General features: G+C 34.8%; 4 protein-coding genes across 12 annotated transcripts in view; 1 reads left to right on the top strand and 3 right to left on the bottom strand.

Annotated features, from left to right (window-relative positions):
• Positions 1-6,121: 6,121 nt before the first annotated feature.
• On the bottom strand, positions 6,122-10,993 carry LOC120777933 (akirin). 2 transcript variants are annotated; one of them, XM_040109517.1, is made up of 4 exons: positions 10,889-10,993; positions 8,495-8,783; positions 7,972-8,331; positions 6,122-7,240 (listed from the first exon to the last, which is right to left on the bottom strand). In XM_040109517.1, exons 2-4 carry the CDS (start codon positions 8,727-8,729, stop codon positions 7,230-7,232), a joined length of 606 nt encoding a protein of 201 aa, XP_039965451.1. In that variant the 5' UTR covers positions 8,730-8,783; positions 10,889-10,993; the 3' UTR covers positions 6,122-7,229. The 2 variants fall into 2 exon arrangements, with proteins under 2 accessions (XP_039965451.1, XP_039965449.1); XM_040109515.1 differs by lacking the exon at positions 10,889-10,993 and adding an exon at positions 10,720-10,857 and having other exon boundaries at positions 8,495-8,828.
• A 3,541-nt stretch (positions 10,994-14,534) lies between these two features.
• Positions 14,535-38,886, top strand: LOC120776469 (folliculin-interacting protein 1). 2 transcript variants are annotated; one of them, XM_040107138.1, is made up of 8 exons: positions 14,535-14,602; positions 15,320-15,738; positions 33,629-33,911; positions 34,000-35,049; positions 35,172-35,359; positions 35,429-37,595; positions 37,664-37,933; positions 38,001-38,886. In XM_040107138.1, the coding sequence occupies exons 2-8, from the start codon at positions 15,479-15,481 to the stop codon at positions 38,205-38,207; spliced, it is 4,425 nt and encodes a 1,474-aa protein (XP_039963072.1). In that variant the 5' UTR covers positions 14,535-14,602; positions 15,320-15,478; the 3' UTR covers positions 38,208-38,886. The 2 variants fall into 2 exon arrangements, with proteins under 2 accessions (XP_039963072.1, XP_039963073.1); XM_040107139.1 differs by lacking the exons at positions 14,535-14,602; positions 15,320-15,738 and adding an exon at positions 31,343-32,355.
• Positions 38,887-42,569: 3,683 nt separating this feature from the next.
• LOC120777890 (sphingomyelin synthase-related 1) lies at positions 42,570-53,799 on the bottom strand. Of its 2 annotated transcripts, XM_040109452.1 has the most exons (7): positions 53,694-53,799; positions 53,408-53,619; positions 52,841-53,351; positions 48,177-48,522; positions 46,856-47,013; positions 43,222-43,388; positions 42,570-43,149 (listed from the first exon to the last, which is right to left on the bottom strand). In XM_040109452.1, the coding sequence occupies exons 2-7, from the start codon at positions 53,516-53,518 to the stop codon at positions 42,658-42,660; spliced, it is 1,785 nt and encodes a 594-aa protein (XP_039965386.1). In that variant the 5' UTR covers positions 53,519-53,619; positions 53,694-53,799; the 3' UTR covers positions 42,570-42,657. The 2 variants fall into 2 exon arrangements, with proteins under 2 accessions (XP_039965386.1, XP_039965387.1); XM_040109453.1 differs by lacking the exon at positions 53,694-53,799 and having other exon boundaries at positions 53,408-53,686.
• A 9,267-nt stretch (positions 53,800-63,066) lies between these two features.
• The window catches only part of LOC120777937 (probable serine hydrolase), a 3,019-nt gene continuing 379 nt past the window's right edge, over positions 63,067-65,706 (bottom strand). The window contains exons 1-3 of one of the 6 annotated variants that reach the window (XM_040109535.1): positions 65,346-65,410; positions 64,559-64,729; positions 63,067-64,494 (exon numbers count right to left, since the gene is read on the bottom strand). In XM_040109535.1, the coding sequence (XP_039965469.1) occupies positions 63,604-64,494; positions 64,559-64,690 (1,023 nt within the window). In that variant the 5' untranslated portion in view covers positions 64,691-64,729; positions 65,346-65,410 and the 3' untranslated portion in view covers positions 63,067-63,603. Of the gene's footprint in view, positions 64,495-64,558; positions 64,730-64,881; positions 64,954-64,994; positions 65,323-65,345; positions 65,411-65,706 lie in introns of those variants that run through there. The other 5 variants (XM_040109530.1, XM_040109531.1, XM_040109532.1 and 2 more) reach the window with 5 other exon arrangements.

Here is a 65,706-nt window from a genome sequence, read left to right as displayed (position 1 = left end):
GAACTCCAAACGATTTTCTTTATTGCACTCAGTGAGCAGTGGCTTATGCCTGGAAATCCTTCCAAACAGTTCTGCTTCTCGAAATCACATTTTATCTAGAGCTAGTGCGTTTACATTTTGCCCAATACCGGATACTTGAATTCCTCTTGGCAGTTACATATGTTCCCCGGTCGAATAATTGTACATATGTGCAATTTCAACTTTAATTATTTTTAAAGAGAGCAATGAGAGAATGTTAAATTTTTTCTTAATATTAAAATAACTAAAAATTAAACCACAAAATTACATATAAATTTTTTCTGAAAGAATCTCCCACAGATTCTCGATCAGACTCAAATATGGCCTTAAGGCAGGCCACTCCAGCAATACAATTTTATGTCAGTTAAAGAACGCCTTTGTCTTCTTCGTGTTATGGATCTACATGAATCGGTGCATTGTCTTGCTGGTAAATCCATTCAACTTTGCCTTTTAATAAAAATGCTGTCCATACCATGAGCGATCCGCTCCATGAACGCGTTTATGGCATGCTTCCCTTGGGTTTTCAAAACACTATAATATTTATGAAAACGACCGGGTTGTCCAAATTAAATTTATTTCCGTCACTGAAAACCACAAATTCTAATTCTTGCATGGTTCACGGAAGTCAGGAAAGTTCTCTGAGCGCCATTTACTTGGAAGTGGTCAGAAACGATATTTTTTCTTTTCCGGTCTTAGCCAAAGAACATCCGTTTGAAGGCGAGCCAAAGTGAGAAAGCGATCCCTCTCCATCCCTCCAGGTTTGTGCGCTGGGTTTTGGATCCGCCACGTAAAAAACACCTACCAATGAAAAGAGGAAAACAGCCTCGGATGAGAAACCCCCTTTTGATGACGTCCATGCACCTGGAATGTCCGGTCCCTTGATAAAGGAGCGCAAATTGGGATTCGTGGTGGCATTCACCCCGGTGGATGAACGACTAGCCACAATCCGCATCAAAGCGAAGTTCTTAAACATATTACTGATTTGCGCCTACGCTCCGCCGGAAGAGAAGGACATTGTGATCAAAGATGTCTTCTATGAACGTTTGGAGTGCACCTATGAAAGCTGTCCCTGACACGATGTGAAAACCATTGGCTTTCGGGAGAGGCAAGAGAACATCTGATACGATGAGGAGTGCCGTGTCGCAGTGGAGAAAAAATAGACTGCCCACCTCGCAACGTTACAATCGACCACAGAGTTGAAGAGGGAAGCGAGACGCTTTTGCAGACAAAAAAAGAGACTAACAGAAGGTTTCAAGACCTCAGTAAAAGCCTAGGAGGTGATCTACTGACTGATGCCCAGAGCTACTGAAATTATGTAGGAAAAACCTTTTTCAGACTGCTGAATGGCAAAGGAAGCATAACACCAGGAGTTGGTGAACCCGATTCCCCAATGGATGACTACGAAGCAGACGTTCCATTACCCGACCTTGAAGAGATTTGAATAGCAATTACCCGTCTGAAGAACCATAATGTGGCGAAGGCCGATGGATTGTCGGCCCAGCTATTCAAATACGGCGACGAAGAACTGATCAGGAACATGCATCAACTTCTTTGTAAAATATGGTCGAAAGAAAGCATGCGATTGGAATCCAATGGTTACAGTCCACAACAAGGAAGACACGACAATCTCTGCCAACTATCGTGGGATAAGCCTCCTCAACATCGCATATAAAGTTCTATCGAGTGTATTGTGTGAAAGATCAACAAACAGAATGGATCTTATCAGTGTGTCTTCAGGCCTGAAAAGTCAACTACTGACCAGATACTCACCATTCGCCAAATCTTGGAAAAGACCGGTGAAAAGAGGATCGTCACACACCACCTCTTCGTCGATTTCAAAGCTGGTTTTGCCTTCGTTATATTAATGTTTCTTGATTTTTATACTGGAAAGTGAAAAAAATGAAATGGAATTAAAAATTCTGGCGTGGTTGTAGTTTAATTTTCGCACATAGTGTCAAAAGAATATCACATGCCTAATCATGATATCACACGTCACCTAAAAGAGGGCGGTGCCACGCCCACTGTCCCGGAAATAGTGACCCAGCGTCTAGCAGATATATTAGCGCTTGGGCAGAAAGCGAAAGCTTTGACGCGCGATTTCTCGGTTTTTCATTTTAACGATTTTTCTTAATTGGCGGGCAGGATGGATAAAAACCTAAACGTCGTATGGAATTGGCTCAAAATTTATTATCTTTGGCATTAAATTATCTTCTATTTTAACTAAAAAAAACTAAGAATAGTCAAGTTTGAACATATTTTTAAACATAAAGTAATTTTTTTGGGCAAAAACCATTTCTTTTTTCAATTTTTTTTTTTAATTTTTCACTTTTTTTGAAATTTTCTTAGTTTAACTAGAAGATTTTTTTTTTCAAAATTATTTTATTTATTGGATCTGTTTTTTCTTAAAGCCTAACAATAACTTATAAAATCTTAAATCTATTTAAAAACTAGACAGGCTCAAGCAAGTGATTGAGCTGTTTTGGTGATACGTCGCTCTTTAATAAGCAGGCATATCTCTTCTTCTAAGTCGTGTTTGATCGCAGGAATCTACCAAAGCATTAGCGAAGGGTTTGGGTGATCTCGGAATTTAGATATATATTTAATTCTGCTATCTTCTACTTCTTTCTTTATCATAGAAATACCAAGGTCTTTATGGATATTTTCGTTACGCATGTACCATGGTGAACACGTAATTGTCCTAAGCATTTTCGATTGGAACCTTTGCATCAATATTAGTTCCACAGGTAGTACCCACAGTTGAATGCCATACATCCAAATCGGCTTTATGACCGCATTATATAAAAGCACTTTGTTATCTAGGCTAAGTTTGGAGTTGTAATTTAAAAGCCAATTAAAATTTGCAGCTCTAATCTTCATACATGTTATTTTACTAGAGATGTGTTTTCTCCTCGTGAGCTTTCTATCTAAGTGAATACCAAGATATGTTACTTCGTTCGCTTGGGGTACTAAAATATTGTTTATTTTTACTGTTCATTCGCATTTATACGACAGTTCGCTAGCCATTCTTCGACAGAACTTAAATGCTCCTCTAATATTCTTGATGCTAAAATGTGGTATTTGTTACGGCTCACTATAGCTGTGTCGTCCGCAAAAGTTGACGTTAATACATTATTAGCTGTTGGATGATCTGCTGTATATATGATTTATAGTGTTGGGCCTAAAACCATGCCCTGTGGTACACCAGCCCTTATCTGTCGTTCATCAGATATGAAATCTCCCACTTTTACCATAAATTTTCTATTTTTTAGATAAGACTCCAATGTTTTATGCAATTCTAAAGGTAGAATTTTTTTAATCTTATATAAACGACCTTCGTGCCACACCTTATCAAACGCCTGAGCTACATCTGGAAATATTGCTGAACAGTACTCCCCGTGCTCAAATGCTTTCCTTATCTCGTTAGAAATTCTATTTACTTGCTCTATTGTGCCATGTTTCGCACGAAATCCGAATTGATGCATAGGTATTGTATTATTTTCGTGGAGGAAAGGAGACATCTTTGATAGTAATACTTTTTCAAATACTTTTGAAAGACAGGGTAGAAAACTGATTGGTCTGTATGAAGACGGCTGTGTTAAGTCTTTCCCAAGTTTATCTATCAAGATAATCTTCGACTTTTTCCATGAAATTGGATAGTATCCGAAACTAAGAATTGCATTGAAGAGCAAAGAGAGCACCTCTACAGCAATAATTGGAAACTCAATTAGCATTTTTGGGGATATTTTATCATGTCCCGGCGACTTTTTTGAATTCAGTTCTTTGATGATACCAATAATTTCAGAAGGTGACTCGAGCGACTCTTTAGCTGTGTTGGGTAAGATTGACAGCTTAAAGTTGTTCTTTGGCAAATTGGGTTGAAATACCTTTTAGGTGATTTGCAAAGCAATTAGCCTTTTCCTCGTCACTTCGAGCCCAATTTCCACCCAAGTTGGTGGCTTCATGTACTTTTGGGCTTTCCAAAGGGAATTTTGCTTGTTTGAATTTGGACACAGCTTCTTTATATGTATACATTTCGGTGTTCATTTCTTCCTCACGTTTAAGCGCTTTTTTTAATTTACGTACAGCAGATTTTAATTGAAGCTGGGTGGAAGGGGAACGATTTATCTGCCATTCACGTCTTGCACGCCTTTTTTTTTTTTAAAAGCATTTCTATTTCTCTATTAGAGATTTTTCTGCAACCAAGCGTCTTATAACTTTTGTTTAGTGTTGCTAAGACAGCTGCGCTGGTTATTATATCATTGACTTCTCTTATGCTTTCGTCAAGATCTCTTCCTGTATTTATTTTGTACTCAATATTAATGTGGCTACTGAAGTATTTTTTATATTTTAGCCAATTTGTTTTATAAGAAGTTAGACCCATTTTTGGATTAACGAATATGGGTTGTTCACATAACTTTATTAGTACAGGAGAGTGATCAGAAGATAGATCAGTACATGTATCAGCTCTTATGTGCGATTTATCTATATTTTTGATTACAGCAAAATCAATTAAATCTGGTATTTTCTTACGATCACTAGGTCAATATGTCGGCTTACCAGGAGATGAATTATTAAAAAATAAGAATCTGTTTGAATTTTTTGCTTCCGATAGAAATTGCGATCTGCATCCTGCCCGCCGTCGGACAAATGCACATGCGATATGCATCGGGCAATTGCTTCTCAAAGGCAGAATATCAAAGATTTTGTATCCTAAAAATTTGTGATGTTCAAATATACAAGGTCAGTCACAAAAGAAACAGGACTGTTAAAAAAAAAAAAACAAAAAATTAATATTTTTCAAAAGTTATATCTTTTTATTCAAAGTAGTTTCCTTATGCTTCGATACAGCGTTTAGCCCGGTCAATTAGCATTTCAAATGAGTGTTTATAGTCATTTTTCGGAATGCTCTTGAAAATATCGGTCGTCGCCTTTTGGATAGCTGAAATGTCCTGAAACCAGTGTCCTTTCATTGGCAAATGAAGTTTTCCAAATAGGTAAAAATCACAGGGTGCCAGATCAGGTGAGTGATTAATGGTTAATATGGAGTTTTTTGTCAAAAAATCAGTGACAAGCGTCGACCGATGACATGGCGCATTATCGTGCAACAGGCGCCAGGACCCTGCCTCACGGTATTGTGGTCGAGCACGACGAATGCGTGACAAAAGACGCTTCATAACACCAAGGTAAAACACAGCATTAATCGTTTGGCCAGGTGGGACGAACTCTCGGTGTACAATACCCTCGGAATCGTAAAAACAAATAAGCATTGTCTTTATTTTTGACTTCTGAAGACGACCGACTTCTGATCGTCACAGGGGTCCTCACGACCTTCTTGGAATCGCTTAAACCACTCATGCACATTACCGCCCTTAACACTTATCATACCAACTCGGCTGTAAAATTTTATGTCTCTGTACCGTTATATGGGAGGGATCGATGTTATGATCCGATTTCATTAATTTTCACACTTCGGTCGGCGTTTCTTTAGGATTTATCTTGAACGAATTTTGTTATTTTAGCCTTAATGGTTTAAGAGATATACTATATACAGTACACCTATAAGGGGGCGGAGCTACCTCCGCTTTATCAAAATATTTAGCCCACAAAAGCCCCTTGCTACTGCGATCCTTATGTCCAATTTCAGTTTTTTATCTTAATTTATTGCTTAGCTGTTATATAAAGGTTTTCGTTTAATGGCATTTTGTGGGCGTGGTGGTTAGGTGATGGTAAACAAAACAATTACATTCTGTAGCAGTATGTTGCAAGAGTATAATATACTCAAGTTGGTATTTAGGTGCTTGAGTGCTTTTATCAAATTCTCAATAATAATTTCATTTTTCTGGAAATTGAATTTGACCTCAATAGTTTACAAGTTGGTGCAAAATATTTACAGGAGCATGTCATTAGTTGGACGCAACTATACTACATATATATGTGACCTGGTCTACGAAAAGGGGGCTTGGGTGCTGTATATATGTATGTGACATACATTTTATAGGGTATCCGAAATTTTCTTCTGGGTGTTGCAAACTCTGTGTCAATGGTACTTACCCAAAGGGGATATTATCTTTTAAAAGTACAATTTCAAAATTCCAGTATGCTCTTATATTCACTTCATTATTATTAAAATAATAATCTTATCAATTCAATTTCATTAACCTAATATCTGTTCTATACTAAGTATATATTAACATATAGTTGTTTGTGTAAATATTATTTGTTTTTACTGATGCTGAGGTTTTTAATTGTTGTTTGTTTTGTTTATTTGTTATATCAATTTCAAAGTATGCGCTTTTTCTCTGCTGTGGATGTATTAGTTTAAAAAATTATATAGTGTTTTAATTTTTTCTCTTAACAAAAATGAAGAATTTTTCTGATAAGAAAGCGAGTGGCAAGTGAATAATTAGATGTTAATTTCAGTAATTTTACTCAATTGTCATTTGCAACTATATTTATATTATTATATATATATTTATATTATGTATATAATATAAATACATACATATATATATATTTTAATATACTATATATAGCAGAAGGCATTGAATCAAAAGCAATCACATTCCGACAGGAATAGTTTAGCTTTTATCCCATACCATTCAGTTATAGCATGAATTATTCCTCAATAAAGTCTTATTAAAATTGTATAACAAACTCTACAAATGAAAAATTAGTTCATTCTCAAAATCAACCAAATATACATACGCTTTCAAATATTGAACGATATCTACATATGTATGTATGTGTTAAAAATATTGAATCGTAATTAATGCAGTGTCTTGAGGAAAGTTTATTAAATTTGTTTAGTTGGAAGGCCAAGTCATAGTTGAAAATAAAGTACAGTTTGAAGTTCGCAATAGATTTTTACAGAACATTAGAAATTATGTTACTAAGATGCTAATTTACTTAAATGTATATTTTATTTCGACTATGACAAAAAAACTTATATGTTTGAGCAGAAATTAAAATATGCCAGAATATATGAAAAGTTGAATATTTTTATCCTTTAGGCGATTGTTATAATGATCTTTTTATATTTATCTTTTCATCTTATTCGCATTCAGTGCTTTTATTTAAGTTAATGTTTTAAGTTATGATGAGAATTTCAGTTTTATATTATTGTTTCTCCAACAAAATGCATAAATACAGAAAGTGTTGTATATACGCGATGAAATCTTAGCGACTAGTAATGCAGTGCGCTTGAGGTCCGATTATGAAAGATCTGAAAAAAATATATAAAAGAACATAATTAATGAATAATGTATTATTTAGACATAATTATAAACCGCAGCTTTTTATTAATTATTTAAATAACAAGCAGCTGCAAACAAAAAATTAGAAAAAAAAATTAATCCAGCAAACGAAAAAATTATCTGACGCGACAAAAAAAGAATGTTGAATAAATAATTCGTTGGTTCACTCCAATATTTGAAAAACATTTTACGGTATAACGACTTTCAAACGATTATGTTTTCATTTGGGTTTTCAAATAATTATATTATACACTAGAAAGAGTAATAAATTAAAATCGAGGAGATCCACACAGGTTTCGACATATGTTTATAATAAATGTTGTTGTAACAAATATCTAGCTTGCAATAAAAATTGTAAATGGAGTGTGGTGTACCAAATGTTGCACTCATCAACAATTATTTCTTACTTTGAATATTCAGCAAAAAATACTGACCTTTTCAGATTCAGACTTGAAGTAAAAAACTTCAAATTTTTTCGTTCAAAATAATCAAGCAATAATAAAAGTAAACAAAATAAAAAAAATTAGCATCATTGATCCTGACTTTAAATACATAAGTCTACGAATTCATAATGTGCATACGCGTTGCAAGAATAGTCATAAATATACAAAAAATATAATAAACAATTTTACTGTTCACTATCAGATACTAAAGTATTTAATTTTGAATGGATATAGTATAAATGGAAATTTCTACTCACAGCTTGGTGTGGCTTCATAGCGCCTTTGTATCTGGTCATAAGTGAATTTTACGAAAGCATCATACTGTTCGGCGAGCTTTGTAGTCAGCACAGCATTATAATTTTCACGTATCTCGTCTTCTCTCTCCTTAAGCATACGTTCGCATATTAATTGAACTTGCTTGAATGTAAAAAGCGCTTTCTCTGGATTACGCACCAAACTCGGTGGGGTGTCAGGACGACGTGGACTATCGGCACCCATTTCGGAACCGCTCGATTCTGAGTCCTGTTGCATACCATCTACGTTAGACGATGGGAATTGAAGACGTTTACAACGGTGCAGTCGTTTAATTTCATCACGGATATCCTGAGCAATTTTATCTTAAAAAAAAAGAAAAAAAAAATACGCTCATAAATTGAAAAAATATTTCTAAATATAATCTCAGTTTGTTATTATTAAATGATTTATTGTACCATGGTTCATGTTCTATAAGAAATCTTAAAGCATCAAATATAAATGACATATTTTATATATTATACTTACCTGGTGATATTTTTGTTAAATTGGTCTCTGTGAATGGATTAGGCTGTGGTTCTTTGGAAATACGGCTTCCACTAGGACTCTGCACATTGTCATATAAAGTAGATGCCACAGATGAGCGCGATGGTGATGATCCGTTTCCGGTGGTTTGCCCAAGAGGATTGCAACGTCTACGTTTTGTAGGACGCTGATTTAGTGCTTCCCAGTCTAGTGTTCGCTTAAGTGTTGCACAAGCCATTTTTACTGACAATAGTTTGCTCGAGAGCGTAGATTTTCACTTTTCAAATTTATTCTGTATAGAAGTTATTATTATTATGTATTGCCACAGGTGATAAAACTAAAAAAGATATGAAATTTTTTTGTTTATTTCTATTGTACATATATTAAGATGTTTTAAAATAATTGAGAAAAAATCCTTATACATTTTACAAAACGTCACTATGTGAGGAATACAGGCTAGTATAGAACACTTATTGACTTATAAGCAGGTAGTTAAAACTGTAAAAACACCTGGCAACTTGTACGTTACTGTGTATATAATTATATACACACACTTCAATATCTAAACATATATATAAGAGAAATATATATGTAAAGGTATTTGTGGTGGTGGATCCTTTAGGCCTCTGTCACACGTTCAATATTTATTGTGATATTTGCATCGTGAGGATTGAGGGGAAAATGCCACACGTTCAATATTAATTGCGCTAATGGTTTTGCTATATTTTTTATACAAATAGTCGCAAAAAAACTGAAAAAATGAAGGAACTGTTATTACCTTGAATCAATCTCATTCACCCAAGAATTTTCGGAAAAATGATAACGAGTTGCAGTTTCTCTCTCTAGCGACAGAAAGCATACCTCAAATAATTTTAAGAAATGCTGCAGAGCTGACAGTTCTTGGTGTGGATAATGATTATCTGCTATTTTAGGAAAATAATGCTGCTGGCTATTTGCAGTCATCGTCAGTCACAATTCTGCGACCTATACAGTTTTTTTTCTACTGAACTAAACTGAAATTTTTCCAGCCAAATCATGTGGAAACTTGATTATCAAATTAAAATAGCTAATCACACAGTTTGGTGTACAAAAGCCATGCATTTATCGGAATATTAATATTTTGTTATATTAAAATATCTACATCTCGAATAGCTTATAGAAAAGAAGCAAAATCAGGATCTTGAACCATTTCTTCCCGAATTCCTATTCTGAAGTTTAAGCTTAAGCATATTGAATTGCAAAACTTCGCAACTTTGCCTTAGATACTAAATAATTAATGTTGAGAAAAACGCTCGGATAATATTTAATCATATTCGTGGTTATGTGAATTTATTTTTCACTTCCTACTACCGTGTTTAGTTTTACACATTAATCTCATATTAGAGTTAGGTTTGAAAATGTGACTAAACAAATCTGTTCAATTGTAACATTTGGTATTTTAGTAATTTTTATACTTAACAGTGAACGCGTTAATGGAAGTTTTGTTAAACTATATAATCTGTACACTGTACAGGTTCTAAAGCTGGATTAATATGTTAATACTATGATACATAGTCCTAAATTACTCATATTTGTTGTATGTATTCAGAGAGTTTGGAAAGAAGTTTAATACAATTGTAAAATATATATATTTTTAATCCAAATATTAGTTCTTTCTTGAAAGATATTATTTTCCTCAAATGAACATACAATGCTTTTACTCTTGATTTTTGATAGGTAGTTCGTTATTTGTTAGAATAAACCCTTTTATTTATATCTTTATTATTGTGTGAATGAAAAGAATTGAACCAATTTCAAATATTGAATTAAAATTATTTTGCACTATTTAATCGGAAATAAATATGTACAAAAGATTTAGTGAAGTCTAAGTGGAAAAGTTAAAAATTTAAGTGTAAAACCCATTATGAATCAAAGAAACACGCACTTTTAATAGACAACGGTAACCATATGTATATATTTTCTTAATCTGGAGAACATCCAATCTCAGGAGATGCAATTCTAAAATTTGCTCTTATTATTTTCTAAATTGAACCTATAGTTTTCATTCTCGCGTAGATAGGTAGATAAACGGGGCTTTTTAATAAAAAAAAACCTAACCACAATAAATCTAAATATACATATTCATATTACCACGATTAACGAGTACTCATACACATTAAATTTATGAAAGGAATCCACAACGGAGAATATCCTAAAAGAAATGGCTGCAATTCCTACAATTCGCTCACCAATGCAAGAAGTGTGTTTTTTCTGCTACTTATCTTCATTCAGAGCACAAAATTGTCACAAATTATGAATATCGAAAACTTGATTTTTATTCGACAGAAATATACATCAGAGAGCACTATAATCCAGAAAATTCAAATCCTGAATATATTTTTAAAATTATACACTTGCCTATGAATATTAGACACGATTTTCTAGCAATAAACTCTTTAAAATTTTGTAGCAATTTTCAACACAATGAAAATTGGTGACGATGTCCGACGTCTAATTTCGATTTGCTGTTTAAGTATAATTCACGAACAACTCACATTAATCTACAAGGTTGTAATCAAGAATATATTTATACTTGGTTTAAACTGTCAATATCTTTATATACAATAAAAAGTTTCTCAGTTTGCACAAACTATGTCGTTGGTTGCATACGTTTAACCACGAACAAAAATAATCAATAGGCATATTTTATTTGAACAGCATGTTAAGCTATTAGCTTGTTTGGCTGTGATTTATAATAGCGGATAGAGGAGGTTCTCCAGATCTAGAATGTGTATATATATATAGTTGTCGCTGTCTTATGGTTTTAGAGATATTTGCATTTAAAGTTCAAAAATTCAACTATTTAATATACGTGTTTCTCCGATTTATAATGAATTTTATACTTATATTTTTAACTTTTACATCCACTAACCTTTCACTAATTCGTTTCTAACCATTTATTGTATATTAAATAGTGCAAAAATAACTTTATTTCCATATTAAACTTTAGTTGAAATCCATTTTTTCATACAATAAGAAAATTGTTACAAACAAACAAAATATTTGAGTTACCATATTTTGTAATGGAATAAAAATAAGAAAAAAGGAAGATTATGCCGTCAATACAAAATGTATTGTGATGAGTCATGTAAAATATTTCAGAATTTTCATTATATTGATAAGTCCGTATGGATTGGCCAGGGTTATTTTTTTTTTAAGCGCCAACCGCCAACGCAAAAAGGAGTTCACCGCGAAAGAACTGAGCACTCCCAGCTGTTGGTCCAACCAGGGTTATTTTTTTGAAGCACGGCGAGTCCGTCTTGTACCTTGTAAGAGCGAAAGATCTCTTCAATTTGTTTCTGTGTGCACCTTCAATGTGTGTTCTTTAAAGTTGTTAAAATTTCATCATTCGAATATACCACAACAATTGTCCAAAATACTTCCATCTCCCAGAATTTTCTGTGTGTCAAACGGTACCAATTTTTTTGTATTAAGTTGAGGTGTAAAAATATACTATGATGTAACCAAATTTTAAAATTTGCTGTGCGAAATATAAAGGAAAATTTTGACAATTGAAATTCAAAACAAACTCAATTGCAGCGTTTGAATGTTTGCCTGTTACTAAAATTATTAAATGTGTTCGTAAAATGAATTAAATAGAATCCACATACTTTGCTTGCTAGTAACAAATATAAAATTTGTTCACACTTTAGGAAACCCCCTAACTCAATACAGAGCAAGATTGAATTATAGAAGGTTGTGTGGATACGAAGCGTACCTCCTCTTAAGAAAGAAGTTTTTGTATCCATAATGTCAAAATTAATAGGGGTATTCTCTTGCTCTTGCAAAACCCTAGCACGGTGCAAGAATTGCATATATTTCCTCTTGATGCACCGGCACAACAACAAACATACGCAGAAAATTATTTGCAATGGCTGTAAAATATGTCAGACCAAAACCCATGCATATTTGCGTTCAATGTCACGCAAAAATATAATTGCAACCCTGGTTTAGTTGTCATTTTACATAAAGACATATTTTGCCGTTAAATTGCTGAGGAAGGTAAGTTTTAAATAGGTTTTATAATTTTTACTTAAATTATAAAAATTTGTTACAGTTTTTTGTTAAGAATGAATGCTGAAGGTGCGCTAATTCACAATAGTCATCCTTAATAAAATGACCGAATCAGCCGTTCACTAGAGTCTGCAATGGGTGCTCACTTGGCCTTGCATATTTCGGTATAGGATTTTTGCATTTTGTGTCATCGTGCAATCTTGCAAGAGCAAGAGAATCCCCCTTATTATTAATTAACAATTTGTTTGCCATGAATTTCAATTTTCATCTATTTTATCGAGATATTCGTGTGACCACCTTGGAAACGGGTTTTTAAACGTGTAACTACAGTGTTCAGTGATCAAATCGTTATTGTTATACGAGGTTCCAACTAAAAATTTGAACTGATTAGATTATATTTATAGCGCAATTTTGTAAACAGATTTAGTCACTATTTGAGACATTTTAAAGTTTCAATTTGTGATCAGTTATTATTCACAATACAGTTCCTAGTCTTCAGTCACAAAGTATTGTCTCAAATTTGTCCCTTGATATAAAGCAGGTCGCACACCACTAATGAGAAATATTGTTTTCCATTTAGAATATACTGAAAGTTCAGCTATAATTATTAATTTTTATTGGTAATTATATATGCTTTTTGACTGCGTTATAAAAAATTAAATATTTGTTATCGACATGTTTATACACATCTCTTAATAACGAAATGAAACAGTTGATTAGATCTTCTTATTTTCAATTGAGAGATTTTTGTGACGTACTGAATTGCAAAATCGCCTCAAGTCACAAATATTGTCTCTAATTTAAAATCTCAAAATTTAAAACTTGTGACTTTATCAAAGTACTGAACAACGATATAACTGTAATATAATCAACTGAAAGTTTTGGTGGAAACATGGTATTAAAAGAGACATCGTAAAGAAACTCTGAAATATTTAAACAAAATCTTTCTAAATTCGTGAAATAAATTTTATTTATTACTCTGCAAGCCAGCTAGAGGCTACATTACCTTTATTAATTTAGAGCGATATTACCCTGAAAACCGCGGTTTAATCAGCCATCATGGCTACTCAAGATTTAAGTTAAAGGTCCTATGATATTATTAAGCTCCAATTGATTTTTCTAACCGAAACTCTAGTGTTCATCCCTTTCTTACCTAAAAACATTCCACGGTTTTTTTTTCAATTATTAGAGATTCAATAATCGTGATTTGCTGGGAAGTAATGGGAAATAGAAAGAAAGAAAAGTTTTACACGTGCTGTCAGTAAATGTCAAAATATTTTACACACACATAAACATGTATGGTCTGCAAAATAGCAAATCAAGAAATTTTTGTAAGATTATTTTAATTAATGCAGAATTTTTTAACTAGGCTATGTATAATTCTTGCACATAATTCCGTTTGAGCTACCAAATACAAATTCTTCGCACTTCAACAGTTTTTAATACGACAGAGTTGTGAATATAAGTACAAAAATAAATTTTTACATCATAAGACCCATTTTGTGTACCATTATTTGAATCCATATAGACTATTTTATACGAAATATACGTATGTCTGTATTTCATACAAAAATTGTTTAAAATGTACATACTTTTTATCATTTTTTACCAGTTTTATATCCAAGAAGTTGTCAAAACACTTAACTACAAAATAAGAAAACTTGTCAAATATTCAATAAATAAACTTTTTAAGAATTAAGTAAATGTATATCTATTTTATTACTTATTATCCGCTTGGTTCTAGCACATGCTTACGTATTGAAAAACGAATGTAAATTGGATCCCTATGATTTGTATGGCGAAAGATTCGTGCCCATCGAAAACACAAGTGTGTGGTATAAGGTTGTAAGCACGGTAGTCTATACCATGGTTGTAAGTTTTTAATAAGATTAGGAGCTTCGCGTGTAGGCACGCTATAATGTGATTTTACCGCACTAAAACGTCGTGTGTTTATTATTAAACGAACAGTATTTCGTCTGTATCAAATGTCAAAAAATGTGGATATCGTTGGATTGCAGTTTGTTTGCTACAATTGCTATTTTTGCGAATTTAGCGAATGTAATTATAAATAGCTTTGTCACATATATAATGAGTTCAAATTTTAGATTTAGAATTTTATTTATTTTCGCTTAATTTCTACCAAATTAAGCATAAGTTGGACAATGTTTCTGTTTGGGAAACTAAAAAAAAACTGATGTGAATAATAAAAAACAACCATTAATGTATGTGCTTTGTTTTCGCCGAAAATAGTTATAGTGATATATTTATTGTGTATTTCTAAAGCAGTGCATAGTGGATACTATACAAATAAAAAGAAGCTGCCTCATAAAAATTTTTGCCACAAAGCAATATAATTAAGAATGTTTTAAATCGTTAAAACTACATTCTTATAAAAATTTAGTACACCCAAGAAAGTGGTCCAAGGACTTCTGTAATGACGGATATTTTTAATGGCTTTGTATAGTGTGATTATGTTTGTGTTGTTGCACATTTACTGCTTTCTTTAAAATCCGTGTTATATATTTTCTTTTTGTCGCGAAAATAGTGCTTACTCTCTCCTATTAGTAAAAAAGTTTATACATATATGATGTGCTTATTGGCATTCATATAAAAATAATTCGAAACGATAAGTATTAGGCGATTATAATATCAAAATGCACATAATTTTTTAAGTGAAATGTGTATGGTTTTAAAGTGCAATATTTCAAAAATATATGTCGAATAAAGCATGTTTTAACATATGATAATGATTAATTTTTTGTGATGACTTTTTAGATTACAGATAATACATAAAATTGGTTTCAACGAAAATATGAGTTAGCTATAAGTTAGCCTAAAATTTTAAAGATGAAAAATCAGTAGCGTGCGGACATAAGAACACTAATATAAAAGTTAGAAGTGTGTTTTAATTCAACAGCTTTGAACATACACATTATGGCATTGTTGAACAAACTTTTTTTTCCAACGGCCAATACATCTACCATTTCTACTACAAACTCACTTGCAACGTCTGCATCAACGTCTGGTTCTGCTTCAACATCTCTTCATGGTATAACTTCTGCTCCAGCAGGTTCTTCAGTAAAATCTTTAGAAAACTCACGAACTTCAGAGGCGATTTTCAGAGGAATAAGTGGAGTAACTAGTCCACGCGTACATAACAACAATCAAGCGGTACACTCCAAAAATTATTTAAGGTAATATAAACAATACAATAAATCCGCAGATATCTATAGGTAATCATTAATGCGTTTAATGTTTTTTTTTTTAAAGCCCTTTAATATTTATTAAGGCACGATTCACAATGGTATATACGTTTAAACTTCTAAAAATAATTAAAAAAATAATTTCTCTTAAAAGTTGCCAGCTTCAATTTTAAACACAATAAGGGTATTCTCTTGCTCTTGCAAAACCCGGTGCACGGTGCAAGAATTGCAGATTTACAACGGCACAACAACAAACACACGCAGAAAAATATTTGCAAGGGCTGTAAAATATGTCAGACCAAAACCTATGTATATTTCCATGCAATGTCACGCAAAAATATAATTGCAACCCTGTTGTAGTTGCCATTTTACATAAAGAGATATTTTACATCGTTAAATTGTTCAGGAAGATAAGTTTTAAATGAATTTTGTTATTTCTACTTAAATTTTAAAGATTTGTTACAGTTTTTTTCTTAAAAATGTATGCAGAAGGTGCGCCAATTCACAATAGCCATGCTTAATAGTCATTCACAACAAATTGACCGAATTAGCCATTCATATATCACTAGATTCTGGAATGGGTGCTCTCGTGCTCTTGTATATTTCGGTATAGTATTTTTGCAATCTGCAATCTTGCAAGAGCAAGAGAATACCCCTAATACGTTATGTTCAATATTTTTAATATTAATCTTCCACAACGAATGTACATAAAAGTTGCTTGCATTTTTTTGTTTTGTGTTTTAAACCGCAACAGCATGGATTGCGCAAGGTCCAAATTCCAAAAATAATATTAAATAATATAATAATATAAAATATTTTATATAGGTACCGCAAAATAACAAACAGATGTGGCAACGCTCGTTTTCTTCATAATTGTAAACAAACTATACTTTGCAACGATGAGTGTGCTAAGTGGTTTTTAAATTAATAAATTTGGGTCAAATATTACAAAATAAAAGTGAAATGTGAACTTATTTCAATGTTTAGAGTGTATATTAAATTATACCAAGTGAAAAATGGAAAAGAATTTAGTGAAACATAGAGAAATACCATAGGGGGTTTCTCTTGGTCTTGCAAGATTGCAGATTGCAAAAATCCTGTACCGAAATATACAAGATCACGAGAGTATCCATTGCAGAATCTAGTGATATATGAACGGCTGGTTCAGTCAATTTATTGTAAATGATTATTGTGCATGGCTATTGTGCATGGCTAGACATGGCTAGAAACATCTATTTAAAATTTACCTTCCTCAACAATTTAACGTCAAAATATGTATTTAAATAAAATGACATCTAGCACAGGGTTGCAATTATTTTTTTACGTGTCATTGCACGAAAATAAACATGGGTTTCGGTCTGACATATTTGGCAGCCATTGCAAATAATTTTCTGCGTGTCCAAGAGGAAAATTCCGCAATTCTTGCTAGTCCAGTCATTTGAGCTTAAATTAGGTAAGAATCTCGGAATTCGATATACTCATTTATTTGCCTGTAAATACATGTATACCTACCATATGTAGGTTTTGAGACAACTTTAGGGTGTCAATATACAAGTATTTACAGACATATAAATCGGTATATCGAATTTCGAGGTGAACTTACTATAATGACTGGACTATGCACCGCGCAAGGGTTTTGCAAGAGCAAAAGAATCCCCCCTCATGTGTTTTTAGTGCAAAATTTTGAATTTTTAATCGGGAATATTTTTGCATATTTCTCCTCTGGAGAAGCTCTCCTATCCGCACATACCCCATTTATACGGAAATTCGTTTTTTTTACTTCTCCGCCAAATTAATCGGAATCGTGCCGAAGCGAAGTAAACAGAAAGCAAGTCAGAATTTACGCTTTTCGTTTTGACTTCTCTTTGTTATTTATTTCCTGTTTTCTTATTTTTACTTTACAGATTCAGTAAATTTAACTTAAACACATACATATGTATGTATTTCAAAAATATATTTCGATCCCTTAAAAATTAATAGAAATTAAAGAAATAAGTGTATAAAGTGTAGTAAATAAAAAATGTTTATGGTATGTGAACGTACTTAAACAAAAGAATACTTCGAACTTATCTATCAAATCAAGAGCCTGAAGCAAGCCAAAGTTGTAAGAGAATCAATCAGTAACCTATAAAACATACAAATAATTAGTATTCTTATCAATTTTTTTAATCTATTCTTTTTTCAAATATTGCATTTCAGCGGAAGAGTGGCCAAAAACATTTTGTATATATAATTAAATTAAATTAAATTAAATTGTAATGATAAAATTATTTTAACCCAGAATTGCTCTATCCATTTTCATTTACCATACTGCACTATTATTTTCTCTTTAAGAAATTTTGTATAATTTGCTGAGGTATAATCTATGAACCCCTATTTAGGGAATTCATTCATCTACAAATTTAATGGTTTTCATTTATGATTTCGACTTTATAGGGGACAAAATATTATTAATTTTGAATTACAAAATAGGCGCAAAAACTTTATTTACGAACATACACATACATTTATATGTAAGTACATATGTTCCTATACATTAGTAGTAAAGCGAATGCAAATTGGCACTCTGCCACATAAGCTAGTAGCCTTTGAGTTGAATCGGACTGTTCATTAATTTGCAAACAAGATCGCAAAATAAAATAATAGGTATATTCGTATGTATCTATGTATGTGCATCTGTAATCTGCAATATAATGATGCTTGCTAGTCTAGTGTTTTTCGCCAACGCGTGCATATGTTTACATATATACAAATGTATATGAAAGAGTTTGTAAATAAAAACAATCACATGACTCGCTAATCGGCTGCCACCCGTGATTATTATGTCATATGTTCGCATACTGGTCTCTTGCTGATATTGCCTTTTTACTTTGTTTTATTCGTATTATTTACTCACTCTCTTAACGCTCCCAGTGTGTTCAGGGTTGCCAATAAAGTATGGTATAGTAAAATTTGCTAGATTCAAAAATAAATACAAAAAGCAAATGCGACTAATAAATAAATAAAACTAATACTAAACAAAACGACAGAATATGCATATGATTGGGTGAAATAATTGATATTTGAGCCTATCTCATATGCCTTCAATTTAATTTTGTTTATTTTTAATAAAACAACAATAAGCATTTGCACGAATTGATGCTTGATCAAAACAAAAACAATTTGTTGAAAATTCAAATTTAGACAATTGAAGTGATCGGTATTTGTAGTTAAATTTTTTTGCATATAAAATTATATATCAATATAGATTTATATAAAGAGTGTATTTCTACCTGCGTGTTTCTCTAAATTTTATTTTAAGGATATTTTGATTGAAATTGTGTACAACCAATAATAATAATTGTTGTGACACATTTTGCGTAAAATTTTTTTTAAAGTAAACTAAAGTTCAAATGAAACAACAATATGTTCTCTGATATGATTAAGCCTAATTTTGCTTAACTGGGGTATGCCTCTAATATTATACTCATCCGCAAGGTGAGCATACAATCATAGCGGTCGTTAATTCTTTTAGCTTATTTTCTCTTGCGGTCGCTAGCAGTAAACATCTGTGCTGGTCCCAACTGACCCAACAACACCCAATTCGATGATAAAATGATTACGAACTTTTTCAATTCGTCTAGATAGCCGGCTGCTAATGATAACTATAATACTAGTTTTCATTACTACGACTATTAATTGATTAACATTCTGTTGATTATTAATAGTACTGATATGTACTACATACTTACAAAGTATCGTAAATAGTAAAATTTATTATTGATAATTATTAATAACGTGGAAAGATACCGAACGCAATTTATTTATTTACTTTTTCTTTTTTGAAGAACATAAAATGTAAGTTGCTTAGGATCAGTTCTTCAAAAGTTTTATTCAAATAACTATTAACATTCGAACAGGCAATAATATCTTTGTACAATTGTTTATATTTTTATAATTTATTTGGACAATATAAGGTAAATACATATACTATACATATGTACATATGTATGTACATACTTAAGCCCGTGTCGCATTCAATGACTAATAAATTATCTTTTATTCATGTTTAAAGAGAAATAATATCATATTTAATTTCATATATGACTTAAATAACAAAAATAAATATATTTGTAATAATAGTTGAAATAGGAACTTAAATTTCTAGCAAATAATAAAAAGACTAAACAAAATGGCTGGAAAAAAATAATAAGTACATCAGGTATCTGTGAATGAAAATTTATTAGTTTGAGTTTTCTGTCTCCTATTTGATTTTTCATCATTATCTAGTATATTCGCCATTATTTTCAATTCCTTTTGAAATTCGTTTTGGCATACTGGAGATAAGTTTGCTGCAACGTATCAATTGGAATCTCATCCCCAAAATTCCCTAACTGATCCCTATTTTGAAACGATTGCTTTCTAATCTGTTCCTTTAGCTCCCCCCAATGGTTTTTATACTCTCGCAACAAAGTTGCTAAGGAGAGTATTATAGTTTTCTTCACATAACGGTTGTTTGTAAGTCCTAAAACTAAAAGTGTCAGATATAGGGTTATATATACCAAACTGATCAGGGTGACGAGTAGAGTTGAAATCCGGATGTCTGTCCGTCCGTCCGTGCAAACTGTAACTTGAGTAAAAATTGAGATATCATCTATCTCCATAAGAAGGTTAAGTTCGAAGATGGGCAAAATCGGCCCACTGCCACGCCCACAAAATGGCAAAAACCGAAAACCTATAAAGTGTCATAACTAAGCCATAAATAAAGATATTAAAGTGAAGTTTGGCACAAAGGATCGCATTAGGGAGTAATTTTTTTGGAAAAGTGGGCGTGGCCCCGCACCCTACTAAGTTTTTTGTACATAACTCGGAAACTACTATAGCTATGTCAACCAAACTCTATAGAGTCGTTTCCTTCAGGCATTTTCATATACAGTTCAAAAATGGAAGAAATCGGATAATAACCACGCCCACCTCCCATACAAAGATTATGTTGAAAATCACTAAAAGTGCGTTAACCGACTAACAAAAAACGTCAGAAACACTAAATTTTACGGAAGAAATGGCAGAAGGAAGCTGCATCCAGGCTTTTTTTAAAAGTTGAAAATGAGCGTGGCATCGCCCACTTATGGACTAAAAACCATATCTCAGGAACTACTAGACCGATTTTAATGAAATTCGGTATATAATATTTTCTTAACACCCTGATGACATGTACGAAATATGGGTGAAATCGGTTCACAACCACGCCTTCTTCCAATATAACGCTATTTTGAATTCCATCTGATGCCTTCTCTGTATAATATATACATATGTACATTAGGAACCAATGATAATAGCGGAATAAAACTTTAACACATACGGTATTTGAAAAATATGTATGTAAATGACGGATAATGAAATCTCGATTATCACTTTATCATGCGAGAGTATAAAATGTTCGGTGACACCCGAACTTAGCCCTTCCTTACTTGTTTTCAATTGGATTCAAGCCGGGAGATTGACATAGTCATTTAAGAGAACTCTCACCATTGTCATGGAACCAATCTTTTACCAAGTATACTTACGATCATTATCCTGCTAAAATTTCCATATTAGTGGCATACTTTCCTCAACATATGGCAGCATCGTGTTTTCCAAGACATCTTTACATTGGAACCTATTCATGGTGCTTGAAATACGATGTATTGGTCCTTCACTATACCACGAAAAGCAGCTCCAGACCATTATGTTGCTGTCACCGTGTTTAACGGTGTTTTTTGTAAACTGTGAATGCAATTCTTTGCCTTTCGGAAGATGAACATTCCGTCAGGCATCATTTCCGAACGAATTAATTTTTGTTTCGTAGCTCCACTAGATATTGCGCCCACTTTTTCCAACCACTTGTGCCAGACCATTTGCAGGATTTTTAGCGAATTGTAATCTTATCTGTAAATATTTTTTTGCAATAGTCGTATTCTTCTGGCTATACTGCCGGTTAAATTAGCTCGATATAGTATTCGTCGGGCCATTCGGGAAGATATTATGCTACCAATATCGGGTGATAATATTCTTGAAGACGTTAATGGGACCTTGTAGATGTCTTTTTTGGTCGAACGCGAGTTTCAACATTATTTTTAATCCTTAGAGCACGAAATACAATGAATGGCCTAATGTTTTAGCGATATTCCTAAGACTTTGGCCCTCTTTTCTGAGGTTTAAGACGATTTCCTTTTTCCCCGCACTGCAACGCTTTTTTCTACCCATCTATGCAATTTTTTAGTTTTAAATGCGTTATAAACATGGAGCTATACAACCGAAAGAGCAAACCATTAAAATAAATCGTCCGATTTGCTGAAAATCTTAAAATAATTAACAATGTACTTATTATTTTGACCACTTAGAAAACGAACATCAACAATAAATTGCCACGCCCACTTCAAAGAGGGGATTCAGCATTTTCTTTTCACTATAAAAGGTACTACCATATAGAATTTAATAAAATCAAGCCGTAGTTGCATTCTTGTACTTCCCCAAACATTCAATCATGACTGCAGCCTAAAGGAATGTACTTATTATTTTGACCATATGTGTATGTACATATATGTATCTTATATAGAAAAATGGAATATTATTTCATTATGTGCGCCCTTAATGTCCGAACCTCAGCACAGAAAGACGTGGAAATTTGCTTAGGTATCCCTTTAGTCCTGGAGAAGGTCCCAACGGTGGTCTTTTTACATATGTATGAGTCAGAATTTACTGAAAGTTGTTACTGAACAAGAAAAGGTTGAATCGTAATTTTATATTAATGCGCAATAGCTTACAAATATTTCTGAAGCATGATAGAATAATGCAATATTTAAACGGCAACAATCAAATTTGTGTTTTCTTACGTGTACTTCTATCTGGCTTTTAGCCGTCGATTTTGCAATTACATTCGATAAATGTTGAAAAAGCTATTAAAACTAGACTACTTTTTATCATTTTATGTTAAAAGTAAAATGTGAAATAATTCATATACAAAATATATACATATGTACATATATTTGAATAAATTCCATTCAAGGGCATTTATTTTACAATTTTCCAGTTAACAATCTTTTTTTAAGAACCAGCAGTAATCTGCCATCTTTTAACTATCTCATAACCCTTGATATCTCTCTCCCATTACCTTTAGAATCTGAAGGAAGTGCTTTGTTTCTCCTCAGTATAATTTTCTAAATTCCCAGTATCTGCACGTTTGATTTTTATTCTCATGTTCGGTAAAGAGCACTTAATATTTGTACGCACGAGAAAGTGCGCACAATCCTTGTAGTGATAGCAAAAGCACATTCAATACTTTTATGAACAATTTTTTTTTTTTTAATCTGGGCACATGAAAACAAAAATTTCCTAAGATATCTAGAGCAACTAAACAAAAATCTAGTTTTCGAGCTGTGTAATATTTTAATGGAGATTTAGATATCAGTGCATTTTACAAAAGTTTTCTTGTAATATGTTTAAACATATACTGAAGCACATACAATTTGTATCTACATACATACATATGATTTTAAGCGAAAATTGTTAATATTATCTGCTTTGTCCTCAATGTTATTTACTATTAATTGTTGTCAAACCTAATTATTTGATACATACATAAATACCTATTTATATGTATATACATAAATACATATGTATATTTAGCAATGTGAAATGAAATAAAACGTTTTGATGATAACAAATTGGTAGTAGTTTGGAAGAGGTTTGGAAAGCATTTTGTTATTTAAAGATTTGTCACTGATTCGGCACTGATCATAAGAACTTTATAGTATTGAGAACCAAAACAAACGTTATAATTGTAAACAAATGAAAGTTCGTTGAGGAGCGATAACATGCAGAAGATTGTCCTACTTGCGCCATTTAAAGCCATTGATTAGTTACCAATCGCGATCCCGTTTTTCGCACCTGGTATGTATACATACATACATACATACATATTTACTCAACCGAAAATAATTTACATGTCACTATTCGATACCAAACGAGGTTTCAGACAAGTGCGACTTCTTCAACCTGCTTCTGGAGAAAATAGTTCGAGCTGCAGAACTAAATAGAAAAGGTACCATCTTCTATAAGAGTGTACAGCTGCTGGCGTATGCCGACGATATTGATATCAACGGCCTCAACACCCGCGCCGTTAGTTCTGCTTTCTCCAGGCTGAACAAGGAAGCACAGAAAATGGGTCTGGCAGTGAACGAGGGCAAGACGAAATATCTCCTGTCATCAAACAAACAGTCGTCGCACTCGCGACTTGGCTCTCACGTCACTGTTGACAGTCATAACTTTGAAGTTGTAGATAATTTCGTCTATCTTGGAACCAGCGTAAACACCACCAACAATGTCAGCCTGGAAATCCAACGCAGGATTGCTCTTGCCAACAGGTGCTACTTCGGACTGAGTAGGCAATTGAAAAGTAAAGTCCTCTCTCGACGAACAAAAGCTAAACTTTATAAGTCGCTCATAATTCCCGTCCTGCTATATGGTGCAGAGGCTTGGGCGATGACAGCAACCGATGAGTCGACGTTACGAGTTTTCGAGAGAAAAATTCTGCGAAAGATTTATGGTCCTTTGCGCATTGGCCACGGCGAATATCGCATTCGATGGAACGATGAGCTGTTCGAGATATACGACGACATTGACATAGTTCAGCGAATTAAAAGACAGCGGCTACGCTGGCTAGGTCATGTTGTCCAGATGGATGAAAACGCTCCAGCTCTGAAAATATTCGACACAGTACCCGCCGGGGGAAGCAGAGGAAGAGGAAGACCTCCACTCCGTTGGAAGGACCAAGTGGAGAATGACCTGGCTTCGCTTGGAATATCCAATTGGCGCCACGTAGCGAAAAGAAGAAACGACTGGCGCGCTGTTGTTATTTCGGCTATAATCGCGTAAGCGGTGTCTACGCCAATTAAGAAGAAGAAGAAGATTTACATGTGCATACATACATATACATATTCAGCTGTGTTCATGAAAATAATAGTGCCGGTGGCTACTAACTATTTAACAGTCAAATCACATGATAAGAACAATATTCGATCAGAAAGTTATAAAAAACTAATTTTTAATTAATGTATGATATTTTTACAGTTTTATTTAGCAAAAAAAAATTTAGTTTACATACAGGTTTAAAATTAAAATAAAATTGGAAAATTATGCTGTTCAAGAAAATAGCAGTGGCTATTAAAAAAAGGATAAAACTGAGAATATTAAAGTAACAGTAAATATTTCATGTTTAATATGTTTCCTTAGGTCTAATAATTTGTTTTAAATCCGTTGTTGTTCATAACGGCTAGGCATCGGCGTGGCATGGAATCAACGTTTCACAGAGATTTGAGTTCAAGGCTCCTTAACAACTTGCCAAAGCTTTGTGCTGTAAAAGCACCTTAATTTTTCGATCGGGTTTAGGTCCGGAGATTGTACTGACCATGGCATCAGGTTGATGCTTTCAGATGCAAACCACTATTTAGCAAGTCTGCTAGTCTGCTCGTATGTTTAGGATCTTTATCCTGCTTAAATGCCCACTTTAATGGCATTTCCCAACCAGTATACATCATTACATCTTTCAATATATTAACGTACACTGCTTAGTCCATAATGCCACTGATCAAAGAGATTGGACCAACGCCAGCATACGAGAAACAAGCCCACACCATAATCTTTATCCCACCATGCTTAACTGTCTTTGCGGTGTATCTTGGGTGGTATTCTGTGTTTGGGGGACGACGAACATACTGTCTGGAGCGGATACCACAAAACAAAACAATTCTGCTTTTCATCCGTAAATAAAATATTGCGCCACTTTTCGGCGGGCCAATACATATGGTCTTTCGCAAACTTAATTTATTCTTTATATGTCTTGCCCTGATCTCTTAACTTAACTCTTAGTTCTCGCTTTTCGATTAAGCAATCCTTTCATCTACCTGCTAAAAAAAAAATAAAGACCGATTTCAATAAATTTATATCACACAATTCTATATTATTTGAACACACTTACAGATGACAGTTAAATTCCTTTTTTTTATTTTTTTTCAACTATCCCGTCTATTCCCGTACTATTTTAATGAATAATAGATTTTTGGTGCAAATATTAAAATGTATCATAAAGAGAGCAACGCAAAATAAAAATAACGGAATTTTGTTGTTTTTTTGTTAACAATATTCTGTTCTACGAAAGTATTGTACACCTGTTCAAATTGCCAGATAGAAGTGAGTGTCTTTAAAAAAAAATATGTATAATTCACTTTTTTTTTATTTACGAACGTTTCTGACCGAATAATTTTACCAGAAGTGATGTTCAAGCAAGAAGAAACGCCAGTTTCGGTTGCACCGAAACTATAATAACATTAGATTCCAAAAAGATCGATGAATATAGAGTTGCCTCGCCAAATTTCGTGAACATTTTTCTTCCAACCAAATTCGATAAGGTTTTATCAGGATACCTGAAATGAAACACCAACCAATGAAGGATCATTAAAAATGTTGTACAACTTTAACACATCATTTTTTTTATATTTGTCGTAAATCAAACTTGGATGTGCGACAGTCATATGCTGTCCTATATATGTACATTGCTTAAATAGCATGTGGCTCTGTATTTATTTTCTTTTGGGCCTGAGGTTTCGTTCGTAATAGTTGCTAAATGTTCTAATTAACATCAATAATTTGTAAGTACATAATCATACAGATGTATGCATTTGTATTTAATAATATCAGACACATGGTTCACACTATTGTACATCACGAGAACAAAAATGATAATATAATTTTTTTTTTGTATTTTTATTCCATTTGCATTATCTTTTGTTATCGCTGATGTATCTATTGAACATAAAAATATAAAATCTGGCAATTTTTTTTTGCTTCACACGGTTATGGTTTTGATGCTTACATAGATAATGCAAAATTTACGTTATTTTTACATTCAAAAGCAAAATCCATTTAAAGTGCACGCGGAAACTGAATCGATAAAAATTGTATTTCTAGTTTGTTACAACCATTTTTATGTTCGTGTGAAATTTGATCTACATACATATATATGTCAATTAGGGTGTGATTGTTGCTTGTTTGTTTACGACGCGAAAGGTTTGTCTGGTGATTTTTACTATGCAAATAAAAATTGAACAATGAGTTTGTTAGAACTTTTATCTTTACAATAGAAAACTTGCGTCATACGAGTCGTCTAGCCACCTCTGTAAAGGACGATAACATCCAAAGGTTAAAGAGACTGTTTAAAATCTTCTTGGCATGAGAAAGACATCAGAAATCTTAGCATCTCTTATGAATCGACTCAACCATTTTGGTAAATGTTTTGGATATGAAGAGTGTCGATGATAGACCTGTACAAAAATCTTGAAAGCTTCCGTCACATTCTAGATTGCTTGCGACTGGCTTTTGGGCGAAACATAGTCATCGCTCAGAAATCATATTTGCCAGATTTTGCGCTCTGTGACTTTTTATGTTATAACAATTGGCATGTGTAGATCAAACTTCACACGACGTAAAAAAGATTGCATCAATATAGAAAAAATGTGCATCGATTCGGTTGATATATACAGTAGAATCGCGAAAAAGTTAACCAAAATGTCCCAAGAGTATTTTACTATTTTGAAATATTAACTTTTCCAAAAGTTTTTCGAATTTGAAAAAAAACTCGAAAAACTTAGATTTAGTTTGTACTTTTTCACATTATACATACATTTGTACATATTAATTTGTTTGTTTGATATCTGAGTTGCATCATTATTGTTTTCATACCAATTTGTCAAGGTATTGAGGCATTCAACTGCTTCCGAAAAACTCACTTTGTGTTGCATATTTTCCTTGATAACGGATCCTCAACTTCATTGTCAGACACTTCGAAATCTGCGTCATCTTCCGTATTTTGAACATCGTTCCAATTTTCGATGTCTTCAGTGCTGTCGTCAACACCACCCACCTTGCACAATAACCCAAAGTCGTTTGAATTCATCCAAGACTTTTGCGATTTAGCATATTCCATTGGATTTTCCAAACTGTTGAAGCAACGGGGGATGCGGATTTACCAATTATCAATGAATTCAATTTACGCGAACCATCTGCGCAACATAAATGTGATTCTAACCTTAGCTATTTTTCGGCCAGGTGCCGTTTTTCGCAAATTTCATCTAATTTGCAATGATTTATTCTGCTTTGTTGACATTTTTTAACACACTAACTATAAACAACTCACACCTCGCGACACCGACAATAATTTTTTTCCATAGAAATTTGGGGAATACATAGCAATTGTTTTTATAAATTTTTGTAGAAAAATACAGTAACCAAAAATGGCTAACAAACAAACATCAATGGATATGCAAAATTTCTACTACGTATTGTAATGAAGGTAAAAATACCCGCGAAATTGGAGAAATTGTTAAAAAACCACATACTACGGTACAGTACCTAATCCAAAAATACACAAAAAAAAAAATTGAAACGTAGACAGACAAAGTAATAGTGGAAAACCCACAAATATTTGCACACCCCAGGGAGAAAGAAAGATTGGGCGAAACTTAAGCAGTAATCATCGCGAAGCAACTAAAATAAGCTTCCATAGCCGATATCCTTTCTTAAACGGTCCGAAATTTTTTGCATTCACTCGAATTCCGAACATATACGCGTAAAAAGCCATATTTGTAAAATAAAAATATTCCTTCACGATTATAAAGAATTATATGCACTACCAGAATGAATTTCGAGATACCGCAGTTTTTACTGATGATTCAAAATTTACTAATAATAATTTTATTTGGGTCTGATGGATGTCGGTTTGTGTGTCGAAAAGAGGGACAGGCTCTAAAAAAGCAAAATGTAAACAGCAGTGAAGCATGGTGTAGATAGCGTAATGATGTGGGGAGCAATGGGTTCGAATGGCGTCGGCAGTCTTGTTTTTATCGATGGCATAATGAACCAAGTTGAATATTTGAATATTTTCAAAAAATAATTTGGCCCAATCAAACGATAACGATCCAAAGTATTCAGGCTTAATAGTTAGGGAATGGCTATTACACCACGTAAGAAAAGTACAACCTCATCTTCCATAGAGCCCTATTGAGCACTCGTTGACATACATGGAAACTGAATTACAATTGATAAAGAAAAGTACAAGCTATCCTGGATACCAAGGGTGATCATACAAAATACTAATAATGTCAGTGTATTGTCATATAACACAATATTTTTAATGAAATTATAGGGTACACGTTTTTTGGTTCTCGAATCTTGAGTTGTTTTCGCTTTTTGAAGTTTTTGTTACGAATATGAATTGTAATTAAAAAATTTTAACTATTATAATGAACATAATACTCTATACAATTTTTCTTTTTTGGATTACTGTAGATCTGTCCAAGTCAAGTTTCATTTGGAGTGCATACTGACTTAACGATTTTGTTGGAATTCTGCTTTTTATATTACATAAAATTAGCTACATAAATATTGTTATAGTGTGCTTCATATAGAAATTGTTCGAATTGCACTTTGTATGAAATTATAAGTGATTGAAACTTCCAGCAATACATGTTCAAATTAGTCTTCTTGAAATGTGGCTGAGACAGGCCAGAGTTCTCCGACACTGCCTCTGGCGTAGCGGTGACGAAATCCTCGTTGCTGAAATTAGGTATAAGAAAAACATTGGATTCATGTCTGGCCATCAGACAAGCTCTGGTTCTAGGATTAGGACAACGTCGACTGCTTCAATTTTGAAAATGAAATAAATTTTAGATATGAAAAAAATTTCTAAATTTATAGACTTATTGCCATGAACAATACTAATGAAACATATTTATATCATTACTAATTAAATAAAATTCCACACTTCCGCAATTTGAAGAATAAGAAAAGTGTACGGTATGACATTAAAAATAATTTCTTTTACCGTATCAAATTATATGGTTTTATTGCGGTTGATTTATTATCATATGTTAGAGTGGTCTAAATTGTAGAAAAAGTAGCGATCGCAAACGATCCTCTCACTGAGCGCTACTTGGCCCATGTATAATGTTAACACAAGGAATTTGTAAAAAATACTTGCTTTCGAAGGTCTATTTTAATAGCATATACTTGTACGTATATATATTTATATATATATATTATAATAATTGTATATGCTAAGAATATCTTCTATCCAAAATGGACCGATTTAAAAAATATATACATACATATATTTAGTTCTCTTGCGGAGAACTCCATTTCCAAAAATTATTTCAAACGATCCAACGTCGAGATGTCTTCAGCTCTTATATTGGCTAATAAAGGGCCAGTTAGGACAGACTTCATAAACTAGCGCAAAATTATAACTCCAAATGATGTAATTCAGTTTATCAACACCTAATTGAACTTGTTTCAAAACCATAATAAGCTTTATATACGTATGTATGTATATATAATTTTTTTATTTTTCTCCAAATGTGTTTTATTCCTAAATTTTTACCTCTAAATATACTTGTATATTGTCATAATTAAGTTTATATTAATTAATCATTTTTACTGAAATACATCCACAAATACCACTTTTTAAATCGGTCCATTTTTGGGATAACTTTTACCAAATATTCAATTTAATTCGATTTTGAGTTATTCTTGCAAGAATGTATAAATACTTAACATCAGAAATTGTCGATTTGGCTTTTATTGCTCTAATAAGGACGGTGCTTCCGTAATATTATAATGAAAAAAGACATTCGAAAGAATTATATTCAAATATAGCGTATCAAAAAAATACAAATTAAACTCTGTGAGAGCTTAGGCTACTGTTATTGCCTTTCTGAAAAATATATGTAATTCAATAAATAACATCTGCGACCAATTCAACGTCAACAACCGGTAAGTACGCCGCCAGTTAGCTAACTTAATGGTTTTCTTTAAAGTAGTGAGTGATTTGATTGAAGCGTCTGATATTAACAGCTGTTTCCAACACGCCCCTGCGGATCCGTCGTTAAGATGCAATCATCTACTAAAAACTATCAAGAACTATGCATTTAAAGGCCCTCACAACCGCATCGCCAAGCTCGTCTATACAACAAAGTGGATTTCCATAGTGGCTCGCTCAGTACCTTTATTCCAGAAATTAAATTACGTCTATTACAATACCGTTAGTCCAATGATAAATTTTTAAATTGTCGATTTAATAAATTGTAATCTTACCCCTCATATAAATTCTTATTTTATTTGTATAATGCCGATTGGCGTGTGTATATTTAAATAAATAAATACTATGTACTTATATAGAGTAACCATGCTCCAAACTTCTCTACATATTTGCAATTATATGTATATATGTATGTAAGCTTTTTGAAAATAGCTGCTAAACCAACGCTAATGAAGGCTGTTGAAAGTTAACATGAACGACTTTTCAGATTAAAAGGTTTGGAAAAGGAAAATGGGAAGCTAACATGAAATGGAAATTTCCTAAAAAAAATCGATAAAGATTTCCGAGCTTTGTCGAAAAACGGCCTTTAATATATATAATATATGTAGGTACATGTATATGTAAGTATATATATATACAAATATATACCAATCGTTGTACTTGGGAGCCAATTGGTCTACCAGTGAGAAACTTAATTGCTGTGTTGGTCAGCACGTTTGTGCGCGTTTATGTACAGTTTATTGACTGGACAGATCATGTGAGCTGCATACAAAATTCACCCCAACCATTTATTTGGTTTGCTGACGTCCGAGTTTCTAAAACAGATCGTATGAATTGTTTTAATGTGTTGAGTTTGCTCACTGCTATTTATGTATGGATGCCGAACACCATCTCAGTCGGCCGGCGAGAGCGAAGCTAGCACAACGCATAAAAATATATCAAGATAACGTGAAAACAGTTAGGCAATTGTGACAAATAAAGTCAGCTACTGTGGCTACAATCTCTAGCAAAACACAACGCAGAATGCGTTCAAGTAGCTCGCTTCACATATTGTAATACGCTCATAATTAAATTTATTTATTTTTGAAATTTAAGCAAGTGCGAATCAATTTTAGTGGCAAATACACAAAAAATAATGACACGAGTTGAACTTTATATAGTAGAAAAATCTATTTTCTAGTATTGGGATCTATTCAATCTTTAATATCGTCTCTATAAAAAAAGAAAACAGTGAAGTTAAAGTTTTGATCCAAGAACAACGGTAACGGGCTAGTTTGTACCTTAGTCTGCGTGTGGAAGTGTTCGTAGTACCAAAACCGTCTTCTCAATTGTTTCTTATTGCGCGCGATTCTCTCTATGCTTAGCTGTATAAATACCATATGTGCATATACCGATAATGTGAATGATATTATCCGCCTATTCATATTTTACAACCTCACGTTAATCATAGAGTGTGAGAAAGCAACGGTGTGAAGCGATATTTATTTTTCAAATGTATGGAGACATGTGCAATTTATATGTTTTATCAACTTGAACGGCGGCTCTTTTATATTTTCCACCATGATAATTAATTGGTCTTTGTTTATTGACTATTGGCAACAAAGCGAGAAATATTTGTCAAAAATTTGAAAAATCTGCTAAATATATTATAAAATTAATAAAATTGTGGTTTAAGGTTCTTCACCTTTGCGAATGCGTTCCGTTATTTTGCGCAACAAGTAAGTGTGTACGAATATCTATATTTATTTAATAAATAATATATATTTCTGCTATACAATAAACTCGATAGTTAAGACTTAGATGTTAGAGTAGCATATTTCGGTTAATTTCACTACTTTCAAGTACAATAATATCCAAATGCAATTTGTAGGAACTGAATTTGAAGTCATCCAAGCTTTCATTCTTGCAATATTTCAAAAAAAAATTTCAAATAAAGCGAAAGAATAACCATATGTTATTTATCTTTTCGTTCTGTAAAAAAACTACTTGCCAGAGCTGATGATCGCTATCGCTGCTATCATGCCCACTCAACTTAAATTGGTTAGCACACTCATGATTTTAATGAATAATGCTCACGTGCTTCGCTAAAATTAGCAGACTCTCTTGTAGAATGCATACGTGTGAATGTGTGTAGATATAACACATGCAAATTTTTAAATAGAAATCTGAAAGCTGAAATATTCGTACAATGTATGTATTTTTTCTTAACATATTAAATGTCAACTTCAATTATGAATGTGTAATTTATATTTAATTTATTTTCACATACCTATTCCAAGCATTAAGGGGAGAGTAGGATTATTTCATGTAAAACAAGACCCATTTTTATGAATATTTTTATGAAATAGTTAAAATCTGTTTTTAGAAACCAGTAGTACATTATAGTATGAAATTTGAAGAATATTCAGTTAATTTATGGATAAATAGTAAAAAATACGGCAATGACAGCAAAAAAACTTCAGTGTTATCTCGTAAATTATTAGGGGACTCAAAACTTGTCGAAACGCATCGTAAAATCATAAAACCATAAACTTTTACACTTGTTTAAAAAAATGTTTTTTGATTTACATATAAAAATGAGTTTTTGCAATTACAATTCTCAAAGCTATGTTTTCCGTTTGTTATAGCTTACAACTTTATGGGACTATATGAAACCCCTATATGTATACGAATAATGTTAAAAAATCAAAACGATCAGTGCAGTATTTTTGGGGAAAACGCTTTAAAGTTGTAAAATTTCATTGTTGCTTTGGTTTATCATAAACAACTTGGTGAATTTTGAGAACAAAAAACCTTTACCAAAAAGATTATAACCCCCTTCTCACTCTCCCCTTAACATTTATATATATGTATGTATAGTATATATTTACTCTTTACTGAAAATCAGCAGCGAAAGATTTTTTTGTTATCTGATGTCTTCTGAAGACTACAATATGTCCATATATTCATCTTTACAGTTAATATTTTGAATTTCCCTTTGTTCATTTACAGCCAATTCCCATTTGATGGTCGACAAGTGCGAGTCCTCCTTTATCGAGAATGCGACAAGACCGGCCGCAAGTTGTTGTTCGACTCCAACGCACTGCAAAAAGTGACACTAAAGGAAACAAATGGCAACATTGGCAAAAGCGGTACTGATCGCTTTACAAGATTCAGTCAATACACTACAAACAATCGCAGCCGAAATGGTAACGCAAATAGTGGTAAATCTCAAGCTTATAAAACACATTCCAGTAATAGTTTCATTGAAGTTTGTGAAGAATATGGCTATAAGGTGAGAAACAGTACATTAATGTAATACATTTACTTATAAACAAAATTGATTTCTAATATAATACTATACTTAATTTATAAATTTTTAGCATGTACAACCAAACTCTGCAGAATTTACTAATATTGGAGAAATGGTATTCGGAGCGTCGGCTATGTCCTTTCGCGGAACAGCTTTTAAAGTACATTGGTTACAACAGCCACCTCGTATCTTATGTTCACAAGTTTTTCTCACACCAGTCTATTCTGGTAATGGACATTCGCCATACTCGACTATTTCCACAAACAGTTTGGCCACACCACGTACTTCTATATCTAGTGAACATGGCTCGATGGACAACTTTTCGATGAGTTCTTTTTCAATGCTGGGTTATCCTTTGAGCATTGGCCGACAATTTAGCCTAACTCCAAGCGATCGTAATAGTTTTATAACTAGCCCGCTGGATGTACCAGATCAACAGTCATTATCAACAGCTTCTGATGGTGGTAGAGCGGATAGTGTACCACGTTTATCGTCAACATACAGCACTGTTACCGATTCGGGTTACGACGGCATGAGTAGAAGTCAAATGTCCAGCGATCAATGGTCAGCATCGTATCAGTACTCTACACGCAGTAGTCTCGGCTCCATGTCGTCGGAGCAAATTGACACATTGCAAAAATACAATTTTGAGTCAATATATTTTGCATATACACCATTGTTCGACGATAATACAAGTGACGGTAGCCTTCAGCGTCGCATCTCTCGTAATCTACGCACATCGTTTGAGAATGAACATGCAATTAATGATTTAATTGGATTTATCAGTGATAACTATTCGTCAACGGGGAATTCCAATTGTGGAGGCAGTGAAGGCGGGAATATGGGTGTGCCGAATTACAGACGAGCCAGTTATAGTGCGAATGAATCACGCAGTAACCCAGAAATTGGCCGACGTCGAGATACGTTGTCAAGTGTTGGCGGTAAGCCTTCGCATCGACGTGCTAAGCTGGGCCTGGCTGTGTGCATCACTATGAGTGAGTCTTTTGAAGAGGAGATGGAACTATTTTGTAGTGAGCACATAGCATTGCTGGAATCGATGTTGGGTCGGTTGCGTGCTTGTACGGAGCGAGCGTACATCAATCATAAAGAATTTTACCAGGTTAGTTGAAATATGTACAGAAAGTGGGCTTTGAGTGCTTATTGTCACATATTATCCACATACATACATATATATATAAGAGCTTTGCATTATTTTACATCCAAATAAATAATGTTTTACAGATTATGTTTCAAGCATGGCTGGAGACACAACAGTGGTTTAGCGACTTGTTCACTGCACCTCGCATCAAATGCCCTATTTGGCTCAGTATAACCACCAGCGGCAACAAGTATTCAAAGAGCGTTGCAGAAAAATTTATGAAAGAATTATGTTGGCTGCTTACATTTGCTGATACTAAGGATACTAATTTGTAGGTGCTATATAAATTCTAAAATATGGAAATAAAAAAATCTTTTATGAACTTATTTACTTTTTATAGTTTTATCAGCACTATGTTGACGGCCATTTTAACGCACCATCTGGGTTGGGTATCCACAGTTGCCGCATTTAATTCCATATCTTCCGTGACTGAGTCATCTACAGCAGCGATAGAACAACGCGCCAAACTTCTACAAGTCTCACAGAAACATCCCTATAATGCCCTCTGGGCACAAATGGGGGACCTATATGGAGCTATTGGACTGCCACCACGATTAGCGCGGACGGTTATATATGGCACAGAAAAATTAGCAGTGGAAAGACTGCTTAACATACTCACCTATTTCATACGATGTGGGGAAGTGAGACGTTCAGCTAAGCGTGAAGACTTTAACAAGGATACACTTAATTCTCTACTTCAAAAGCGAAAAAATGAAGTATTAAAGAAATGTAGCAACGGATCATATCAACGTGGTTCTAATCCCAAAAAGTCATCTCTCTCTGGGGACATAATAAACGGTGGCGGGGGGCTAAAACGTACACACACTTGTAAACAAAATTTAAACACTATATCAGATAGTGGAGAATTATCTGAAGAGACGGTAGGGGAAGAAGAGAAAAGCAGTGATGAGGAGATGGATGGTGCTCAAGTTGTCCGCACGTTAAAAAAGAATGAAATTCCCAATGTATTGGCGTTTAGAGATTCCCGCTTTGTTCAACAAGAATTGCGAATTGGAAATTACCTAATGGACACAGGCATTGAAAAAAAATCGTTGTTAAAAATGGGAACATCTCAAAACAGCTGTAACAGTATGTCTCTAGCAGAGAAAGAGGGAAAAATAAGAGTTTTAATTACAACACCTGATAATGAAGAACTGTGCATAGAAGATGAAAGTTCACTCGGTGGTGGTAGTACAAGTGAAGAAGGTGCTGTAGAAGCCATTGAAATAGATACTGGTATTGAAGGACACTTTGCATTAGCGGATGAGGGGGTTGTGGATACAGGAAAGAGACACTTTTTCTGGCAAGTTGTAAAAGAAGGTGTCAGCCTAAAGCAGCTACAACGGGGAGAGAAAGCATTGAATATGTCTTATTCTGGTGACGGTGTACAACTCCGACATCAAATGGAATTAGATGAACCCATGACTAATCTGTCGCTTTCAGATCTAATTACACAAAATAGCATGGGAAAGACTGATCGCATGACATGGGGCATAGAGCCGCGTCGTGAAAATGTGAGTTTAGAAGAAGAAATTCATTTTGACAATTGTCAGAAGAATCGTGCCAATGTAAATGCAAATTCTATAGGAGGTGTTGTATTTATGTTAGGCGAAAATGAGCCACTTGTTAACATTAAGAAAAGCAACGAAGATCTTATAACAGCTATTGAAAAAGAGGGTACAAAAACAACACATGTGGATGACTCTAATACCGGCAGCACTCAACAACTTTGTCCACTACATCAACGTACACACGGCCCAACATCGAAGCGACACTCGGGCGTTAAGTTTAACTTTGAACAGTTTCCGCAAATCGCCACTAACTACATGAAAAGCAAAAACTTAGTGTTATCCAACTATGACCTGTTATTGGACAAGAGCAATAAATTTAAAACACAATGTGGTGGTGTCACGTTAGAAAGTTTAACTTCAGATTGTTCGTCATCTGCGTCGACAGCTATTGAAAGTACACCAGATAATTCTACGGAATGTATGGTTTGCAATAGCATACTTAATTCATATCAAACGCCCTCCAACGCTACTGAATTGGAATTTGAAACAGATGAGATACGTTCTCCCCATTGTCAACAATCAGCGACCAAAGTGTTGAGGAGTCCGACAACACACATGCCATCGATTAGCACGCGTACTTTGCAGCCTATCGGCTCAGCTGCTTCAATTGATACACTGAAAGCTTCGTCTGTAGATAATTTTGCAGAACTTGAGCCTAAATTGTGCTCACCGCCATCTCCAACGGAGCGACATAAGACGTACAACACAAATACACGAAAAGTATCCTCACACCGCGGTTCTATCTCATCTGTTGCTGCAAAGTGTGCGGCAGTAAATGAAGCATTACATTTAGTGAAACTACCGGTACCCGGAATTAGAGATATACCGCAAGAAGACGAAATAAGTGCTGGAGATGGCATGAAATTGCGAGCAGGTTTCGTACCGTCACTTTTTCTTAATGTTAGTGATCATTACGTGTCTGATATGGTCTTACAGGTAATTAAATTTTAATTGAAATTGAACGAAGCTATGATAAATAATTTGTGAAATGCTTATTACTGTAGGGTACTTGTGCCCCTCCAGAAAAATGGCAGATGTCACTTCGAGAAGATCTGGCTTTATCAGCTCGTGCTGCATCACTAATTTCATTGTCTGCTGAGAATGTGGCTATCGTAGCGGATATGGAAAAGTGGGATGTACGATTGATTTCGTCACAACTTCAACATTTTCCATATGTAGGCGAACAAAGTACTCCAGTGGGAATGTCGCAATTAGTGTCCAATATGCTCGAAACCGTGCATGCAATGAATAACGCTGGAATTTCCGCGTATGAGGTTTGTGTTGCTATTGATTTGCAAAATTATGTATGGTACAAAAAATATTGTTAAAAAAATTTTTCAGTGTTTGGCATTTCTGGAATCGAAAATGCAAGAAATATTTCTCCAATCGGAATCGTTAGCCGCCTTTCTACTCGAAACAGAATTTTGCCAGTTAAGTACTGTAACCACAGCACTTAATCTTAGTGAAAACGATATTCCACTGCTATTATCGATTGCATCCATTCATACACCTCAAATAGCTAAAAAGTGTGGAATTAGCTTCCGGTGACAAGCTATCATTCTAAAATGTTTTCATTTCGGGTGAGGTACTTTAAGAAGTCATGCAACGCTCAATTTAATACTCTAAGTAAAAATGATATTTTCCTCACATTCATTTTCGTTTTTGTTTTTAAAAACAATGAATTGCTTGACAGGTTAGATCATTTATATGATCTTGTGATATGTTTATTATGTACATATATTTATATTAGGAAAATACGATTAGCGTAGATTATTTATTTATAAAAAATCACATTCACATTCACAATTCGATGATTACAGAGATTTTGTAATTACTACAAATTCCAATGCGAAATGTGTGATAAATATATATATGTATGTAGATGTAATTTCTTACTATAGTAACTACTGTATAAAACTTAAGAATTTAAATTGCTTGTGTCGATATTAATGAAAGTTAATTTTAATTAATTTATTGCAATTATCAAAATTGTGGGCATAGACTATAAGGTTCAATAGCTCTAACAAGGCTATAATAACTATTTAAGAATAATGTGACATTTGAATTTTCATAGGTTAATACCGTAATGCAAGACGTCAAATATATGTACTTTGTTTCATAGCTACCAAAATGGGTTAATATAAGTATGAATAGGACTTTAGTCCGAAAAAGAAATGTATTGATTTTCAATATACATTATTGAATATATTTTTGATAAAAAATAAAAGGTATTTTATTGAAAAATGTAACGGACACACAAAAGAATATATAGTATTCTTTTGGTTATACTATATGTGGTTAGGAGTAGTGAAAATTTGCAAAAAGTAAATTTGTTGCATTTTTTAATGTATAATTTACAAAGGATATTTCTATGACATATTTTCTGAACACTTGAAGTAAATCCGACGAATACTTTTCGAGGTATTCGATAAGTAGCAAAGAGTTCTCGGGCGCTCTGGAACGTGCTTGTAAAATTTAAAATACGAGTATGTTTTCGGTTTTCCAAAGTTACAAAGGAGCATAAAATACTAAAAACGGATTAACATTTTAAGGGAACCCTTGAATATATCCAGAGAGAGATTAATTTTGACAAATTTTAAACTTATTTCCATGTAATAGGAATATTTATAACAAGGAAGAGAGGCTTACCCTTTTTTAAATAAAATTTAATGACTAATTTACAATTTCATGTGTTTTCCTTCCATCTATGAAAATGAGTAAAGTCTCAATTTCAATTGTGGAGGCATGAGAAACCGTCAAATATATTGATATCAATACTCGAATGTTCACAAAAATTCGTACACTCGCATGAACAGATAGATAACATTTTTTTTTACTCAAGCATTTTGTGGACAGAGTATAAAAATTGTTAGATATAGAGTTGTATAAAAGTAGTATTAATATGACTGGGGTGACGAGATGAGTTGAATTCTGGTTAACTGTAAGTCAGTCCGTTCGTCTTACCTAAAATGCAAATTGAGAAATATTGATGAAATTTGCTACATATGTATGTTCGAAAGGCACTCTGAGAAGCTTGGTATTGGCAATCGCACCACTGTACCGTCTACCAAATGATTTTTCAGGAGAAACACTATAAAGTGTTATAACTAAAACTGTAATTCAGTGCTTGGTCAGTGATTGGACCTTATCAGTGTGGCTTTACACCTGGCAAATCAACAACCGACCAGATATCATCGGCCTCAACACTCGCGCCGTTAGTTCTGCTTTCTCCAGACTGGACAACTGGTTATGGAAGTGAACGAGGGCAAGACGAAATATCTCAGTTGTCGTACTCACGACTTGGCTCTCACGTTACTGTTGACAGTCTTAACTTTGAAGTTGTAGATAGTTTCGTATATTTGGGAACCAGCGTAAACATCACCAACAATGTCAGCCTGGAAATCCAACGCAGGATAACCCTTGCCAACATGTGCTACTTCGGACTGAGTAGGCAATTGAAAAGTAAAGTCCTCTCTCGACGAACAAAAACCAAACTCTATAAGTCACTCATAATTCCCGTCTTGCTATATGGTGCAGAGGCTTAGACGATGACAACAACTGATGATTCGACGTTGCAAGTTTTCGAGAGAAAGGTTCTGCGAAAGATTTATGGTCCTTTGCGCGTTGCCCACGACGAATATCGTACTCGATGGAACGATGAGCTGTACGAGATATTCGACATTCACATAGTGCAGCGAATTAAGAGACAACAGTTGCGCTGGCTCGGTCATGTTATCCGGATGGACGAAAACACTCCAGCTCTGAAAGTATTCGACGCAGTACCCGCCGGGGGAAGCAGAGGAAGAGGAAGACCTTCACTCCGTTGTAAGGACCAAGTGAAGAAGGACCTGGCTTCGCTTGGAATATCCAATTAGCGCCACGTAGCGAAAAGAAGAAACGACTGGCGCGCTGTTGTTAACTCGGCTATAATCGCGTAAGCGGTGTCTACGGCAGTAAAGAAGAAGAAGAATATAACACTTAGGTTTGAGTCCTTTCCCTTTCGGCCTTCTCAGACATCTTATGCCATTCGATTCTTTAATATTATATTTCGATGCGTCTGAGAATAAAATGGTATTCAATTTCTGAATGCTTCAATCGAGATGAGCTGTCTCAAATATGAGTTTGGATTCTAAATTTTTTGCTGATGTAAGGGACTTAGTAGCGGGACGCCAACAGAACAACCCGCCCTCAACAGCTCGTCTTCCAATTGTTCGTGCATTAATTAGTAAACAAAAGTGTTTCTATATTTAATTGGAAAAGACTGTGGGATAAATTTGGGTAAGCTTTTTGATCAATGAATCGTCTGTTTATGTAGTTTTTTACTGTCTTCCTCAGCTGTGCCGAGAAAGTACATGGCCAGTATGCTGAAATTTATTTATTAACCGGGGGCACCTCTGATCTATTCACCGAATATTTTTAACTAATATTATGTTGAGATAAACTGTTCTGCCAATCACTTATTATTTGATTTGTAAAGTCGGCTGAATAAGTATTTTCCGCCAATTTTGATTTTTAAACTCTAAATCGGAACTGAACAGTGACGACGACAAAAAACTCTTTACAAAATATCTCAATTCACCACCCATCGCAGACGAAGAGCTCGAGTTGCCGCGAGAAACGCGAGTGACCCTAGCGGAGTTTCGTTCTGGATATTGTAGCAGGTTAAACTCCTACCTATCCAGAATTGACCCAGACATACCCAATGTATATCCTGCATTCAACGAGTCTCCGCATGACACTGACCACCTCTTTGCATGCCCTACCAACCCCACTCATCTAACATCCTTTTCCCTCTGGTCCGACCCCGTCGAAACAGCACGTATCGTGGGCCTCCCGTCGATGACAACTCAGATAACCCTTACCATCCTAACGGGGACTGATAAACCGTTAAAACAACAACATTGAAATTTAAGTGTGCTGTGCTCAATCAATGGATAAGTCTGACACAACAAACAAACAAACTGATTGGACCTTATCAGTGTGGCTTTAGGGCTGGCATTCAACAACTGACCAGATATTCACCATGAGCCAAACCTTGGAAAAGACCTGTGAAAGGAAGATCAACACATACCACCTCTTCGTCGATTTCAAAGAACCTCTCCGAGTCTTTAAATACCAAGCGAGGTTCCAAACAAGGAGACTCCCTATCGTGTGAATCAATCTATTGCTTGAGAAAATAAAGCGAGCTGCAGAACTAAATATAGATGGCATAATCAAGAGAGAGTACAGCTGCTGACGTACGTCGATGATATTGATATCATTCGCCTCAACAATTGGCAACGGCGAATACCGTAGTCTATGGAACGATAAGTTGTACGAGATATACGACCACATTGACATAGTTCAGCGAATTAAGAGATACGCTGGCTAGGTTATGTCGTCCGAATGGATGAAAACACTCCAGCTCTGAGGGTATTCCACACAGTACCCGCTGGGGAAGCAGAGGAAGAGAAGAACCCGAGCGAATCAGGCTCTCTCTCCCTACCAGGACTCTTCGACATAAATTCATATTCTTTTATGAAAGAGTTATATGGGAAAAAGCTCTACTTTTGATAACATATCTTTTCTGATAAAACTGATATAGTTTTGACATTACCTTAGCACAACCACGCCCACTGTCCGTAAACGGATTTGATTTTTTCAATTTAGAGCGATAACTTTTAAAGAAGGATGTGATATTGATAAACCGATCCTTGTATTAGTGGATGGAAACCATGATATTGCTCAAATAAATTTCATTTTCACTTTCAGATTCTAAAAAGGAGTAAGACGTATATTACTCTTTATGGAAATCTGTAACAAGGGTTAGGGCTGACCTTTACCACTGATAAATAGGACTCCACATTTATACAAGGTAGTACACAGATATATATATGTATTTGCATAACTAAATATAGGGAATGCAACGACTTAAAAACTTATTTTAATTTATTATCGCTGGAAATACTTTTTAAATACCATAAATGCCAATTTGTGCATGTTTGAGATTGTTTGTTAATTACTGATGTTTCTTGTCCCCATGAATGCTATTGCATGATCCTGATAATTTCGTTATAGGACTTTCAGCAGCCGATCCAAATGAGTTCAAAATTCCATGCGTCATTTTTTTGCTTACGTCAAAAACAGGCTGTGATGAAGTCAGTGTGTTGGAGGTATTGGCCGATATCGATGTTCCGATGTCCTCTCGTGTTTGCGTTTGTAACTGAGTCAGTGTGTTGGATTGTTTCTTTAAAAGTTTTAGTGAATCTGGTACGTTGGAAAGTGATGGTATATTTTCGCTTTTCAATGATATTTGCGGAGCTTCGATCCAAATGCGACGAGCTGATAACATACAAGTGTCTTTAAAATTCAAAACAAGCTGGCAGAGGCAATCAAAGAGAGCTCCAATGGTGTCAAATTCATTAGGAACGATTCCATCAATAGAACTCTCAAAGTAACTGAACATCGGAAACCAGATGCGTGTTCGTGTTGAATCGTGCGACATCAGCGCCTGTTGTTGCATTGTGAATGTCAATATAAATTAATTGCATATATTTTTTTATTTATTATATAATATACATACCTGATTATTGGCTAGTGTGTGATAGTAAAGAAAAAGGCGAGATGTAATGTAAAAAGCGACAAACACATCTATTGAATAGTGCTCGTGCGCAGCAAGAATGAAAAATATACCGAACATATTTAAAAGCCAGGTCATAGTATGTAAAAAATACAAGTTCCGAGGTGTATCTGTTTTGGTAGAGAAAAAATTTTGATAATTAGTGTAATGATCTACATATATACAACTCTACAATCCAAAAAAAAAATGTTCACCCATAAAGTTTGTAAATAAATCTAATTAAAGTACAAAATATCTCTTCTGCAGTTTCAATTAAATTTGCTAAAAAATTGGAAAAGTAAATATGTAGTAAGGAAGGGCTAAGTTCGGAAGTGACCGAACACTGTCTGCGCTGGCAAATAGTGATAGCGATATATGTATATTTTTAATGGGAAAATATGAAGTGTTGCATACATTATATACAATCGCAGTAACAAGAATTAAAAAAATTAAACTAATAAAAAAAAGGTTACTTTAATCTAATAGAGAGCGCAGTCACGCCAACAAGTTCAGAATAAATAGAATATGTAATAAAGAATATAAAGGTAAAATATATACATACCTGAACAAATTTATATAATTTTGTGAGAAAATTTAAATTATAAGAAGAGAGCTAGCAGCTTAAGAATGGGGACTGATTAAAGAAAAAAAAATTAATCCCAAATCAGATTTGCACAATTTAATGAATCTGTAAAGAAATACTAAAGCATACTGAAACTCATATGCATGGTATTAATACAACTGGAAGTCATATACTATAGATAAAATTTTTGAGCCTAAAAATTGGTGGTAACAATGCCTATATATGTACATACTTATTAAAAAAACTCTTATTTCAAATATAAAGTTTATATAATTTAAAAAGGAAATTTTTAACAAATAAATATTTTAGGCCAACGATTATTTGAATTCAATTTTGTTGTCTCATTCTTTGAGATAAAAATACAATAGTTTTCTTCATTTATTATAAGAGTGTGCTTATTAAAAGCACCGCCACCAGTTGCTGAATTTACTTCTCAGTTGGGTAGTAGATTTTTGCAGAAATAGTTGCTTCTGACTTTCTTTAAGGTACCACAGAAATTGATCAATATTTTCTGTAAATAGTCACCCACAAACATTGAGGGCCACATATTAGGTATCTTGAAAAGTTATAGTCCGATTGGACGTAAGATTGAAAAGCACATTAAATACACTCCGCGTGCAAAGTATTACTTCGATACCGTCAATGGCTCTCGCTCTATATACTCTAAAGCGGAAATAGCATATGGAAGTAGGGTGAAATCGTCCATTCCAATGTTAAATATAGGGTTTTTCAATAGAACACTACAAAAGTAGACCGATAGGGACAGCAAACAACGCTATATTTGAATCTTAGTTATATCAATTTATAGGTTTTCGCTTAATAGCATTTTGTGGGCGCGGCAATAATGCGATTATGTCCATCTGCAATACCAACCTCCCTTAGGTGCCAAGAAACATGTGTATCAAGATTCATCAACATATCCCAATAGGAGCTGCTATTCTTCATGCAGTTAATCACGCAAAAAAGACGAAAAGAAAGTTCCTCATCTGTACCGACAGCAAATCGTGTATGTCTGCAATAACGTCTCCTTCCAATCGCAATCCCATAATAGAAGTTATCAGGGACGCGGTCATTGGTGCCCCTCAGAAAATCCAAGTAATGTGGATCCCTGGCCATGCTGGTATTACAGGCAACCACTTTGCAGACCTCGCTGCGAAAAATGTAGCCAGGACTCCTGCCTTAACATACTACGTCTCAACCAAGCAAGACATTTCTAACCTTATTAAGCACAAAAGGCATCAAAAAAACGCAAGCGAATGGAAAACATTTAAACATCACTACGCGGTCATAAACCCAGCCAGAAATCGAATAATCTACTCGTCAACAGTTTCAACTAGCGCAATGAAGACATATACTCGATTATGGATTGGACACATTATCATAACACACGCCCACTTACTATCGGGTAAAAGCCCATCCATTTGCCCCTTTTGCGATGACACCGCTTCTATCAAACACTTACTCACACTCTGTCCGATGCTTTACTCAACAGCCCACAACTCTGGCAACATTGATCTCATAAAACTGCTAAGTGAACCTTCAGAAAAAAACGTTATGATTGTATATAGATTCTTAAAAACCAACGATTTGTTAAAACGTATTTAAGCAACTTATGTACATCTTTACTAACCCTTAGCAAATAGAATTTTCCACCTAGTTATAATTACAAGGCGGCTGAAGGCCTCGTAGCCAGTGCTGCGTTTATTTATTTTTATAATAAAACTCGTTTTTGTTATATGAATTATTATAAATAAAATATATAAATAAAATTTCGAACTAAATCAAAACATTTTTATGCACTTGGTAATTCGATAGAAAAAATCATTAGTATATTAGTATTATAACATTATATTAGTATTATAACAAAACGACGCTTTAATCGAACGTAATTTTAAGACATTCTATCGCAAAGAAATTGTTAAGCTCGTTTTAGAATCTCTCGACAAACAACAAATATCACGGTTCTGACAGCTATTTTACTGATTGACAAGGCATGTAGATCTGTAACACCTCTAACTATTCTCAACTACTTCAAAAAATCTGGTTTCTTAAAAGAAGATCTTCCAATACTTATGAATGATAAAGAACCAGCAATGGAACCATTAGTTGCCATCAGCGCTGTGGGCTCTGACTTTGTTCAAGTGGATGAAGATGTTGCTGTCTCAGGTTCACTAACCGTTGACGAAATTTTATCTGCGACAGATACGAAAACAGTAACGATGAAGATGAGGACGATACATCACAATCTTTGGCAGAGGTGTTAGTTAAGGGAGCAAGATCCTCATTGGATACCTTACAAAGCTTCTGTCTACAAAACGAAAGTGATGAAAAAGCATTGCAGGCACTTTTACTCTTAAAAAAAGTTATTGAGCAATCTGAGCAGAAGCAATGTGCTTTGAAGTAATCCAGTGTAACAGAGTTCTTTCGAAATATTAATTAATTCTCTCACAAATTACGAACCAATTGATATTTCAAACACTCGATAATTCGTGATATTTTAAGAGTCCCTCGAGTTTCGAATTAATGAGAGTTGACTGTATGTTATAAACAATAAGGAGGAGGATTTATATGAGAGTAGCATTGTGAAATAACCTGAAAATTAAAGTTATAGAACATAACCGGGCACATCTAACGTAAATTTGGTGATTTTAACTATGCTAAATAAAACTTTCAATTTAACGCGAAATTAATGGATTTCATTTAACTAGCCCTTATCTATAAACAACACAATAACTTAATACCAACACGAAAAGGGTAAGGAATTCCTACAATTCCAATTTTATTAAGTCCTTTATAAATTTGAATATAACCAGAGACAGACATTTTAAAAAATCTGGTCCTTTGATTACCATTTATCATTTATCACTTTAAAGACCACTTGACAACATAAACATAAAAATATATAAAGAACATATATAAAGGTACTAAGTATAAGTGTTCTGAGACACTCATTATAATGAAATGTTTACAGTAACTTTTTATGGTATATAAACTAATTATTATATGTTTACTCACATTCTGTAATGAAGAAATTCAAAAGAGTTAGAGCCACTGTGTGTCCACTAAACATGTAGTCGCCACACGTACGAACTCCTTGAATAGACATACCAAGTCCACTCCAAATCGTATAGGCACGTGAAATACGTAGCTGCAAAGCTTCAATTAAAGAGAGACTACAAGTAGAAAAACAAAAAAACACAAGCAAATAGTTTTAATTGTCCAGTAAAATGTTTAATTAAATCAATGTTTTAATGTTAAAATGTTAAAATGATCCACACTGAAGTATTTAAAGCGCATATGTTGTCTTTATTTTTTATTTATTTATTAATTTTTTTTTTACGAACGTTCCCAATTGATTAATTTATCAAAAAAAAGCCATTGGCTTTTAAATACATTATGAAAATACGTATATACATATCTATCTCGATTAGTTTTAGGTGCCAAAAATACCGTTAGGTGAGAAAAATTATTATATTCTGTGCAATGTATTCCGAGATGAAAAAATTGTCAAGCCAAATATTAATGAAGCTTGAAAGAAGTCCCCGTTACCTAGTAGCCGTTAGGGTGGTAAGATTCAGATAAGTTGTCATCGAGATCATCTAACGGTAGGCCCAGGAAACGTTCTGTTTTGTCAGGGTCGAACCATAGGGAGAGGGGTATCAGATAGGGTTAGCTGGGCATGCAAAAAGGTGGTTAGAGTCATGCGTGGACTCGTTGCATGCTGGACATATGTTTAATATGTCGGGGTCGATTCTGAATATGTAGAATTTTTACCAGCTACGGTGTGCAGAACGAAGCTGCGCATGTTTCAATGGGCGTGGTTTTCAAAAAGTTCGTAAAAATATTTTGACATTTTTATCTTACAGTTTGCAAATTGACACAAACGGACCACAACCATACTTCTTTCATTTTAAAACAGATATATCAATTATATATGAAGATATCGATATAAAGTTTTGAACAAATCCTTCCTTGCTTTTACAGTGTAACACCTTTCAACTAAAAATTGTCGAATTTGGACTATAACTTTTCAAGCCCCCTTATGACGAATATGACTTTTTATCGAAAATATTGGTTAATCCGTGAGATATCTTTATGAAACATAGAAGCATATTTTCCTGATAATTATCTATCCGCATTCCCAAAATGAACCAAATCTGGGCAACACTCGCCCAGAGAAGCAGACACAATTGCCCATGCGTTGAAGAACATGTTAGCGAAGGGTTGCAACGCAAGTGCTTCTTGTTATATTTAGTTTGTACGAGTGAGATAACAATTACTAACCAGAGCATAATTTATGTACCTTAGTCTCAAAATATAAATTTGATCTACTTACTCAGTATCGTCAACTGCGTAATCATTTTGATTACATTGCAAATGTGTGCCTGGTACACTTAACGATGTTATCAACATTGTAACGCATCGTAGTAAGAATACTGTTCCAGCAAGTGCAAAGAAACGTCGTAAAAGAACAAGGCGATATTTGTGGAAGATGCAAACACAGCACCAAATGATAAACAATAATGTGCCCGTTATCTCACACATATGGAATGCCCATGGTATGTGCGGTACATTGTCGAGAAATATATCCGGTAATGGCGGATAACGCTTCATATCAGGTACACGCTCGTGAACTATGACCATGACAAAGGATGTTATCCATGTGACAAGAAATGAGTAACCTGCAAAGCAAAAATCGTTTAGAATGAGCGAAATGGCGATCGCATTCAAAAAATAATGATTAATATAAAAATACAGTTAGCACCTAATGTGTATTGCAATAAGCGTTATACAATTCTTATATTTAGAACACCTGAAGTGTGAGGTCTTATATTAACGTTTACAATAAAACTTCATTTCAGTTAAATTTTTCAATTCGGTATTATCTAAAAAAACTCAACATGCCAAAAACATTTTAGTTTTAGTCTTTCAAAATTGTGTAGAACCGGAAGGAACCATATTATTTCTCATCTTTGCCACCCACGGTTGTAGGTCGGTCTGGGCCGAGAACACAAAACATCGCCACAAAACAAGATCTTGCGAAGAACAGTTCTCTCGAATGCTTTAAGTGCTTTCTCATCTCGGGTCGTCATCCTCCATGTTTCTGCGCTGTATAATCTGCGGGAATAATGAGAGACTTATGGAGCGTAATTTCTTTTCGTCGAGAGAGTGAACTGCTTCTCAATTGCCTACCCATAATGGTGGAATTTGTGCTGGTTCCCAGATATACAAAGTCCTTAACTTCTTCAAATGTACATAAGTCAGTGGTATCGTAATTCCCAAAACGCGAGGAATCTTTGCATGTGGCCGGCAGGCCACACTCACCACAAGACCAACCTATTGCGCTTCTTTTTCTAGTTTTTTAAACTCGTTTTGGAGCTGTTTTGACCTCACCTTGGTCGAGTGGCGGGTTGACAATGTTATCGTGGCAGATTGTTGTGGCGGATTCTTCTTCATCCGTCGCAGCACTGCTTTCTCCATTTAGCAGTTCTCTCTACATTTCAAGAGTACTCTGTGTGTCTGTTATCTGGTTTCCATTCTTGTTTTTAAAGAAGCCGGCTCCAATCGCTCTTCCCTTCTCTTGACGCGGTACCGTTCTTTCACAGCCCTCGTCACAATTGGCTGCAAGGTGGCGTTGTACGGAGCGTTTTTCTCTACAGTGACATTGCGGCATTCATCATCATATGAATTATTTTTGCTTGGGCGGTAGTAACCTACCGTCTCATCCGCAGCGGTATGAAGAGAACGGAAGATGGAGTTCCACTGTTAGTAGACGTCCTAGCGATGAGAGTTGCTTTGATTAAGCTTGACTTGAATTAAGCAAGATTGAGAGTAAAGTACGGAAGGAACCAAATGACTGAGCATTACATATGGGAACTGCAGACCATTCTTCGAACGCGTTTGTATAATATTCCTTAATCTCTCTTCATTAGTGCTTGATTTACATACATACATATATAGTATATTTGAAAAGGAAAGAATTACTAGTAATTTAAAGCGTGGTTTTACCCCGATTTAGTTCATTTTCTCAACGTACCAAAAGAAAATTAAAGTATTGTGTACAAAATTTGGTTGAAATTGGGTAAATAGTTGCCAAGGTATACGTTTCACCCAAAGGCAAAATACTATGTCACGCTCATTGGGCGAGCACACTTTTTAAAACATTGTAAGCCACAGATGTTCATTCATACTATTTTGCCGTGTACTAAATAACTTTTGTATCTTAATTTCAATTTTTACTCAAGTTATCGTTTGAACGGACAGACAGGATTCTGCCAGGCTTGTCTTCTTGATCATTTATGCATTTAAGTATATATATAATTCTATACCTATTTCTATTAGTATTACAATAGATGTTAAACACAACTGTTACAGAGTTCTTTAGTACCATGTTGCGAGAGTATAAAAATGATTTTGATGACAGCTTTATGCTATAGTGCTCTGATCTGAATTTTTTTCTTCGGGATAAATTTTTGGATAATAATCTATGCCAAATTTCATGAAGATAATTTGTCAAATAAAAAAGTTTTCCATACAAGGACTTCATTTTGATAAATCAATCAGATAAATGAGCTGTTTCTTGGTAAGAGAAGGACGTGTGCAAAGTTTACGATCGATATCTTGGGGAACTGAGGTATTAGTTCGCGTATACATGGCTAAATCGACTTACAAAACCCGTTCACATCTAATACAATGGGTTTGGTTGATTTGATTCGACTCCAAGTACGCCGTTTACTGAGAGGGAGTCGGTGAAGGTGTTAATGTCTGAATGTCGTCAACATAGTTAAAGAAAGATATCTTGACGTTCCTACGAGACGGCACCGCTTCAAGTAGACGACTGTAGATATGATTTCTGCGAAAACACCCCAGCAGGTACTTTGGCAGTTATCGCGCTCGAATGAGGAGTGAAGGATCATAGGCTGTCTGGTATCACACCTAAAATCTTAGCATTGTTGACACTCGGAATTTTAACGTAATCGACTGCAATGTTAAGGTCTAGTCTGTACTTCTTCGTCCTACTTCTTCTTTACTATGCGGTTATAGCTAAGTTAACAACAGCGAGCTAGCCGTTTCTTCTTTTTGCTATTTGGCGTCAATTCGAGATATCAAGTGTGCAGCCAGGTCCTTCCCCACCTGATCTCTCCAACGCACTGGGGATCTTCCTCTTCCTCTGTTTCCATCGACGGGTACTGAATCGAAAACCTTCAAAGCTGGAGCGTTCTCTTATATCCGGACAACATGACCTAGCCAGCGCAACTGTTGTCTCTTAATTCGCTGAACTATGTCAATGTCAGCTCATCATTCCATCAACTATAGTACTCGCCGGATTATAAATTTTCCGCAAAACCTTTCTCTCGAACACTCCTAAGCCCGAGTCATCAGATGATGTCATTGTCTATGCCTCTGCACCATATAGCAGGACGGGAATAATGAGAGACTTATAGAGTTTGTTTTTTGTTCGTCGAGAAAGGACTTTACTTCTCAATTGTCTTTTTTTGTCTGCATATGCTTCTCGCATCCCTCTTCAACTCTCGGTATCTCTCCCACCTCGCTCGTGTTGTGGTCAATCGCAACATTGCGAGATAGGCTGTCCGCTTTCTCTCCATGGCGGCACGACAGTTCTCATCGTTCAAGCTGTTCTTTCGACCTTTACGAAAAAAGAGAGTTTACTTTTGAGAACATGTCATCGCTTCCGTTGACCGACGTCAATATTAATCAATTATCGGCGTACGAGGTAATAGAAATTCCCTTTGGAACAACGAGAGGACACCACCCTGCGGAATCCTCTGTTTAATTCTTCTCAATTGGAAATGTTTACTTCGAAACAGTACGGATGATTGCCGTCTTTCAGCTAGTTCATAGCCTACTTCTTCAACCCTTTAGTGAGCGTGAATTGTTCCTTGTCTAGAATTAGCGTTGTGTGATTGACTGTGACAAAGGCTTTTGACAAGGCCAATGCTACGAGGATCGTCCTCTCCCAAGGTGTGTTTTTAGTTGACATGGCCTCAACTATCTGGGCGTTTATAATTTTATTTTAAGTAGTATTTGACAAGCGGTCAGCGACAGCTTGGAGACCTTGGTTAGGTAATTTACTTCCGTCGAGCCTAGGTGTTTTAGCATCCGCATATTTATTCCATCTTGGCCAATGGATTTAAAGGATTTTGCTTTGAATTGAATTTCAACTCGGTCGCCAGGTTATGCTATTTATCAAACCACCGCTAGCGATGGTAATATCTGGCGAGCAATTACAGGTGCCCATTATTCTGGTGAGGGCTTCGTCATTTATTGTGCAGAATGTCGAATCGTCTGTTTCTTGAGTCGCCTTGTACTTTACCTCTTCTTTAAGATTTTTTCAAATTTTCCTATGTCGTCATCTTCACTTTCAAAGTCCATATTTGATTGATGATCAAAATTTCAGACACATACATATGTTGCATCCTGTGCACGGTACACCTACTTTAATTTCGTCACCATTTAAATTAAGACATCTTGAATGAAACCACTTTTGGAGCAGGGCAGATTATGCACTTTGGAACAGCGTGGAATTATATACTACACGCTTTTTTGGGGCAAGTCGAGTATTAAGTTAAGGCACAAATGAATATAGTGAAATTAAAGACACGATACACTGTTGATGAATTAAACGAATATAATTAAATTATTTAATTATTCTCATTCACTATTATTTATTAAAAAAACGCGAAATATCAGTTATTATTGTATCACATTATGTTAAACCAAATATTATCAAAATTAATATTACCAAATATTATAAAAAATATTATAAAAAAATTAACTAGAGGCCAGAAATCATTATATTGCATATGTGGGGTATAAGAAAAGTTGTGGACCTCTTTCTATTTTGGAAATAGAGAATTATGTTAAACTTAACGTATATTATTCTGACATAAAGCGATAAAAAAATTTTATTTTGGTAAAGTTGTCTATTAATAAATGTTATTACAAGTTTGTCTAATCTCACTATCTGTTTTAACTTACCTAAACTAATAGCTGTTTTGAATAACTCTGGAGGTATATTAGTCGCGCGGCCATCGACTGACATGGGCGGAGACATATTATCCTCTTCAGCACTGCCATTTAAAGTTGGAGGAACCGGTGGAGAACATACATCTGAATAATAACAATTTGACCCAATACCGTTGCGTTCAACTTGGCAATTGCAAACATTTAAATTGCAACAGGAAGATGTACCGCATTGTTGATTTATATACGGACGATTAAACGGAAAACAATCAGCCAATCCTAATGTGTTCCTTTGTATAAAATTATGAGGCAATGTAGAATTTTTATTTTGAAGTTTTCGAACGGCAACCCAAAGCTTTTTCATATCACTCATAGTAAGGCTGTATTGAAGATGATAACGAAAGTCTCGAATGTCATTCTCTGTTAATTCTAAGAGGTCACTCCCATCAATATGTTCCGCTATCAAGCAGTTTATAACATTGTGATCTAATCCTTCACCTTCAGCCCATTTCACAACATCTTCTTCCTGCAGAAAAAATTCGAACAACTTCAAATTATTTAAGATTTTGCATTTGTAATTACCTGCCACTCCCTGCAAGGCAATTCTGCATTAGGCGGGATTACATCGTGTGTGGTATTTATAACTTTGATGTCATTGTTATTATGACCATGATTGACATCCACATTCGCCATTATTAGAAAACAAAACTTTTTAGAGCCCAACGATTTGAACTTCCAGCTGTTTTAGCTTTTAAACGCCATATCGAATCTGCGGGACTAATTCTATTATTTGCCTATAATCAATTGTTTAAATAAAAAACATGATTTGCGGTGTTTCTGGCACTTCTGTTATGTTTTTAATATATACCCAATATAAGCCAATGATATCTTTATAACAAAGTAATGGAATTGAAATCTACTCGATTTCTCTTTGAACCTCAACTTACATACATATTTATACTGCCATTTGTAAATAAGAGCTTTGTAAATGTCAAACACCAGCTGTTCTGTTATCACATTTCGATAATTGTATTGTTGCGCCATACTAATTGTATGTTCTCATTAAATGCATTATAACTTACCGTGCGATTCTGTAACTTGAGACAGTCTCAAGTCTCTAAATTTGAGATTTTAAGTTAGAGACAATTTTTGAGACTTGAGATGATATTGCTATTCTGTAAGCGACAGTCACAAAATCTATTACATTTCATTATTCAGAGATGTTTTTACACTTGAATGAAAATAAATATGTCGATAACAAATATTAAATTTTCTATAACATAGTCAAAAAACATAATTATCAATGAAAATAAAAATATATGTTGACTTTGTTTCATAATATTTACGAAATTTATATAAAATTGGTTTATTTTTAACCTTTTCGTGTTTGAGTTGCTTACAAAATATAAAGAAACGACAATCGATTAATATCTATGATGATCTCTATTCAGTATATTCAAAATGGCAGACAAGAGTTCTTTTTAGTTTTGTGACCTGCTAACTACCAGGTCTCAATATTTTGAGACTAACGCTAGAGACTGTTTAGTGAATAGTAACTAGTCTCAAATTGAGACTTTGCCTCAAAATGTCTCAAATAGAGACTAGAGACTGGTTACAGAATCCCGCTATTAATATGGTTCGGTAGCTAATTAGGTATCTGAACAACATCGCAACACACCCATTTAGCGAAAGCATCATGTGCTGAACACATAGAGCGCGACAGACTGCAAGCGGCATCTGTTAAATATTAAAATACACACATTCTTAAGGACACAGTTATTTAGACAGCTGCACGACTACACGACTGCAGGCCCCCAGTTGTCCCTCTCGCTAACTTTAAAATATTTTTATGTTTACCGACGACAGTAGAGAGGGTAGTAGAGTTGACAATAAAGAGAAGTGATCCTACTAATATGTAAAATGTAAAATTATTCAAAGCTCTAAAAAACCTGACGTTATTTTACAAATAAAAGCATTGCTCTGTTATATCTTTTGTAATAACAATTGATAATTTAAAACAAAAATATTTACCAATTTACTTATTTTTTGCATAAAACAATTTCACTTTGAACAAAATATTAAAGTTTCATTGAAGTGAAAGGTATTTGTATGGCAACAACGGAATTGTGTACATACAAAATGAACATTTGTGTTGTTTTGTGTACATGCCGGCCATAGTTATGTCGCTGCCTTCTTACAATTGTTCATGTAGTACAATTCACGGCGCCATTTAAGTGCTGAACACATAGAGCCCGACAAAATACACATGTTCTTATGGACACAGTTATGGAGGCAGCTGCACAACTACTTAACTATGTCCATAAGAACGTGTGTATTTTAATATTTTACAGATGTCGCTTGCAGTCTGTCGGGCTCTATGTGTTCAGCACTTTACAGTTCACTGTCGTGCTGCCATGTCGTGTCGCTCTCTATGTGTTCGGAGGGTCAAGCATTCCAAATCAATTGTAATAGATGATCTCCCGTTGAACAGATTTTATTGTCTCATTCCCAAAACCATATAATAAATAATATATGTTATTAAAACAACAACAAGGAGCATAATCTTGTGATGCAAACTATGTTTGTTTTCGTAAGTTTTTGAAAAAGACTTTGTGTGCAATAAAACCCCTATTTGAAACTTTCAATAAATAATATATACTTGATAAAAATTGTTTTTTGTTATAGATCAATAGATTTTAGCAGACACGTATATTATTTCCTCACCTTTTTGTTTAAAGAAGAAGCAATTTGCAAAAGCTGTACTTAAAGAGAGTGTAGTGAGAGCTCCTTTTTGTAGTAATATGGAACATCCGAAAAAAGCAGACAAGAAAGTTATGGTTCCGGATGACAAATAATAAATTTCACTGACTATATTCAAAAAGGAACCAATAGTAGTGGCTGTTATATATCATCCTCCTACGATACCGACTTCTTCTTCTTCTTTACTGGCACTACTACTAGACACCGCTTACGCAATTATAGCCGAGTTAACAACAGCGCGCCAATCGTTTCTTTTTTTTGCAAGTCCTTCTCCAGTCTAGTTGTACACTGTTATAGAAGGTACCTTCTCTATTTAGGTCTATAGAGAGGCCCGATCCTGACGGGTATTGCTCAATGTCAGTTAACACAGCCGTATTCGTTTTGCGGAGATACCAAAATCAGACATCGCGGCATAAATGCAGCCCCTTTTCGCGCTGTCAAAAGCAGCTTTAAAACCGACGAAAATGTGATGTGTGCCGATCCTCTTTTCAAGGGTATTTTTCAAGATTTTTTTTTGGATTTGGGATTGGGCAGAGCACACTTAAATTCCAATTTTTTGACATGCTTTCGTCCGACCACACAGTACAAAGAAGCTGATGCATGCTCCTTATAAGTTCTTCGCCGCCGTGTTTGAGTAGCTCGGTCGGCAATTCATCGGCCCCCGCCGCTTGGTTGTTCTTTCACTACCATTCAGCAGGCTGGAGGAGTGTTCCCTCAATAATTTTAATATGCTCTCGGTTACTAGATCACCTCGAGGGGCTCTACAAAAGTATGCTCTGGTCTTGAAAGCTTCTGTTAATCACGATATCTTTTCGAAAATTTTTAGAGCATTACCCCATTTGGTCAGCTTGCCAAGCTCTTCGTACTCATGCATTTCGGCCTCTTGCTTTTTCTGTTCGCAAATGCGTCTCTCTTCCCTCTTCAGCTCTCGGTATCTGTCCCATTCCGCACGTGTTGTGGTCGATTGTAACGTTGCGAGGTAGGCAGTCTGCTTTCTCTCCACTGCGCCACGGCACTCTTCATCGTACCAGCTGTTCTTTTGCATTTTCCGAAAACCAATGGTTTCGGTTGCAGGTGTACGTAAGGAGCTTGAAATTCCGTCACATAGTTCCTTTACACCGAGTTGTTGACGAGTGCTCTCAGAGAGCAAGAGTGCATGTCGAGTAAAAACCGATCGGCTGTCTGCTTTGATTGCAGCTTCTCGACGTCGAACCTTCCTAGTCTTTGTTGACGTGCGTTTTTTGCTGCACAGAGGCGAGTGCGTATCTTGTCTACAACAAGATAGTGGTCCAAGTCGATGTTAGGACCTCGGAGCGCACGCACGTCTAAAATACTAGAGTCGAGCCTTCCGTCTATCACAACATGATCGATATGGTTGGTGGCTTTTCAATCCGGAGACAGCTAATAGCGTGATGTATTTTTTTGTGCTGGAATCTTGTACTACAGATAACCATAATTCGAGCCCGGCGAAGTCGATCAGATCAACCCATTTGGAAATGTTTCATCGTGGAGGCTGAATGTACCGACCGTAGTGCCAAAGATACCTTCTTTGCCTATCCTGGCGTTAAAGTCGCCAAGTACGATTTTTACATCGTGGCGGGGGTAACTCTCATAGATGCGCTCCAAGCGCTCATAGAAGGCATCTTTGGACACATCGTCCTTCTCTTACGTCCGGGCGTGGGCGCAAATCAGCGATATGTTGAAGAACTTCGCTTTGATGCGAATTGTGGCTAGACGTTCATCCACCGGGGTGAATGACAGTACTCGGCGAATTTGTGCTCCTTTATATGGCCACTGTAGAAATTGCCACAAGGACCTACTCGCCTCAGTCCTTGTCCCGCCCATCGCATTTCTTAGATGGTGGAGATGTCAGCCATCACTCTAACGAGGACATCAACGAGCTGAGCTGTGGCAGCTTCCCAATCAAAGGACCGGACATTCCTGGTGCATGCCATTAAATCGTCATCCTTAATGCGTTTGCCATGGTCGTCAAAAGAGGGTCTCCCTTCCGAGGCTGTTGGTAATTTTTCATTGGGGGTGTTTTTTACGTGGCGGGTCCCAAACCCAGCGCACAACCCTGTGGAGGGGATGTTTCGCCTTCTCACTTAAGCTCGCCTTCAAACGGATGTTCTTTGGCTACCCAGAGGATACTTGGTCTAGGACCGGAAGTTGTGAGCTGCTTGAGCCAAATGTAAAATAATCGTTTCTGGCCACTTCCAAGTGAATGGCAATCAGAGAACTTTTCTCACTTGCGTGAGCTTCTACACATGACTCCATCCTCTTTGTGGAAAATATTAATAGAAAATGAGAAAAATCTTTAATCTGGGCGGGACAAGCTAAAATTTGAAAACAGTACAAATAAAAATAAGGGACTGCGGAAAGTGTTTTAAACATTACTACTATTCCTAGAAACATACTTTTTGAGTAAAATTAAAATTTTTAAGTGTTTTTTCTCCTCTTTAATTTGTGTTTCAACCCACATTTCACAATTACGGTGTTCAGCCGAAAGTTAAAATCATTTAAACTGCGTTATTGGTAACGACCAGCAGCAAAGAATAGGAAAGTTAAGGTAACGTTCTTTCATCTCATTAAGTAAAAAACCAAACAATTCCTCATTTAAACTAAAATGACTTATGAGCCTACAGCAAAAATTATTTAAAATGCATTTAGTTGCCAAGGACACGTTGATAGATCTTTCAGTGATCCCGAAAGTTGATATGATCAATTTTGGTCTCATATTTTTCATCGGTACGATCGGTGAGCACACATGTGTGTCGTGTATGGCGCTGTGTGCACACAAAATCTCATTTTTCTCATATCGCCGAACAGTGAAGATCGTGGACGAACAATGGCAAGTGTTAAGGGGGGAGCCTGCTCTCGAGGCTTCAAAAAATCGATTTTTTTGAGGATTTTTTGGGAGTGAAAGAAACAATTGATTCAAGCGAAATTTCTGGGCTACATAGTTATATATTTGAACATCTTTCATAAATTTTTTGGATACGAAATCTTTGATATTCTGCATTTGGGAAGCAGATGCCCGATGCATCTCACATGTGCATTTTTCGGACGGCGGGCAGGATGCAGGTTGCAATTTCTATCAAAACAAAAAATTCAAAGAGATTCATATTTTTTAATAATTTATCTTCTAGAAGAATTCAAAAAGGGTAAAATTTTACAAATTTTTTTAAAGTTGCAAAAAAGTGACCAAAAAAAATTTTACGTTATGTTGTTTAAAAATATGTTCAAACTTGAATTTTCATATTTTTTTTAGTTTAAATAGAATATAATTTTATGCCAAAGATAATAAACTTTGCCCCAATTACATACGACGTTTGGTTTTTCTCTATCCTGCCCGCCAATTAAGAATAATCGTAAAAATGAAAAACCGAGAAATCGCGCACGAAATTTTCGCTTTTTGCCCAAGCGCTTATAGCATATCTGCTAGACGCTCGGTCACTATTTCCCTCCTAGCTTCGATAATATTTCGAATTCCCATCTATACCTTTGGGGACATATTCTTAGATAATTTTTAAAGAGATTTAAACAAAAAAATCGATTATTTGAAGCTTCTAAAGCAAGGGCGAGCCCTTAATAAAGATTTCGAATCAGAATTTATTGATCTTATAAAAAATGAAGTGGCAATTTGGCAAACGAAAAGTGATAAATATAAAAATAAAATTGAGAAAAATAAAAGTTGGAATAACTTAACGAAATACAAAGAAATAGATAAAAGTGCTACATTAGAAATAAATTCCAAAAAATGTTCCGCTTGCCTGTCGCACATATTCACTGTGTGAAGAACGAACTCAAAATTGATTTGTATGTCGTGTATGGCGAAACGATTTCATACAGATCGAACGCTCATATATGTCGTGTATGGCCCCTTTAACTTAAAATCTCAAATTTACCATGCGTTTCTGTACTGTGATACAGTCACAAGTCTCTAAATTTGAGATTTTAAGTTAATGAATTTTTTTTTTGACTTGAGACGATTTTGCTTTTCTGTAACTGACAAAATCGATTACATTTCGTTATTCAGAGATGTTTTTACACTTGATTGAAAATAAATATGTCGATAACAAATATTAAATATTCTATACCAAGGTAAAAAACATAATTGCCAATAAAAATAAAAATATACGTTGACTTTGTTTCATGATATTTTGGAAATTTATGTAATATTGATTTATTTTTAACCTTTTCGTGTTTGAGTTGCTTACAAAATATAAAAAAACGACAATCGATTAATATCTATGATGATCTCTATTCAGTATATTCCAAATGGTACACAAGGGTTCTTTTTAGTTTTGTGACCTGCTAACTATCAGGTCTCAAATTTAAGTCAACATTTCGAGACTAACGCTAGAGACTGTTTAGTGAATAGTAACTAGTCTCAAATTGAGACTTTACCTCAAAATGTCTCAAATAGTGGCTAGAGACCAACTCTAATAACAACTAGCCCTTGTGACTAGAATGGATAAAATCGGGCCAATATTACCTCTATGGGCATACATATACACTGACGGACAAAAGTTTTGGCACAGTGGGTTTTGTTTTCTTGAGTTCTCCATAGATCAGTTAATATAATAGGAAGGTTCAAATAATGTACTAGTCATACAGGTAGGTAGGTAGGAGTGCAGTCCTGTTATCTTTCGGGCTCAAATAGCACTAGCTGTGCCATTTTGATGCACTTGTCGTAAACCTTTTTATTATTGTTATCACGTTTCATCTTCTCTTTCAAACTATTTTGCGGTTTCGATGAAGCTACTAATGTCCGATATGCTTTTTGTAGACGTCCATTCAAGGTTTGGTGCTTGATGGATTCCAAGTCATATAGTCCCGTTTATGTTATGTTGTTGCTCTAACGGTTTCTCAATCCCCGTTAGGATGGTAAGGGTTATCTGTGTTGTCGTCGACGTCATCTAACGGGAGGCTCAGGAAACGTGCTGTTTCGAAAGGGTGTTAGATGAGTGGGGTTGTCAGTGTCATGCGGAGGCTCGTTGCATGCAGGACATACATTGGGTATGTCAAGGTCTATTCTGGATAAGTAGGAGTTTAACCTGCTACAATAACCAGATCGAAGTTGCGCTTGGGTCACTCGTGTTTCTCGCGGCATCTCGAGCTCTTCGTCTGCGATTGGTGGTGGTTTGGCAATTCCCACGACAACCGGTTCTACGCACCGGAATTAACTCGGATTTCATCCGACCAAGGACTGTTTTTTCGGCGATCTAACCCCGTTTTGCTCAGTATCCTCCTGACTCGTACTGGCATTGGCTGTGCAATCTGCACATAGTTCGCGCACCGCGCCGCCACTCACCCCGAGTGGCCAACAGAGGACCTCCAAGGTCCCCAGGAGCTCAAACAGGCATATAGCTCCCACTCTGACGTGTCCCCCTCATAACCTTTATGCTATCTATCACTGCGCTTAATTTCATTTATGTAATGCTTGTTTAAATAAAAAACGAATATATTTCTGTGGACAAAAGTTTTGGTACAGTTAGAATTCTCGGAAATAATTCCATTGATTCTGCTTAAAAAATAAAAAAAAAACTGGGAATAACAAGTGACGCGATGCTGTACCACATAATTGAAACCATTAACTTTTAAAGTGAAATATAGTCTTGTGTATCGCGCAACAATTACTTCTTCTTCTTCTTTACTGGCGTAGACACCGATTACGCGATTATAGCCGAGTTAACAACAGCGCGCCAGTAGTTTCTTCTTTTCGCTACGTGGCGCCAATTGGATATTCCAAACGAGGCCAGTCCTTCTCCACCTGGTCCTTCCAACGGAGTGGAGGTCTTCCTCTTCCTCTGCTTCCCCCGGCGGGTACTGCGTCGAATACTTTCAGAGCTAGAGTGTTTTCGTCCATTCGGACGACATGAGCTAATCAGCGTAGCCGCTGTTTTTTAATTCGCTGAACTATGTCAATGTCGTCGTATATCTCACATAGCTCATCGTTCCATCGAAAGCGGTATTCGCCGTGGCCAATGCGCAAAGGACAATAAACGTCGACTCATCAGATGTTTCTATCGCCCATGCCTCTGCACCATATAGCAGGACGGGAATAATGAGTGACTTATAGAGTTTGGTTTTTGTTCGTCGAGAGAGGACATTACTTCTCAATTGCCTACTTAGTCCGAAATAGCACCTGTTGGTTAGAGTTATCCTGCGTTGGATTTCCAGGCTGACATTGTTGGTGGTGTTTATACTGGTTCCAAGATAGACGAAATTATCTACAACTTTAAAGTTATGACTATCAACAGTGACGTGAGAGCCAAGTCGCGAGTGCGACAACTGTTTGTGTAGTGACAGGAAATATTTCGTCTTGCCCTCGTTCACTGCCAGACCCATTTGCTTTGCTTCCTTGCCCAATCTGGAGAAAGCAGAACTAACGGCGCGGATGTTGAGACCGATGATATCAATATCATCGGCATACGCCAGCAGTTGTACACTCTTCTAAAAGATTGTACCTGCTCGATTAAGTTCTGCAGATCGAATGATTTGAATGAATGAATGATTGACCACATAATAGAAACCATTAACTTTTAAAGTGAAATATAGTCTTGAGCGAAAAGTAGTCCGTTGTCTCCAAAGTTGCGAACGTTCGGGTCGTCCGCGAAAATTTAGTTCTAGAGAGGAGGCATATGTGGTACGTAAAATAAAAAAAAAATCCGAAACTGACTTCAACAAATACTTCTGCTTACCTTAAGGAAGAATTAAATAAACATCTGCATCCGAAAACAGTGTGGTGTGTGCTTATTCGTAACAGGTAAAAATCAAGAATATATACATATGAACATATTGAATGAAAACTTGTAAGAAAGCGTAGAAAAGCTGAATCTTGGGAATCAGTTCTATTTTCATCAAGATAATGATCCCAAACATATACAAGTAGCTTATGGTGTTCGTATGTGGATCATTCATTACGTTCCCCACGTTCTTGCAACTCCTCCTCATTCACCGAACTTAAAAGTTGAAAAGCACAACGTAACAAGTAAAAGCCAATTAAAAGACGTACTGCAGCATGAATGGACCAACATTGGATCTGAGGTGTCAAGTAAATTTGTGCACTCCATGCCAAGTCGTTTAAATGACGTTATTAAAAGAATGGTTTGAATACCCGTTATTAAATTTTCATTTTCTTTTCCATGTTTAAATATACATTCTACATAAATCTGCTAAAACTTTTTTCCAATGAAATATATTCGTTTTTTATTGTAACAAAACAAGCAGATATAACATACATGAAATTAAGTACAGTGATAGATAACATAAAGGCGAGTACATTATTAGAACCTACCTTTTAAATTTTCGGAACTACAGAGAACTGAATCAACCAACATCAGCTGTGCCAAAACTTTTGTCCGCCAGTGTATGTACATATATATATATATAATTTACTAATTTAAAATTTCCGTTTGTATGTACATATATGGGCCATCTTAATTCACATTTCAGCATATAAAATTGTATATACATTTGCTTAACTTTTTTTATTCTTTGTCCATTTTATTGATTTATCACATTATAATCATAGGCTTATCTATCACATGGGCAATTTTTCAACGTTTTCATAACAATCAACGTTCTCTGATTTCACGCAGCATATTTTTTTCGGTTATTTAAATAGTTACTCTTCGCGTGACAAGTAGTTATCTGTATAGATACATTAAGTTCAAGCGATCTATCTTTTGATTACAAAGTAAACTACCTTAAAATAATAAAAAAAAAATATTTTTACCCATGTGTACATTTGTACTTATGTATTTTCTCTGAAATACTTCAAAGCATTGTTTTAACATAAACCAGCTTCATGTGCAGCTTTGCTCGCATTAAATAACTTTTGTCTAATTTACATAGTTTCATAATGATCCATTAAGTGGATCAACCTGAAAACGTAAACAACAAATTTACATTCACATTTGTGATATTTATATGTACATATATACATACATACATATAATGTATAATTTTAGGAGAGACAGAAGAATTATTGTTCAGAAATTTTTCTATATTTAAGACGGACGCCATTTATGGATGAAGGAATTTATCATTGGAGCAATTTTATTTGGATCATTTAAATGAACGTGATGTGATCCTTCCACTTCATAGAACTCAAAATGAGGATTTTGTTTCATAATGTCCAAAGTTTTTTCAAAATGTTGGCGTGGCTCGAAGTAGGGGGATTGTGAAGCTTTAATGAACATATAAGGACAATTTATATTGCGTGCCATTTTTAATGGTATATCTTCATCAAAACTGTAAAAATACGTCGTTTTTAATCTACTATCTCGTGCAAAGAAATACTTTTGAGGATTATTTTTAGATGGTCGAACTGCTCGCTCTAACAAAAATTTACATGCTTCCCTTTCAACAGATTTGTTTGAACCGTTATATAAACGCTCGACCAATTCATCCCAATCATAACAAGGTGGCTCTGAAGTGTTCATACGGTTTTCATGTAAAGTTATACTATTCATACAACTTTTATAATTATCTATTATTCTTTCACTAGTCCGTGCAAGTGGCTTTAGACCATCCAATCCAACCATCATATCAACCTTTTCAGGAAAAAGAGCGCTAAATATAAATCCATTTATAGAACTCATAGAATGACAAATCATTGAGACTTTGTCCCATTGAAAATAATCCATTACTCGCAACAATAACGATACGTAATCAATAGAGTGATAAGAAATTCCAATAGGCAACCAAGAGGAATGCCCATGACCGGGTAAATCAATTGAAAGAAATCCAAGATGATTAGGTAACAGTGGTGCCAATGTGTCATATGTACCAGCATTGTCCTGCCATCCATGTAACCCAAGTATGGGCCTAACATTTTTGGTTCCATACCATTTTCCCTTAAGATGACCCCAGGGAACTGGAATAGAAATTTCTTCAAACTTAAGAAATGAGAAATTATTACACATTCAATAGAACATTTTATTAAATTTAATTTCAACTTACATGTTTTGTGATGTAATTTGTATCTTTGAGCGTTGTGGGAGCTGATGAAATGTGCCTTTTTATGAACCTAGTTCCCATGAATTGTGTTCTCTGGAACATTTTAAATACATTGGTACCTAACGACGATACCATTTCAACATCTGGATTAGTACACAATCAAAAAGTGATAACCTGAAATAAAGAATTATACTTCTTTACTCACTCATCTACAAATCTTTATAGTAAATGTTGCAAAGGGAAGATGGTAAACAAGGTCCTATACTGTAATGTTTGTTGGCGCATTAAAATATTTAGGTGAACTTTGAACTCTTGTAAGCACATACATATTTACATCCTCATTTAATTAGAGTTGAGTGAATTTATGTAATTACTTTATCAAACAACTTTTTATAACAAAAATATAATAACGAAATCAGTTAAAGATAATTCTGTTTACTTTTTGATCGAATTTTATACGCTTCATATTTGCTTCATTTATGTACTTATATGCAGATGTAAATAAGGCATGGTAAAGATGAAAAGTAGAATTCCGAATTTCATCTCTTTGTTAATTTTCACCCCGAAATACACTTTTGAAAGTTAAACAAACATTCCCACATTTAATATTCACCAAAATGGGTTAAAATTATGTTGTTCCTTGATCAAACCCGTATATTTACCCGAACGTTATACCAGGGATCAGGGATAATGCGAGAGTGCCTCAAAATACGCGTTTTTTATAACTTTTTCCATTGTGGCCACATCGAACGAAATAAGAATTTTTGGGCATTTAAATTAAAACACCCACCATTTATTACGATTAAAAAGTACTACATAAGTACTAAGTGAGAGCGGTAACTATAGCATAGCAACAATTCTAGAAATTTTGCTGCTACGGTTTAGTGGTTTTCAGCGAGACAACAAATCGCTCCATTTACAAATTTTTTTGATAAGATTTCAATCTGGCCATTCCCTGCCAACTGTCAAAGTTCACGAGGTTTTGACGTTTGGCAATTGCTTTCTCACGCCCGGAACACATAGAGCGCGACAGACTGCAAGCGACATCTGTCAAATATTAAAATACACACATTCTTAAGGACACAGTTATTGAGGCAGCTGCACAGCTACATAACTGTGTTCTTAAGAACGTGTGTATTTTAGTATTTGAC

The sequence above is a fragment of the Bactrocera tryoni genome, chromosome 5 (genome assembly GCF_016617805.1).
Source record: "Bactrocera tryoni isolate S06 chromosome 5, CSIRO_BtryS06_freeze2, whole genome shotgun sequence".
NCBI classification, from domain to species: domain Eukaryota; kingdom Metazoa; phylum Arthropoda; class Insecta; order Diptera; family Tephritidae; genus Bactrocera; species Bactrocera tryoni.
This window is presented reverse-complemented; position numbering and strand designations above follow the sequence as displayed.

What these genes read in the sequence shown, in the direction of transcription:
- LOC120777933 (XM_040109517.1), bottom strand. Translation starts at nt 8,729, where the DNA reads ATGGCTTGTGCAACACTTAAGCGAACACTAGACTGGGAAGCACTAAAT. An exon ending in TTTAACAAAAATATCACCAG is followed by an intron (nt 8,332 to 8,494) that starts GTAAGTATAATA and finishes TTTTTTTTTAAG; the next exon opens with ATAAAATTGCTCAGGATATC.
- LOC120776469 (XM_040107138.1), top strand. Translation starts at nt 15,479, where the DNA reads ATGGCATTGTTGAACAAACTTTTTTTTCCAACGGCCAATACATCTACC. An exon ending in GTGAAGAATATGGCTATAAG is followed by an intron (nt 33,912 to 33,999) that starts GTGAGAAACAGT and finishes ATAAATTTTTAG; the next exon opens with CATGTACAACCAAACTCTGC. An exon ending in GATACTAAGGATACTAATTT is followed by an intron (nt 35,360 to 35,428) that starts GTAGGTGCTATA and finishes TACTTTTTATAG; the next exon opens with TTTTATCAGCACTATGTTGA.
- LOC120777890 (XM_040109452.1), bottom strand. Translation starts at nt 53,518, where the DNA reads ATGGCGAATGTGGATGTCAATCATGGTCATAATAACAATGACATCAAA. An exon ending in TACGCAGTTGACGATACTGA is followed by an intron (nt 47,014 to 48,176) that starts GTAAGTAGATCA and finishes TTCTACTTGTAG; the next exon opens with TCTCTCTTTAATTGAAGCTT. An exon ending in GAATTTCTTCATTACAGAAT is followed by an intron (nt 43,389 to 46,855) that starts GTGAGTAAACAT and finishes CTACCAAAACAG; the next exon opens with ATACACCTCGGAACTTGTAT.